The 60,948-nt window shown below is 38.5% G+C and overlaps 1 protein-coding gene across 1 annotated transcript; it reads left to right on the forward strand.

The window, feature by feature from the left end:
* Positions 1-8,312: 8,312 nt before the first annotated feature.
* Positions 8,313-57,577, forward strand: SLC9B2 (solute carrier family 9 member B2). The gene is made up of 12 exons (XM_068975144.1): positions 8,313-8,402; positions 9,305-9,482; positions 15,520-15,690; positions 22,796-22,938; positions 23,784-23,911; positions 25,706-25,881; positions 31,159-31,265; positions 33,190-33,339; positions 44,332-44,440; positions 48,351-48,487; positions 51,100-51,320; positions 57,318-57,577. The coding sequence occupies exons 1-11, from the start codon at positions 8,313-8,315 to the stop codon at positions 51,316-51,318; spliced, it is 1,608 nt and encodes a 535-aa protein (XP_068831245.1). The 3' UTR covers positions 51,319-51,320; positions 57,318-57,577.
* The last annotated feature ends 3,371 nt before the right edge of the window (positions 57,578-60,948 follow it).

The following is a 60,948-nucleotide window of genomic DNA, read 5'->3' on the forward strand; positions in this document are numbered from 1 at the left end:
CAAGAGACTCTCAAGAGTCTTCTCCAACACCACAGTTCAAAAGCATCAGTTCTTTGACATTCAGCTTTCTTTGTGGTCCAACTCTCACATCAACACATGACTATGGGAAAAACCATAGCTTTGTCTATACCTTTGTTGGTAAAGTAATGTCTCTGCTTTTTAATATGCTGTCTAGCTTTGTTGTAGGTTTTCTTCCAAGGAGCAAGAGCCTTTTATTTTCATGGCTGCAGTCACCATCTGCAGTGATTTTGGAGCCCCCTCCCCAAAATTAAGTCTGTCACTGTTTCCATTGTTTCCCTATCTATTTGCCATGAAGTGATGGGACTGGATTCCATGATCTTAGTTTTCTGAATGTTCAGTTTTAAGCCACCTTTTTCACTCTCCTCTTTCAGTTTCATCAAAAGGCTCTTTAGTTCTTCACTTTCTGCCATAAGGGTGGTGTCTTCTGCATATCTGAGGTTATTGATATTTCTCTCGGCAATCTTGATTCCAGCTTGTGCTTCATCCAGTCCAGCATTTCTCATGACATACTCTGCATATAAGTTAAATAAGCAGGGTGATGATGTTTAGCCTTGATGTACTCCTTTCCCAATTTGGAACCAGTCCATTGTTACATGTCTGGTTAATTGTTGCTTTTTGACCTGCATACAGATTTCTCAGGAGGCAGGTCAGGTGGTCTGGTATTCCCATCTCTTTCAGAATGTTCCACAGTTTGTTGTGATCCACACAGTCAAAGGCTTTAGCAAAGTCAATGAAGCAGAAGTAGATGTTTTCCGGAATTCTCTTGCTTTTTCTGTGATCCAGTAGATGTTGGCAATTTGATCTCTGGTTCCTCTACCTTTTCTAAATCCAACTCGAACATCTGGAAGTTCTCAGTTCACGTACTGTTCAAGCCTAGCTTGGAGAATTTTGAGCATCACTTTGCTAGCGTATGAGATGAGTGCAATTGTGTGGTGGTTTGAACATTCTTTGGGATTGGAATGAAAACTGACCTTTTCCAGCCCTGTGGCCACTGCTGAACTAATGTTGACTTTTTCTTCATGGGTAAATCATGGCTGCTAAAATTCCAAGAAACACAGTCCCCCCATCCACAGCTTCATCCTCCCCGCTAACATACACACACACACACACACACACACACACACACACACACACACACACACACACACACACACACACACACACACACACACACACACACACACACACACACACACACACACACACACACACACACACACACACACACACACACCAAAAGGTGAAAGGCATTCTCCTCTGGCCTCTCTGCCTTTATATCAGGAAAGAAACTCTTATCCAATAGTCCCCAATCAGCCTTGCCCACAACTTTCATTGGTAAGAAATGAATCATACTCTGTCCTAAACCAACAGCTGGCAAAGAGGCCTGATGTAACAGGCTGATTTAGACCAGTCATAATTTATTCTTAGGGGTGGGGAAGGGATCCACAGGCATACCGGAGCAGTGGCTCTTAGGTAAGTGATAAGTCATGTTGCCACACTTGGGGAGATTAGTGTCTGGAGATTTTTATGTTAGTAAGCCTAAAAGTAATATTTTAAACTTTCAATTAAATATATTTGCCCTTGGGTGGAAGAATTTTTTGAAAAGAGCAGCAGATATCAGATTCCTTCTTCCCCAGGGATAATTTCCCTTTATTCCTTATGAGAAGTAATAACATTATTTCATGATTTCAAGTCACCCTATCAGTTAACCAAACAGAATAGTTGTTTTCCTTTGATAAATTGGTCTCATGTGATTGGCACACTTAATACTTTCTTTTTTTTTCCTTTGTATCAGTCTGTCTCTTTTTTTACTATTTTTTAATTTTTTTAAATATAAATTTATTTATTTTAATTGGAGGCTAATTACTTTACAATATTGTATTGGTTTTTGCCATAATAAGGGAGTTCTCATTCAAGGAGATATTCTCAGTCTTTTCAGTAATTGGCAGCAACATTTTAAGCCCTTCTTTTCACTTGATCTGAGCTTCTTACTGATGAGAAATGAACATCAGATCAGAGTTGGTTAGCAGAGTCCAGAAATTAGAAAGTTTCGATATGTTCTACATGGAAATACTGTATGAGATGGAGACACATAAATGGGGGGAACGCCAAAGGTAGATTTTTATGATAATCATTAAAGAGTACTTAGTGAATAGAAATACTTTTTCAAGTGCATGAATACAACATATAGAGTACTCCAGCAGTATATGTAGACTCTCAGCACAGTGTCAGCCTGTCCATACTGCAGATGGGAAATAACAAGAACAGCCAGTCTTTATCCATGTAATGATTTTTCAGCAGTAATTCAGTTGATAGCAGTAAGTGTATTCTATTTGAGCATGAACCTGTGGACATTTGCAAGTTGAAAGCTCTTTTATTTTTTCTGAAATATTATACAAAATACTTCTAAACATTTATATTAACACAATAACCTGAAAAAAAGACCGATTTAACAAACCTCTTTGTGTTTATGAAAGTGTATTTACAGAGTGGTTTTCAAAGTGTGCTTCACTTGCCAGGAAGAACAAGGGTGAGAGGACAGAGCTCCTTCAACTCCACTTTTACCTATCCCATTTATTGGACTTCAGGATAAGGTTTCATTTGATAAAGAATCTCTGAGCTCAAAAATATTTGAAAACTGCTGTAGAAGATTCTAGGCAGTTTCCTCATCTTCTTTGAAAACTGCAGAAACAAAAAAAATTACCTTATATTGTGGCAGGTGGGATTAAGTTACCTAAAATCAAATTACCAGATTCTATCTATGAAACATATTATTACCAAGGGAAGTTGTACCATTTTCTTTTCTCTAAAGCTCTAAGAATTGCACAAATTCTTTTTAAATGTGTTTTAAATTACATTTTAAAATCTTATTGTAAAAATACTAACAATAAAGAAGAAGAATAGAAATAAAATTCCAACAATTCCAATTCTATTTCCTTCCCCAAAGGCAACTCCTGTTCACAGACAGTACTGTTCATATTCTTGATCTACTATTCTTAATCTTCAGTTTCCTCTCAAGTTTGGAGGAATGACTAAAGATATTGTTCCTTTGAAATTCACACTTCTCTAATTTTGGTGGCATATGTGTCTAATACTGGAAAATAAAGCTCAAAGTAAACTAACATAGTTTCTGAGTATGTGCATCAGTCCTGGAGGAAATTCTGTATTCTGGGAATGCTAAAGAGAGGGCTTCCCTGATGGCTCAGACAGTAACAAATCTGCCTGCAGTGTAGGAGGCCTGGAGTTTGAAGTTGGGTCGATCCCCTGGAGAAGGGGCTAGATACTCCACCAGTATTCTTGCCTGTAGAATCCCATGGACCCAGGAGCCTGGCGAGCTACAGTGCATGGGATCACAAAGAACTGGACACGACCAAGCAACTAACACTTTCACTTTCTAAAGAGAGACATGAGTAGCCAATATCCTTTGCACGTGTTTTTAGAAAATACTTTGACCTACTAACCTACAAATAAGTGGGCAGTCACAGTGCTCTTAACATTCATGACCTTGGGCTTAGGGCATGTCTCATTCTTCTACTGAAATCTGTATTTGAGACAGAAAAAGTTGATTTTTTACTGAATTTATGAAATTTATAAAATTTTACCATTTGATGAAAAATGTATGTTTTTCTAGTATGGTTTACAAATTGTGTATCAGTCTGAATAAAGCAAAATCCTGACTGAGAAACAGGAAAAAAACATGTTTTTCTGTGTGGGGACCTTTTAGTATTTATCTACACTGTACCTTGCCTTTCTAGTTCTCAGTGTGATTCTGTGATATACAAAAATCTCTCAAAGCATCTCATTTGAACTGGATTTTTTAAATTGAAGTTCCTTAATTCTTAAAATCTTAAGGCATATTTAAGGGCAAGTTTTCACCTGCCTGTTAACTGATCATTCAGAATATATAAACAATATTTGTCAAGAGAATAAAATAAAAGTTCTTATATTATTTATTTTGTTACCAATGGTGTGCAATTTAAATGGATTTGTAAAAAATTTGTTTGTAACATTAATAACATTGGAAAAAAGTAAAGCTGGACATAATATGATAGAAAGTTGAAATAATTTTATTTACTTGTAAAATGTGTTTTCAAAGTTATAATAAACTATGGGTATATATGAGTAGAATAATGCAGTGATTTGGTAGAAATGACATAAAGTCAGAGATATAGATTAAAGAACTATCACATTTCACAAATTTTTATTGCTTTTCTATGGAGCTTGGTAGATACTAGCTGTATTCATTAACGAAAATTATTTAGCTTCTCTAGGCTTTAATTTTCTTATTTAAATATGAAAGAGATCGGACAAGATAATTTCCAAAGGCCTTTCCAACTTTTCTTATTCCATCCAACTGTGAATGACTTTGAGTTACTTAGAAGCCATCTGCATATGTGCACGCTTAGTCACTTCAGTCATGTCCGACTCTTTGTGACCCCATGGACTGTAGCCTGCCAGGCTCCTCTGTCCACGGGATTTTCCAAGCAGGAATACTGGATTAATTTGCCATTTCCTCCTCCAGGGGATCTTCCCAACCCAGGGATCAAACCCATGTCTCTTGAGGCTCCTGTATTGGCAGGTGGATTCTTTACCATTGAGCCATTTGGGAAGCCTTGAGAAGCCATTTTGTTTCTCCATATTTCCTCACTTTAAAATTTTTCCAATTCAGACACCCAGCATCTCAGATGAATTCTAAACAGCTCTCTTGAAACTTCACTGGGCCCAAAGACTTTTAAAGACTTCCAGGAACACAATTAAAAAAAAAAAACAGGGGGATCCAGTGGCCAAGGCTCCGTGCTCCCAATGCAGAGGGCCTGGGTTCCGCCCGTGGTCTGGGAGCCAGATCCCACATGCCACAACCAAGAGTTTGCATGCCTGCAGCTAAAGATCAAAAATCCCGAGTGCCATAGCTAAGACCTAGAGCAGCCAAGTAAATAAATAAATATTAAAAAGAAATTAAGGTCCTTTAAATATTTCATTTAATTAGTATCATTAAAAAAGAAAACATTTCACTTAATTTCCTGAGTAACGGATACCTATTTTATTAAATGATAAATTTTTATTTCTTTTAACATCTTTAAAGAAAACCCCTAAGCTGTACAGTATATTTTAATGCCTTTTAAAACAAAATATTTCCACATACATTTTTTTTCTTTTCATTTTCATGAAAATGTAAAATCATCTTGCTAAACATCTGTTAGTATACAGGGGCTCCTTCAAGGCCAATTCGGGTATGAAAATTTTTGCTGAGAACTTAACTGGTGGCAAGTTTCAGAAACCCAGCTGGTAAGAAATTTATTGGCTCACCTAAGTGAAAAGCAGCTGCTCCCAGATGCATCAACAGTGTGATTGTTAATTTAGAGCTTTCTCTTTTTGACTTTCCATAATAAGACCCTGCTTTGCCTGTGGCTAGTTACTTCATACTTTAGAAGGGTTTTCTTGTACCAAGGATTGTCATCAGCAAGTCTGGGCTTAGTAACCCCAACAGAAAGAAAGCTCTTTCTTAATGGCTTCAGTAAACACCCTAAATCTGACTCTCATTTGCCAGGTATGGGTCACATGCTCATGCCTGAATCTGTCAAGGTCACCAGGGAAGAGGTTCCCTCATTGGCCAAGGCTGTCCCCGTTTCTGGAGCACTGGGGGAGCATGGGGGTTGGGAAGGGCAGCATAACAGCCTCACGTGAACCGTACAGAGAGGGAACAGAGGAGGCGCGGATTCCACAAGAGAACATTGGTGTGCTCTTACCAAAAACAGTGGAGAAAGATGTGTGGCTGGCCAAAACTGTAAATATCCCCTATGGAAAAGATATGTATCCCCACATTTTCTAGCATTTATATTACTGCTCAGAAGTTGTTATGGAATTCTACTCATGAGAAAGGTGAAGAAATGGCAGTAGTGTTACACCCCCTAATCAAGAAGTTGGCCTTGAAAGAAAGACGTTAAAAGCATGATCAAAGAAAGTCAATGGGATTATGTTGTCAGTTCTTCAAGATTGGGGAGACTTTGTTCTGCTTTAATAGGAAAAGCAAAAAGAATCTAAGAGACTTATGATAATTAGGAAGGAAGAGTATGAGTGGATAATAACCAGTACTGTTGAATGTCTACCGTGTGCATGGTTGGAAGTACTCTTGTCTCCATTTGTTGGATAGAGAAGTCCTTACAAAGAGGCTAAGAAATTTGGTATATGAGGGAGCTGGACTTCAGACCCAGGTTTGTCCAAATCCAGAGCCAGTAGACCTCATCACTTACTATATTAGGGGGTCATTCTCAACAGAAGGTGAAGGCCAAGTGCCTTGGTTCAGGATACAGTGTCCTAACTCTCCAACCTCATCTCCCCATTATTCACAGCTTCCCACCACATGCTTCAAGAGTTTTCCCTTACATTCCACTGGCATTTATGCCTCTGTGCCTTCAAGACAAGGGTTCTCTGAACTCACATTTTCCTGTCAAAATGCCATTCTTTCTCATTATGAATCTAAATTTTAAAGTATTTAAATTTTTAAAACTATATCTACATATATAATGTATCTTCTATATATGTGTATTTATTATATAAATACAATTTATTATATATAGTTTATGTTGTTGTTTAGATGCTAAGTCATGTCCTACCCTTTTGGAACCCTGTGGACTGTAGCCCACCAGGCTCCTCTGTCCTTGGGATTCTCCTGGCAAGAATACTGAAATGGGTTGCCATTTCCCCCTCCAGGGGATCTTCCTGACCCAGGAATTGAACCCTCGTCTCCTGCGTTGCAGGCAGATTCTTTACCACTGTGCCAGCAGGGAAGCACTATATAATATATAGTAAAAAATCAGACTGAAGCTTTTTGAGATGCCAGTGTGACCAACATTGTGTTTTGTGAGGAAGAAAAATGGTGGTGATGGTTGTGATGGTGGAAAGAATATAATTTTCTTTGAAATTGTAAATGCAAACATCTTGCATTTTGTTAAACAGAGAATGACTCCTTGAGGCAGGGGTCCTGATTAATCCTTGGTCATGAATGTCGACCACATATTAGACACTTTCATGGGTATTGACTTAGATTTTCCCTTCTCTCACATAATTTTCTCTTTGGTTCTGTCAAAACTTATAGTTTGTCCCTCTGTTATAATACTCATCATGTTTGTTGCATTAGGAATAAGTTTTGTTAATAGAAAAAAGAAAACTTGACTGATAGTGGTTTATACAATTACTCCAAAGCTTGGCAGTCCAAGCCTGATGCAACAACTGATGATGTCATCAAGGAACCGGCTCCTCCTTACTTGTCTACTATCCTGGATATAGGAATTTCTGTTCTCATGGTTGAAAGATGGCTGTTGGCCCTCCAAGTAGTATATCGCATTCTGAGAAGGAGAAAGAAATATGATATGAGAGGGCAAAGGTAAACAGTATCATCCTCAAAAGGCCTTTTCGTATTGTTTGGGAATGAAACTCCTCCCAAGGGACTCCCACTTATATCTCATTACATGGAAGTATGACTCATGGGCACCTCTAGCTGCTGAAGTAGATAGGAATTGGAATATTTGGCTTTTCAGCCTAGATAGCAGGGGAGGCCAAGGGAGACACTGAAGTGGGTGTTTCTGAAACCAATTATAGGTCTGCCCTATCAGTTTTTTTAGTTACTTCATATAAATGATTTCGGGGTGTGGGGTGTATTGTAAGTCTGTAGAGAATAAAGGATATTTGCATTATCCAAGTAACTATCAAGAGACTGTCCTAGCACTTATTGTGGCTGCTCCATCATTGTGCTGTGGGTTTTGTTTTGTTTTGTTTTAGCTTTAATTTTGAAATAACTAAGCAAGAATTAGTGATTGTAGTTTCTCTGACTATGATGGAATCCATAGATTTCTCTTTGGTGCCTCATTTCCTCGTGTCAGTATTGGAAAGCTACCTGCCCCTTTTCAACTTCAAAATGACCCATTAGAGAGGAGAATATAACAGAAATATTACTAGGATTATTTGAAGTACAACTCAGAAAGCAGGGTGGGAAAGAAATCATATAAAAATATGATGGTGAACAAGGGCTTTTTTCAAGAAAGGTAAAAAGGTAAGAATTAGGAAAATATATTGTAATCCAAAAAAACAAAACTCAGTTAAAAGTTAAGAATAGCGTAACCTATGTTAGCCATTCATAAAGGGGAAATATAAGTATATTCATTTAAATTGCTCAAATTGCTGTTTAAATAATTTATTTAAATCTCAAATAGCTATTCTACACCTATACTCTTTCTCTTTCAAAACAGATCTTCTTCCTCTTCCCTATATCATCTTATTCTTAATTATAAATCATGAGGAATCAAGATAAAAGAGCTGCACACAAAGATTCAGAACCATCCACAGAGGTGAATCACACAGCCTCATCATATCAAGGAAGACAGGTATGATCAAATGTAAAACATCCCAACCATTTCCTTAAGGTGTGTGTGTGTGTGTGTGTGTGAAGTCGCTCAGTCATGTCTGACTCTTTGCGACCCGTGGACTGTAGCCCACCAGGCTCCTCTGTCCATGGGATTCTCCAGGCAAGAATACTGGAGTGGGTTACCATTTCCTTCTCCAGGGATCTTCCCAACCCAGGGATCGAACCCAGGTCTCCTGCATTGCAGGCAGACGCTTTATCCTCTGAGCCACCAGGGAAGCCAGGCCTTTAAGGTGGGGTCTTCCTTAAGGTGGGGACTTCATATTTCCAAATCCTTGACAGAATTGTATTCTGTTCATTCTCTGTCACTCAGTTAACAATTCTCTCCATTCTTAAATCCCCAAACTGATGGTAGGTGTGGTTACCAGTTTTCCCAGATAGTCAGCAGCTGGTCCTACATGGAGAGCCTGAGAGATACTTTATGTTCCCAGCCTAACCTCTAGAATGATGCTGGTTTCTTCCACCTCTTTCTCTATTGCTTAAAATTCAAGTAAATGAATGAATGTGAATTTGTTTTCACCACAGATGATTATCTCTTTTTGAATCACTCTGACATATTTAGTAGCTATTGCCTTGAGCTGTGTTTTAAATAGGCTAATTTTTAAACCCAGTATTGAAAAACATAATGAAATTTTATGTGACTCAATAATGCTGCAAATATTGACTCAGTGGTAAGTACTCCTTACATAGTTCTTGTTCCAAGCATTCACCAGTTAGCTAGTAATGAAGCTGTTTGTTTCTCCTGTAAAGTGTCAGCCTTGATTCTAGCAACGGAAATTTGATTTGTGATGTGATGGCTCAGTAACTATAAAAAGGTACAGTGAATACATAGTTGTAAGAATTTTTTAATTGCTTTAAACACAGCAGGAAACAGGTATGAACCTCAGAGGTGTAGATGGAAACGAACCAACAGAAGGAAGTAACTTACTGAATAACAATGAAAAAATGCAAGAAACACCAGCTGAACCAAATCATTTGCAAAGACGAAGACAAACACGTGCTTGTCCTCCACGTGGTTTACTGGCTAGAGTAATAACAAATGGTAGGTACATGGTAAGGATGAATTCAGAACAAGAGGGTAAAAGATAAAGTTGTTATAATGATCAATTCCAAAATAATATGGCTTAAAGGGCAAAAAGGCATTTATTTCTCTCTCACATAAAAACTACAAGGTGAACAATTTATAACTGTAGGTAACTCTGCTCCATAGTCCTTCAGGGTCCCAGGATGACATGCTCTACCACCTTCAACACAGGGCTTTCCAGAGCATCGTTGTCATGGCGCTGTTAAAGCTAGTAGAAAGAGGGAGAGATCAGAGACCAAACGCGTCTACCTTTTCTGTATCTGAGGAATTTCACAGGATTATGTAAGCCTTCCAAGGAGAAAAATGATTGAGAAATCACAAACAGAAAAGCACTGCGTAAATGTTAGTTCTTATTACTGTTAAGTAATGCCAGTAGTGTTTGAGCAAACAGCTCAGTTTTTACTTCAAATGAATTTATCATTTTTTTAAGTTTCCAATTCAGCTTATTGCTGCTCTTAAAATGTGGGGGGTAAGGATTATCTCAGCACTATTTTGAATGTTGTTAGGGCTGGGATCTATTTGTCTTTTAGGAATGATGTGGAGGCATCTCAACATTATTGTATCAATTTGGTAAATAAATGGATGTCCAGATTCAGTAATGCTGTTTTTGTTCAAATAGAATGTGTGCATGTGTATGTATATTATATGTATATTGGAGAGTGTCTAATATGGTAGGAAAAAGGAGAAGGGAATTGAAACTTGTCTATAAACACAAATTTAAAGACAGGTTCAAAAACTTCACTGAGTAATGACAGTGTCATTAGAGTAAATATGTGGCCTCCCCCAATAAATATATTGACCTCAAAGTAAGTTTACTAAAAAATCAGACTCACTTCTTTATAGTTATACTTCATTTATGAGCTCTGAAAAACATTTTTATCATTCTCAACTATGATAGTGGAAGCCAAGCATAATATGTTATATGATACTTTAGGCTCCAGTATGTTTTCAGTGAAATTAGGTAAGTTTTTAAACTACCTTAAGGAAACAAACCTCAAAGTTTATCTAAAACTTGTAAAGAAAACTAGGTTCCAAAATATACACTAGTTGAGAAAGTAATAGATAATGTAATAATCTTTCTGTCCTTTTTGTTATTTTTTTTTAACTTTCTCTGTTCAAGTAATGGCACACTTCTAGTTAAAACATTTAAGTCTCCAACAAGTCCCAGAGATAAAGTTACAGTACAAAAAACATGGATTGCACTAAGGGCGGGGTATACATGAGTGATGTGATTGGGAGACTGATTTTGTTTGTTTAAGATGAGGGGTTTGGAGGGGATTGTCATTGTTTGTTTTGGTGATTGTTTTGTTTTTTCTGCAAGCCAACCTGCATGGCTTGCAGGGATCTTAGTTCCCTGACCAGGGATTGAACCCGGGCCACAGCAGTGGCACCAAGTCCTTACCACTGGATCTCCCGGGAATTCCCCTGGAGACTAATTTTTTTTAATTCTGTAATCATTGTCTATAAAGCTGCCTGAGAAATGGGGACTCATGGTATATAAACAGCTTTCACTTGTGTTCCTATGCTTCTGCTTCCATGGCTCACAAGACTGCTTTTGTCCCCCTGTACACAAAGTATTCTTAAAGGAGTAAATCTTACCTGGGAAAATATCATTTTTCAAAATTATAGATAGTAAATTATTAACTGAATGAAACATGATTCAGAGAAACTTTATGAATATACATTTACTATGTTTTAGGACTTCATTATGAATATGAGAAAGGAAAAGGAAAATTATGTTTTTTTTTTTAAAAAAAGTAGTATTGAAGTAAACAATTCTTAATTCTGCCTTTCTGAATTTAGTATAAAACTGGGTTTTCCTATGATAAAATAAAATTTAGTAGCTGGCAATTTCTACTTTCCCATTATACTTCCAAAACTGTTAGAAATTTCAGTCCCTATAGCTGGTTGGGAAATTCTGAAGGCCTATTTGTTATCTTGTAATAGCATCATAAACCTAGAAAACCTGGAACAATTCTGTAGGGGTTTAAAAAAGGGGACATTGGACTTGATCTCTAGCAGTGTGTAGATAAGGAACGATCCTCTCATTTATACCAATGAAAACATCTAAAAACAATATTTTAAGTCTTTTTAAATATACCTTTTATCTGACAAGAAAACAGGAAGTCATCAGACACCAAAACCGAAGTATAATTGGGAGAGATGAACACTCAACTGGCCTTCACTCCAGAGGCTTTTGGAAAACACCAGTGAACTTGAGATTCATTTTGAGAACTGTGAGGATATAGGAGGCTTTGCTAGAGCCTGCCCAGGTTGGGAGGAGTATCATAGAAGTCATTTTCCCTCACCCAAAACTGGAACCCAGTGTGATGGTGTATTTGAGGTAAACCTGCCCTGCAAAGAGGCCCAGTCACTAAACCTGTCTGTCTAAACTGTAGTGCTGGCTGGGGGAGGGGAGAATCTCCCCTAAAAATGGGTAACTTCATTCTGATTTGTGCTCTAAATTCACAGAAAAGAACCTCCAGCTGAAAATATATCTAAAAGTGGTCCCAGATTGTAGTGTCTAATGGTTGAAACGAATACAGATCCTGTCTGGGAAAACTCATTTAACCTAAGGCTCCAAAAATTCCCAAAGATAAAGTTCCAAGGAAGAGTTCCTTGCTTCAAGAAAACAAACAAACAAACAACAACAACCAAAAAATCACAAACAAATGCACAAGGAAACATTTCAAACTGTTTTCATTATCAGAAAATAGAATATAAAATATTTCTGATATCTACAAAGAAGTTAAAGAAGAAATAACAAATATGAGTACAAAACAAATAACTCTGTAAAAATGAACAGATTTTAATAAGAACCAAATTAAATTCTAGAAATGAAAAATAAAGTATAGTAATTAAAATTTAAAACAGTAAACGGATTAGACAGCAGAGTAAGTGAAAAGAAAATTGGTTAACTAGCAAATAGATCTGTACAGTGCAAAACACAAAGATGGGAAATGTGAAACTAGGGTTAGTAACATGAAGAGGGTATAAACATTTAGTCATAGTTCCAGAAACAGAGACTAGGAAGAATGAGGGAGATAAAATATTTGAAGAAATACAGAATTTTCCAGAATTGGTAAAAAAGATAAATCCTTAGCAAACCAAATGGAAGCCATTCCTTAATGTATACTGAAATTGCAGAAAATGAAAGGAAAAGAAAGATCTTAAAAACAACCAAAGAAAAAGAATTCCCTAAAACAGATAAAATTAGACTTAAAAACAATAATGAAAGACAGAAAACCAAAGAATAATATTTTCAAGGAACTGAAAGTGACTCTCAACTTAGAATTGTATACCTGGAAAAGCTATCTTTTAAGAATGAGAATAAAGATAATTCCAGATAAATAAAACCAAAAGTTTGCTACCAACACATCTTCATAAGAAATAGAGTATGCTCTGCTACATAAGTTAGTTTATCAGTTCAGTTGGTCAATCAAGTCTGACTCTTTGTGACCCCATGGACTGCAGCATTCCAGGCTTCCCTGTCCTTCACTAACTCTGGAAGCTTACTCAAACTCATGTCCATTGAGTCGGTGATGCCTTCCAACCATCTCATCCTCTGCCATCCCCTTCTCCTCCCGCCTTCAATCTTTCCCAGCATCAGGCTCTTTTCTAATCAGTCGGTTCTTTGCATCAGGTGCCCAAAGTATTGGAGTTTCAGCTTCAGCATCAGTCCTTCCAATGAATATTCAGGACCAATTTCCTTTAGGATGGACTGGTTGGATCTCCTTGCAGTCCAAGGGACTCTCAAGAGTCTTCTCTAACACCACAGTTCAAAAGCACCAATTCTTTGGCACTCGGCTTTCTCTATAGTCCAACTCTCACATCACTACTGGAAAAACCATAGCTTTGACTAGACAGACCTTTGTTGATAATGTCTCTGCTTTTTAATATGCTATCTAGATTGGTCATAACTTTTCTTCCAAGGAGTAAGCATCTTTTAATTTCATGACTGCAGTCACCATCTGCAGTGATTTTGGAGCCCCCCAAAATTAAGTCTGTCACTGTTCCAATTGTTTCCCCCTCTATTTGCCAGAAGTGATGGGACCAGATGCCATGATCTTAGTTTTCTGAATGTTGAGTTTTAAGCCAACTTTTTCACTCTCCTCTTTCACTTTCATCAAGAGGCTCTTTAGTTCCTCTTCACTTTCTGCCATAAGGGTGGTATCATTTGCATATCTGAGGTTATTGATATTTCTCCTGGTAATCTTGATTCCAGCTTGTGCTTCATCCAGTCCAGCTTTTCTCATGATGTACTCTGCATATAAATTAAATAATCAGGGTGACAGTATACAGCCTTGACGTACTCCCTTCCGGATTTGGAACCAGTCTCTTGTTCCATGTCCAGTTCTAACTGTTGCTTCTTGACCTGCATACACATTTCTCAGGAGGCAGATCAGGTGGTCTGGTATTCCCATCTCTTTAAGAATTTTCCAGAGTTTGTTGTGATCCACACAGTCAAATGCTTTGGTGTAGTCAATAAAGCAGAAATAGATATTTTTCTGGAACTCTCTTGCTTTCTCAGTGATCCAATGGATGTTGGCAATTTGATCTCTGAATTAGTGTATATACAATGGCAAATAAGTAATTGTGTTGCTGTAATATGGAGTTTGCATTTTTGTATATAATTTTTCCTGGCATATTAATATTTAACAGGATTGAGCAATAGCAGATTAAGTACAAAGTGAAAGATCAGGTATTACAATTATAAAGCTTTACTAACTTTAAAGATAAAACATTTTTAAAAGCTGAACATCCTGTGCAAGTTCCTTCTTTTCAGGCAGTTAGTTGTTCTCTTAGGGACTCAAACACTTAAACTTGCTATGATGTTAAGGTATCTAATGAGACCACGTGTAGATGAAGAATTTGCCAACACTTACCCTATTAAAAAAAAGAATTTAACAACAACAAACCATTTGATTAATGGAAAAGACTACAGTCTGTGTCAGATTTTGGTGAAACTGCTTTCTATCTAGAGCAAATGCTATCAAGATTCTACATCTTGAAATACTAAATGTGACTCCAGGGTTTCGGTTGTTGGGTTGTTTGTTTTTTTGGCCAAGCCACACAGCTTGTGGAATTTTAGTTCACCAACTAGGGATCAAACCCAGGACATGGCAGTGAAAGTGCCAAGGCCTAACCTCTGAACAGCCCAGAAATTCCCTGGTTCCAGGGTCTGAGTCTGCAACAAAGAGGTTGACTATGGGAGATACAAATATTAGTGGAGATATAACTGTGCTGGTACTTTTATTAGGATTGTTGTTTTTGTTAGTGCTTTGGTCACAAGTTTTGAGTTGTGAGTGGTCTGCCCTATTCTTTTTCCTGTGAGCCTTTCTGATTTCAAAGTTTAATTTTGTAGAACACAGGATTTTCAAACAGGGAAACATATCTCACATTCTAATAGACATGCCTCTCCAAAATAAAATACTTTAGGCAGCAAAATAATTGTCCAGATGAAAGGTTTGAGATGCCATAATGAATGATGATCAAAAAAGGTAAGTATGTGGGTAATTCTAAACAGACATTGACTATAGAAAAGCAGTAATTAAATGATAAAGTTTAATTCAAAACAGAACTTGAATACTAAAATACTGGAATATGATTGTTCGGGTGTTCTCATGTTCCGTGAAGAGGATAAAGATAGCGACTGTTTCTCTTTTTTTATTTACTAGTGAATATTGATGGTAAAATTACAAGAAAAAATAAGAGAATTGTAAAATAATCCAAAATAGTAGTTTCTTCTGACAGTGTGTAAGGAAGTAGATGATAGGATTAAGAGGGGTGCATAGGTAGATTCAGAGTCACTGGTAATATCCTATTTTTTAAGACAGTTGATAATTGCCCAATTGTTTATTTTACTGATGTTCTTTAAAACTTACATGTGATTATAAATATTTGTATTATGTATTCATTTTCTTATGATTGGATTATATTAAAACCTGCAGATGACAACTCATTGGTAGAAACTAGTTTTCCTGGTTTATTTCAGCTACCATGGTGGTTCTTCTGTGGGCTGTGGTTTGGTCAATTACCGGCAGTGAATGTCTTCCTGGAGGAAACTTGTTTGGAATTATAATGCTACTCTATTGTGCCATCACTGGAGGTAAACTTTTCGGACTCATTAAGTTACCTACATTACCTCCACTGCCTCCTCTTCTGGGTAAGTGCTAAACACTTCCTATTTTCTTCAGAGTAAATCATATTTTAAATACAGTAGCTTGGAAAGCTTTGGGAGATAAATATAAAATATTTTTGTATTTGCTGTAGTAGAGCCAAAACAAAAGCCAGTTGTTACATTTTAAGATCAGTGAGCAGGTTGTTAAATAGATTTTAAAATAGATTTTTATTGATTTATTTGTGTATCTTTTGGCCATGCCATTTGTAGGATCTTTATTTTCCAACCAGAGACTGAACCCAGACCCCAGAAGTGAAAGCACTGAGTCCTTAACTACTGGATTGCCAGGGAATTCCCTAAACAGCAATTTTTTAAAATTAAATTATATGTAATTTAAATGAAATAGCTTACAATAAAAACAAGAGCAATAAATACTCAAAACAGATCATTTCCTAATTATTTTACTAAATATCCCTCTTATCTATGCTTGAGATTATGGAAATAATATAAAATGGTGTGCCTCTCACTGTCTTCCTAAATCCACATTCTCTGACACTGTGTTGGTAGCTTAACATCAGTCATGGAGGAAATCTATATGACAGAAATCAGCAAGTGCTAGAAATTAGGACTTAATATATTATTAATCATTCACATCATTGATGAATGAGTGATGTTCCAACATGCATTTTCATTGTTTCATTTTCATCTTATTCATTAACATAAACAAAACTATCAACCAATATTCCTGATATCACTATACTCACTCATAAGTGATATAAGTGACTTCTTTGGTAAACCAGATAGTAGGCAAGCATTTATTTGTAATGTGATTTTGTCAATTCATGGCTGAACTGCAACCATAGTTGGTTATGAATATGGAGTTCAACAATGAAAAATAATGAGAGCATTCTGTGAAAATCAATTGGCTACATAGAATTTGGGGCTTCCTGGGTAGCTCAATTGGTAAAGAATCTGCCTGAAGTGTAAGAGACCTGGGTTCAATCCCTGGGTTGGGCAGATCCCCTGGAGGAGGGCACAGCAACCCACTCCAGTATCCTTGCCTGGAGAATTCCATGGCAGAGGAGCCTGGTGGGCGACAGTCCATGGGGTCACAAAGAGTCAGACACAGTGATGATTGTTGTATATTTATAAACTATATTCTGTATATCCTTTATATCAGTAAAATTTATAACAAATCTGTAAATATATAAATATAAATACACCCACTTCTTTGGAGGCCTACTTATTAAGCATTTATCAGCATATTATTGGGCATCCAAACTTTTCAAACATGATACACATGAAAATTAGTTTTCACACTGGACGTTGTATCTTTAATGTTTCTTCTAAAAATTCTATGTTATAAAATTTTAGTTTACTACTTTCATTCTACCACAAAAGAGATTTTGTGTCCTTTTCTAACAGATACATAAATCACTTTTATTTTAAAATTGCATACCTTTTACACATACAGATATATTTGCACACATTTCCTGAGTCAAATTGTTTTCTGTTATTTTATGTTAGCGAGGACAATGAATATATTTGCTTTTGAATTTGTGGTCCGCGGCAGCAGTTCAGTCATGTCTGACACTTTGTGACCCCATGCACTGTAACCCACCAGGCTCCTCTGACCATGGGGTTTCCCAGGCAAGAATACTGGAGTGGGTTACCATTTCCTCCTCCAGGGGATCTTCCTGACCCAGGGATCAAACCCACATCTCTTGCATCTCCTGCATTGCAGGCAGATTCTTTACCACTAGTGCCACCTGGGAAGCTCCTCTGTGGTCAGCAGTTGAAGCTAAATATAAAAAGAACTAGAGTTATTTCCATCTTTAAGAGAATTATTTATCACTTATTTTATTTTCGGCTGTGCTGGGCCTTCATCGCTGCGCAGGCTTTTCTCTAGTTGCAACAAGCAGGGCTGCTCTCTAGTTGTGGTGCCTGGGCTTGTCATTGCGGTGGCGTCTCATGTTGCGAAGCATTGGCTCTAGAGCACCCGGACATCAGTAGCTGAGTTATGGTTCCCGGGCTCTAGAACGCAGGCTCAGTAATTGTGGCACCCAGGCTTAGCTACTCTGAGGCATGTGGGATCTCCCCAGATTAGGGATAGAACCCGTGTCTCCTGCACCGGAAGGCAGGTTTTTTACCACTGAGCCACCAGGGAAGTCAAAGTTATTTACATCTTATCATGCACTATTTCTTAATATATTTTTCAATGTTAGGTAAAACTACAGGGTTTTTGTGGAGAAGGCAATGGCACCCCACTCCAGTACTCTTGTCTGGAAAATCCCATGGACAGAGGAGCCTGGTAGGCTGCAGTCCATGGGGTCACAAAGAGTCTGACACAACTGAGCAACTTCACTTTCACTTTTCACTTTCATGCATTGGAGAAGGAAATGGCAACCCACTCCAGTGTTCTTGCCTGGAGAATCCCAGGGATGGAGAAGCCCAGTGGGCTGCCGTCTATGGTGTTGCACAGAGTCGGACACGACTGAAGCGACTTAGCAGCACAGGGTTTTTGTGTTTGGGGTTTTTTTTTTTCTTTTTTTGCTTAATTCATATTATTTATCATGAGTGCTTTTTATTCTCTGAAGTTTATTAATGGCATTGTTGTTAAAATGAGTTGTTTCTAGATATGCCTGTGAAGTGAAAGTGAAAGTCGTTCAGTTGTGTCTGACTCTTGTGACCTTCCGTGGAATTCTCCAGGCCAGAATACTGGAGTGGGTAGCCTTTCCCTTCTCCAGGGGATCTTCCCAACCCAGGGATCGAACCCAGATCTCCTACATTGCAGGTGGATTCTTTGCCAGCTGAGCCACAAGGGAAGTCCAAGAAAACTGGAGTAGGTATCCTATCCCTTCTTCAGGGGATCTTCCCGACTCAGGAATCAAACTGGGGTCTCCTGTATTACAGGCAGATTCTTTACCAACTGAGCTGTGAGAGAAGCCCTAGCTATGCCTGTGTGCTATGATAAAAGGTTGGCAATCCATCTCTTTTGTAAATAAGATATTATTGGAATGTACCCATGCTCATTCCTCTGCATATTGTCCGGCTGTTTTCACACCACAGTGCAGAGTTGAGAAGTTGTGAGAGACCCTGCGGCCCACAAAATCTAAGATGTCTCTTGTCTGATCTGGCCTTGGCAGGAAGTGTTTGCTGACTCATATATCTAAATCAGTGTTTCTCAAACTTTATCATAGAAAAATTACCTTGGGACCTTGTTACAATGCAGCTTCTAATTAAGTAGATCTGAGGATGGGACCTGAGATTTTGCATTTCTAATAAGTTGATTAGAGAGAGAGAGAGTTAGTCACTTCAGTCGTGTCTGACTCTTTTGTAACCCCGTGGACTATAGCCAGGCAGGCTCCTCTGTCCATGGGATTCTCCAGGCAAGAATTCTGGAGTGGGTTGCCATTTCCTCCTCCAGGGGATCTTCCCGACTCAGGGATCAAACCTAGGACTCCTGCTTCCCCACCAGGGAAGCCCAATAAGTTCTCTTAGGTTTTTCAAATAGTCTAATAATCATAATTTTCAATCACATAGGAATCATTTCAGGAAGTTTTTAAAAGCTGGTGCCCAAAGATTCTGAATTAATTGATACGCTATATGCCCTGGGCATCAGAATTTTTAAAAGCTCCCCAAGTGATTCTAATATGCGACCTAAGTTGAGACTGCTGTTCCAGAATCCATGAAAAAGCGCTTTGTACTTCATCTTTTTTCCCCATTCTGTGCCTATTATTACAACAAAATATACCATGTAGCCAAGTGGTACATCCCTGGGCTTTGAGATCACGTGAAATCTCCTGGGGTAACTGAAACTATTCTGGAAGGTCACATATCTGATGTATCTTACATCAGATACATGTGATGTCCCTTTTTGCAGTGTTAATACTTGTAACAGAAAAAAGTTTACCAGTTCTTATTGTAGCAGTGTGTGCTCAGTTGCTTCAGTCATGTCCAACTCTTGGCCATCCTATAAACTGTTACTCACAAGGCTCCTCTGTCAGTGGGGTTTCTCCAGGCAAGAATACTGGAATGGCTTGCCATTTCCTCCTCCAGGGCATCTTCCCAACCCAGGGAACTAACCAACATCTCCTGCATCTTCTGCATCCCAGGTGGATTCTTTACCACTAAGTGTCACTCAAATCACTATTGTAATAGGGCCAGGATCTGAAACTGGAACATTATCTGAATTCATAAAGGCTGTTATGACAGAATGTGTTACTGGAACATTATCTGAATTCATAAAGGCTTGTTATGATAGATGTGTATGCTAATTGCCTGTTCTATATTTTCAAAAACTCATTGAAATGATTGCTAGAGGGACTTCCCTGGTGGTGCAATGTCTAAGACTCTACATTCCCAAGTCAGGGGCCCAGGTTCAATCCCTGGTCAGGGAACTAGATCCAACATGCTGCAACTGAAGATCCCATGTGCTGCAACTAACACCTAACACGACCAAAATAAATACATAAATAAATATTTTTTTAAAGACTTAAAGAAGAAATAATGGCTGGCAATGGAGGATGAAAGTGCATTTTTTGTCCCCAAAATTAATGTGAAAGCAATTTCCCTGGACCACTTTCCTTTGCCAATGGTCCGTGCTGATGATTTTTATTTGAATGTTCTTCTTCTGGCCTGTAAGCCCACTTGGGCCTCTCTGTTGGTTGTGGAGGAAAGAACACCTTTCTTAATAGAGGAGTATTATTCTTTTTTATTCTTAAATGGAAATATTTTTAAATATGCAAGAGTTATCAATTCATGGCCAATCTTATTTGGCCATCTACTTTCAAGATTTTTTGAAGCAAATTATTATTGAAAAAAATTTCCATAATACAAATTAAGAAAAAAAGAATAACAGTCCTCCATCAAAGGAGGTGTTCTTTCTTCCACAACCAAGGGAGAGGCCCATGTGGGCTTAAAGGCGAGAAGAGGACACAGCCAAGTTGCTGTCAGGTGGCCCCAGCAACCCAGACCACTGGCAAAGGACACTGAGTCCCAGGGAAACTTTCACTTTCATTTGGGGAACAAAAAATGCTCCCTTCTACCTTAAAATTCCAAGAAAGCCTCGTAACATATTAGATTATTATTCTTTTTGATTTCAGGTAGTTACATGCTATCATAATTTAGGGCTGGTTTAGATCCACATTTCAAGTTTCAGTAAGGAACGATTGACATACTAATAAAATATATGGTTAGTGCAATGTTTTGGACTTGCTAATTCATCAGTATCCATAAATATGAAATATGCCTATACCTTAGGGCTTAATATTTCCACTGCTAGAAGTTATCCTGTGGATATACTTATACAAACCTACAAATATGTAAGCTCCATGTGGACAAAGACCCTGTTGGTCTAGCTCATATCTGTATCATCAGGGTATCATAAAGGTTTGGCCCTTATAAGGCAAATACAGACACACACATATGCATAAACATATGCTCGTGTGCTCGTGTGTGTGTGTGTGTGTGTATGTATGTGCACACCTCAGTAGAAATATGTCCAGGATATATTATTAAGTGAGGAAAAAAATATACAGTGGTATATAAATGTGCTTTAATTTGTGTCCGGCACACAGACACAGACACACACGCACACACACACAGAGGCATGCTTAAATAGGTATTGAAACTTTCTGAAAGTGGACAGAAAATCCTTAACAGTGGAAACAAACCTTTGAGGAATGAAGATCAAAAGTTGCAATTGAGGTAGGGCATATACTTGTCACTTTATCCTCGTCAGTAATTTTTAATTTTACCATCAGTTCAGTTCAGTTCAGTCGCTCAGTCGTGTCCGACTCTTTGAGACCCCATGAATCGCAGCACGCCAGGCCTCCCTGTCCATCACCATAGGCATGTATTATTCTTATAATTATTCTTTTTAAAATAGTTATTGTGGGCCAGTTATTACCTTCACAAATTCTAGAAAGACCATGACCGCAGGATTCAGAACTTAGAGACCTCTTCCAGATGAAATGTCAGTAATGAAATATGCCTGGGAGGGGTGCTTCTTTACCTATCTGCGTCAGGAGCAAGTCACAAAAAAGTACACTGGTGATTCTTTTCTGTTCTCATAGCTTATATTCAAAACATCCCAACACTCATAAATGTGTCCAGTCATTTAACGGGTGATGCTTATAAGGGCATGGTGAGAAGAGGGCAGTGCTGGAGAACAGAGGCTAGAAACCTCACAGTATCTACTGGAGAAGTATTTCCCTTTGTACAACATGTGGTGTTATCACTGAGGGCAGGATTCCCTCACAAACTACTCAGTCACACTCAGCTACCTGCCCTTCCCAAAATGTCACACTTCTTTTTCATACCTTGGAAGAAACTGCTGTCTCTTTCAGAGGTTTTTCAACTCCTCAGACTCTTCACCCCTTTTCCTCTCCTTGGGGCCCTTCTGACTCACCCCTTCCATCTCAGCTCATACAGTGCCTCCTTGTGCTTCTGTAAAATTCACTTTGTCAATTTGTCTTGCTCCCCTAGAGGCTGAAAGCTTGTTGAGGTGTGGTACCCAGTTTTTGTTCATTATTATATCTCTAATGCCTATTATAGTATCTGAAACACTGAAGGCATTTGGTGAATGTTGAATGGCTAAGTGAAAAAAGAGTTACCACCTGATGTGACAGAGCATGTCATATTTGATCAAAACTCACTTTAAGCCTTTGCAGAGCAGGTTATGTGTTTTTAAATTAAACTATGTGAAGGTAAAATAGAATCCATATAGGTATTTATTGATATTTCTGGCAACCTGACATAGCCAATAATTTCAGAAGCTATTTGCTCTTTACCCAGAGATAACTAAACTAGACGTTGTATTAAAAATTTTTTACATTTAGAATTTGATCACATTTTCCAAATACTGCATCCTGTTTCTCCCTTTCAGGTTCAGATTAGGAATTATTAATTATTCTAATTTGTTGTTTTAATCTGCATATTAAAACCTTACTTTAGCTCCTCTAATTGATTATATTATTTTCATTTTTTTAGTTAAAAGTTTAACCTAACTTCACCTAATGAATAAGCAAAAAAGAAAGTATTGATATTACCTACCTAGGATTATAGGGTTGTCTCTTTTAATAGCTAAAATGCCAAAACTTACTGCCTTTATTTGAAAACTAAAGAATTGTTGACCTCTCCATTCTAGGCATGCTGCTTGCTGGCTTTCTCATCAGAAATATCCCTGTCATCAGTGATAACATACAGATCAAGCACAAGTGGTCTTCTGCTTTGAGAAGCATAGCCCTGTCTGTCATACTGGTCCGCGCTGGCCTTGGGCTTGACTCAAATGTACGAAGTACAGATTTCTAATTATTGACTAGGAATTTTGCTCCTTCACTACTGCCAGTATTTAGAATCACTGAGATTTGGGAATGGGGGTGGATGCTGCATGACATTCTCAGGACAAGAAGAGAGTCCATGCAGGAATGCTCCAGAAGATGTTGCCTCTTCTTGCTTGGAGAAAAGTGGAGTTACTGTGTGGCGACAACACCAAGAATAAAGACCCTCCACTTCTCTGACAGAGATATTGGCTGCAGTTAGAGATGATGCTTGAGAGAGAGGAGATGTCATTTTTGGTGGGCAAAGCCTTATACAAGTTTTTAGGGCTGAGTACTGACTCAGGAAACTGCCTTGTATATAGAATGAGTCTCAAGTATGGGTTTTATTAATGCTTTTCACATGTATGTTTTGATTGTGGGAATGAATATTTTGGGGGATAAAGGTTTTCACCCAAGCCTCATTTGGGGACCACAGATTATAAATAAAGCGAAACCTGAGAGGATTAAACCAGCTAGTGTGTGGATTATGAACACAGACACTGGAAGCGGCCTGCTTGGGTGCAAACCTAGATCCACAGCTCACTGATGTCGTGATCTGAGGCCAAGCATTTTAATGTGTGCCTTTTTGCATAAGCACATCTTCAAAATGAGCATAATGATGTTACCTGTATTGTAGGGCTGCTATGAGGAATATATAAGCTTTCTCTAAACGCTTAGAACACAGGATGTTCTAAGCAGAACATTCCCAGAAAATGTGTGATGATCTGAGTACACATTAATTGCAAAAGCAATTAAGGTCATAATCTCTGCAGGTCTTCAGAGAATTATTTTAATATGTCTGTGTTTATATTTCAGGCCCTGAAGAAGTTGAAGGGTGTTTGTGTAAGGTTATCCTTGGGTCCTTGTCTCACAGAGGCGTGTACATCTGCTGTCCTGGCCTACTTCCTCATGGGTTTACCATGGCAATGGGGATTCATGCTGGGGTAATTCATGATTTTTTGTTGTTGTTGTATGAAAATATGCACAGACATTTTAGTACTTTCACTGATTCCTTACAGGAGAATACATGATAGCATTTTCTTGAGGACATCAGAAAATACATCACTGATGTTCTTCAGTTCAGTTCAGTCACTCAGTCGTGTCCGACTCTTTGGACCCCATGGACTGCAGCTCACCAGGCCTCCCTGTCCATCACCAACTCCCAGAGTTTGCTGAAATTCATGTCCATTGAGTCAGTGATGCCAGCCAACCATCTCATCCTCTGTCTTCCCCTTTTCCTCCTGCCTTCAATCTTTCCCAGCATCAGGGTCTTTTCAAATGGGTCAGTTCTTCGCATCAGGTGGCCAAAGTTTTGGAGTTTCAGCTTCAGCATCAGTCCTTCCAATGAATATTCAGGACTGATTTTCTTTAGGATGGACTGGTTGGATCTCCAAGGGACTCTCAAGAGTCTTCTCCAATGGCACAGTTCAAAAGCATCAGTTATTCAGCTGATGTTCTAGCATAATCTAAATATTAGCTTCGAAGTATAGTATGTGTAATAGTGTATGTCTAACTTTATGGGCTTCCCAAGTGGCGCAAGTGGTGAAGAATCCACCTGTCGATGCAGAAGACCTGGGTTTGATCCCTGGATTGGGAAGATGCCCTGGAGAAGGAAATTCAGCAACCCACTCCAGAATTCTTGCCTGGAAAATTCTATGGACAGAGGAGCCTAGCAGGCTGTAGTCCTTGGAGTCTCAAAGAGTCAGACACAACTGAGCACCCGTGCAGAAAGAGCAAAGATGTCTCACCTTTGCAGTGATTATAATAAATTATTGAAGAAATCGTGATCTTTTACCTCTGTGTGATTCCTTGTTAGTGAGAGGCATGCCAGGTCTCATCTGAGAGTCTATACAAAGAATAAAAAATACAGTAACAGTGGTCAACATTCAGCATTGTTTTCCTCCTTCTTCTGTCACCAGACTGTTTTGATTATGTGGTTAAGAGCCATGAGAAGCAAATAAATATGAAAGTACTTAGTAAGAATTTAGTGCTAGTGAGTAGACAAGAAGTAAATTCTTGCTTCTCAGGGTTACGACATGGCTTGGATTCAAATCCCAGCTCTGTGACTTTGCATTACACAAATAACTTATTTGTCAAGTTATTTAACCTCTTTGTGCCTCAATTTACCCATTTGCAAAAATGAAGATAATTATTATAAGTAAGTATTTCATGGAGTTATTGTGAGAATTAATTTGCTTAATATATATAAAATGCTTAAAATAGTGTTTGGCATGCTATAAGCTCTCTAAAACGCTTTCTGCTGTTTCTACTGTTCCCATGATGAGTATCACAGTCAGTGTCATTACAGCCTTCTCCTTCTAATCTATTGTTTTATTTTACATACAAAGTCCTAGAATGCCTAATTTTAGTGAGTTCCAATTCAAAAAGTCTGTGTCTGTGTTTTTCAGACGTCATACCATGAATGGTTTTTCATTTTTCTTTTTTAAAAAAAGATTCCTGGGGCATAACTCCAATAGGTCTTTTATAACACTCATGAATAGATATTTTTAGGCAACCTAAGTAATTCCAATGTAGATTATCCATGGCCACAATTTGAAAAAGTGTTCTGTGGAACTTGTATGTGTGTGTATGTTTCTGGTTTGGTTCTTTGCTGCTGTCTGAAAGGCTATAGTTTTCTAAAGTATAATCTTTAAAAGAGTAGTGGGCACTATAATTTTAATAACAACAGCAATAGTAGTAAGATGCTGTCATAAATGCCTAAAGCACTGCCTGCTTAGTTTTGTTTTAGGTGCTGTGTCTCCAGCTGTCGTGGTGCCTTCAATGCTCCTTTTGCAGGAAGGAGGTTATGGTGTTGAGAAAGGCATCCCCACCTTACTCATGGCTGCTGGCAGCTTCGATGACATTCTGGCCATCACTGGCTTCAACACCTGCCTGGGCATGGCCTTCTCCACAGGTACACTGATCCATTCACAACGTGCTGTTCTCTCATGCTCTAAAGACATAGGTTATGATGTTACAAGCATGGCATAGTTGCTTGATAAAGGCAACTTAAAATAGAAAAAGTCACCTCCCAAGAGTTAGTTCCATTCCTAAGACAGGACCAGTAGCTTCCTGTCTTTACTTTCTTCACCATCTAGACAGAAACTGCTCGAGCAGTCTGGTGAGTTCAGTAAGGGGAGATTCAAATTTTCAGAGTTTAAAGAAGGATTAGAACAGCTTTTGCATGGAGCCCCTGGGAAAGTTCGGTCTTGGAGACCTCACACAAGGGATGAAATTTTCAACGAGTGCAATAACAGAGAGCAGGCCAAATGGAAGAAACAGCACTCTTCTAAAACAGGAACAGTTTAAACATTTTATGTGTAATAGCAGCAAATGATTTTAATGGGTATCTTTTTAATACTCAGTGTTTGATATGGACACATTATATTTTAAGTAGTAATAAAAAAAGAAGGCTGTTTTTTCTCTCCCAGTATTATTTAACACTTTCACTCTCCTTTGGTGCAGCATAAATTTAAGTTCATTTTTTAATCCATGTCCAAGATTGGGAGATAAGATTTGTGGTTTCATACTATTGGCAAAATGTAGTTGTAGCTTAATTGTAATTATCTTCAGATTATCTCACAGGAACACACCTTCTTAGAAGGTCATGGATTTTCAGGCTCTCCACCCTGCTGTAGTTATTGTCCCTATTTTGTTGTTCGTTTGGTTACATACGATTTCTGCCGATTACCTAGAACTTCATCTCTTCCTGTTGCCCCAAAGTTGTCAAATATATACAGTCCCTGCCGTATGTCATGGGAATATTGATCTTGTGAAAGCATGGCTTTCATAAGGTTACCTTCCTATTTGAGAATCAATGAGGGGGACTTCCCTGATGGTCCAGTGGTTAAGACTCCACCCTTCCAATGCAGGAGGTGTGGGTTCAATCTCTAGTTGGGGAACTAAAATCCTACATGCTGTGTGGTACAGCCAAAAAAAAAAAAATACAACAAGGATTCCCACTTACCTGTTAAGTCAGATCTATACTTTGTCTCTTTTAATTCTGCTGTACCTATCCAGAAGTATGTTCTCATTGTTTTCCTGATATATACATCTTTGAAATAATGATTGTCAGCCTCAGCTGCACACTAGTATTACCTGGGGAGTTTTTGAAAATACTCATGTTAGGTATTACCACCTTTAGGCCAATTAAATCAGAACCTCTGGGAATGGAAACCATGGCTTTAGAGTTTGCATTAAAATCCCAGGGGATGGGCAAGAGCAGGGCAAGGAGAGCAATGAGGAGGGTCTGCAGGGCTAGGGGCTGTGGATAGCCTGAACAACCTTCGCAGTCAGCAATGCTGTGTTCGCTCTGCCCTGCCACATGAAGTGTGGTCCTTAGGCCTTTTGAATGGAAACTCCCTGCAGTGTCTTTACAATGTGGGTCCCAAGCCTTGTCAGATTTACTAAATCAGAATTACCAGAGGCAGGACATAAGAAGTCTTTTTTTAAACGAACTTACTTTATCAGACCCTGGAGGAGGGCATGGCAACCCATTCCAGTATTCTTGCCTGAAGAATCCCATGGATAGAGGAGCCTGGCGGGCTACCAGTCCATGGGGTCACAAAAAGTCAGACATGACTGAAGTGACTTAGCATGCATGCACACACTATATCAGAGACTGAAACTAATTGGTTCCTTTCTACACATTTATAGTAAATTGAAAATATATAGTAAATTATTTATCATATTAGCTCAAGACTTGGGCTACTATCCCAGCTAGATGCTTTTAACAGTCACACCATTACCTAACAGAGAGCTGTCCTGCTAAACAAAAATCACTACAGAGGTTAAGTGCCGGGGGCCAGCATGAGGAACTCCGCCCATGGCAAAGGTCATGAGGAAGGAGGCTTGGCATACGCAAAGGCATGATCAAGCCTCAGGAAACCCCCTGTTCCCGAGCATCTACCCCCAAAACCAGAGTCTGTTTTATGCTCTCACCTACACCTCTGACTTTACGGGGGGCTCTCCCCCATCACCGTTTCTCTCGGAGAAGGAGTTAACGTGCAGCTCCAAGTCAATAAAAATTCCTGGGCATGACAAGAGTGTTTCAGCTTACGGACTCCTCTGAAGGTTATCTAGCCCGCCTGTATAGGTTCGTCTGGCCACATGTGATTGTTTACAGCCTCCCAACCTGAGAGGCACGAGATGCTTTAGACTTACTAAAGGCAAATTCCTTTGGGAAGTTGGAAATTGTCAGTATAGTGGGTTGATTAGGAATTATATTGGTGAAGGGTTTTTTCATTTGTTGTGTCAATAATTGCTGCTAATTCCCTGCCCTGGATGTGAGAAGGGTGTCTCAGGTCAAACCTCTCTGCTGACAGACTAGCTTGTGTGACAGGATTATCCATACTCCTGCCACTACACACATGATTGTTTACTACCTCTCAACCATAAACAGCACAGAGAGTTTTGGAGTATTTTGAAAGTCTTAATTAGCACAGGGCTTTTCTCATTATTGAGTCAATGATTGCCGCCAGGCCTCCATATCTTAGGCACCTGGAAATATATCAATGTATTTGGAATATAGGAAAGGAAATATAGTAGTTTTTAAGGTTAGCAATACTAGGCTTTTTGAGTTAATGAATTTTCTCATTTGTAATAGATCACTGTACTTTGTTATAAATCACTGTGTCCTTGCTATGTAAAAATGTAACTTTATCACTATCTTAAGACTAAATAGATCTTAAGGGGAACATTGGTGACAGGATTTTCATTTGTTGGGTTGATGTTTGCTGCTAAATCTCCATGTTCCCTGCCCTTATAATGAATATAACTAGCATATAGGAGAAATAAGTATTAACCTTTAAGCATATAGGAGAAATAAGTATTAACCTTTAAGATTAATCATGTTAACCTTGGGTTAAATAAATTCCTTTCTTGATTGGAACTCACTACACCCTCACCCTATAGGAATGTAACTTTATTTGGAGGGTGGTGCCTGGTTTAAGAAAAAACACCCTTGGAAGAAATAAGTTTTTTGTTATCAGAAAGAAAGGATCATAAAATCTCAGCAGGTCTCATGGCCAGAAGATGATGTAAAATCTCTAAGACCTTTTTATGTGAAGCACCTGATTTTGATAAAGGTCAGGACTGCTGACCCCCGCGTGGCTCTGTATTCATCCCTATGTGTAACAAAAGGTATATAAGCAAACCCAAAAATAAAGAAATCAGATCAGTTTCTAGAAAGACTGATTCCCCCATGTTGCTTCTTTCTTGCTCCCCGTTTTTCTGGCTGAATTCCCATCTGGAGCATGGATGCTATTCCACGTAAACCAAGTTATTCAGCCTCTTTTTCTCCACTAATTTTCCTACTACACTATCCGTTTCTAACCTCTCTATATATCTGTAATTAAATATGTATTTTTCCAAGGACGCTGACTCCGTCCCCACCTTCGAATCACCCCGGATCCACCGGGGCTGGACCCCGACAGTTAAGTTTTTGTCTCGTTTTGTTTTTTGGCTGCATCATGAGGCTTATGGGAGCTTAGTTCCTGGACCAGGTATTGAACTGAGGCCCTCAGCAAAGAAAGTGCAGAGTTTTAACCACTGTACCACCAAGGAATTCTTTCTCTCTCTCTCTCTTTTTTTTTTTTAATAAGAGATAATTGAAACTATAGAGGAGGAAAAGATGTTTCCCCTCTACTGATCTTGGGTTCATTGACTGGGACCCAGTAAATCAGACTGACCAAAGACAGATTAACAAGAGAAACACAGTTTATTAGCCTGTGCGTCATGCTTACACACAGGAGTAGAAGGTGCTGGGTAACTTGGGATGGTTAGAATTGGGGTTTCTATAGCATCCTAGCAAACAACAATAATTTTGTAGAGAAATGCAAGATAAAGGAAAAGCACTTTGAGCTTTTAGAGGCAACAAATTGTGAAAAGGAAAATACATGAGCAAACTATGGTTAGATAAGGGCTGATTTAGCAGTTTGTTATGTAGATTCCTCTGGTGCTGTCCCTGGGCTGATTAGGGTTCCCAGTTGCCTTGGTGGTTAACTTCTGTCCTTCCTGATAGAGAGGCGAGAGGGACAGCTTTACACATTCATATCCTGCTTTTAAAAGCAAATAGAGAGAAGGCAGAGAACTTATCTTGTATCTGTTTCTTCCCAGTTGCCTTCAGCTCAAAATAATCCTTATGCCAAAGTGAAATACTTTGGGGTGGCATATTCTGTACCTGAAACTACAATAACAAGAAACCACATAATTAGTTGGTACACATTTCCTTAGGACAGTATGTGAGAAGGGCTTTGTATGTTGAGCAGTTTTAGTATAATTTTCTGCACAATGTGCTAGCAAAGATTTTTTTGAAGCTTCCTAAACCCTGTTTGCTATGGGGGAAAATATAGTTTACTTACCTCTATATTATGTTATTTCAAAGAGCCTAAGCAACAAAGGCTCTTCCAAGAGCAATTTCAAAAATAATTTATTTTCAGATTTACTCTTAGAAATAATATTTGAGAAGGGGTAAGTCCCCTGCACTCATTGTAGTGAGAAAAGATGTTTTACTTTAATTGCCAGATTCTTAAATTACCGTGGGGCCTTCCCTGGTGGCTCAGATGGTAGAGTCTGCCTGCAATGTAGAAAACCCCAGTTAGATCCCTAGGCCAGGGAAGATCCCCTGGAGAAGGAAATGGCAACCCACTCCAGCATTTTTGCCTGGAAAATCCCACGGATAGAGGAGCCTGGCAGCCTATGGTCCATGGGGTCGCAAAGAGTCAGACACAACTAACTAATAATTTTTATAAGTTACTATATTCTATACATATTAGAGCTACTAAAATCAATATGCATTTATTATTAAAATATCAAGCTCTTAAATGGAAGTTTAAATACTAGATCTGTCTACTCACAGCCTATGCATATAATACAATACAACAAAGCCCTGATTTGTGAATTTTATCTTTCATATTTTCTTAGAAAATAATAAAATAAATTTATACTGAAGTAAGCATAGACAAAGGTGCACAACTCATAGCTTATGCCTATTTTAAAATTTATCTCCAGTAATATGCATACTTTCCTTAATATAGGCCCATTTAATTAGACACTTGAAGAACATGGAGAGCAGGAAATATCTGTAAATTTTTCCTTGTATGTAATTATATGCTTTATGTTAATGATTAAACTCTGTGTGTTTATGGATTTAGAATTCTGGCTGAAGTTTTTCTTTTTATGTGTTTTTAAGGCTCCACGGTTTTTAATGTTCTCAAAGGCGTTTTGGAGGTGATCATTGGTGTGGTGACTGGGTTGGTTCTTGGATTTTTTATTCAGTATTTCCCAAGCAGTGACCAGGTAAGAAATGATCTGTGAGCACATTGTGCTGTAAAATGTCATTAGAGAAGCATTCTAGAACACTCTCCTGAAAGCTGATGTGAAGTATGTGATTTAGAAAATAGTTCACTATTTTAACTCTGCTCATTGCGATATCAGTGCTGCCCATGAGGCTTATGAAGAGGGTTAGATGTGTAAGGTTTGTAAGACAGTCCTGGAATTTTTTTCTCCAACTTATATTCTGTATGCTTCAAATTCTACTGCAAAACAAATAACATCAGTTCTAAAATACTATAATACATATTTTTGTATTTATTTTAATTATTGAATTTAATTTTACTATTATTCATGATACTTAGCTAAATTAAGATATGAAATGGCTTTGGGGGCTCTTTTTTAATATCAAAATACGTTAGATTCTAATACTATCAAATAGACCTAACATCTCATCATAATATAGTCTAATATTTCTCACCAAAGATATCAAAGTTCCTTACTGTACATCATGATTTCTTAATAGTAGCAAAGATTTTGTTTCCTTTACTCTCCTAAGTCTCTTAGAATAGATAAAGATTAAAAGTCTTTTTTCCCTATAAGAACTGGCATTATTTTGAGATTTCAGAGCATTTTGAATAGAATTAGAAACTTACCAAACCTAGAACTTTAAGTAAGAACATTAACACTATCATTACTAGAATGTATGTTGGTTTGAATTTTTACTGTGCTCCAAAAAACTCCATTTGAAATTGTCTGTAAAAGATTTTATGAATGAATAAAGGAAAATTATAGGATTTTCTAATTAAATAAAAAATAAAGTGAAAATAATAGCTTACTTCCTGTGTATAAAGTGATGTGGTATGTACAATAAAAGGGCCACTTATTCAATATAGCAGCCACTAGCTATACATGATCACCACAGATATAGAACACGGTGGGGATATATGTATACATACAGCTGATTCACTTTATTGTACAGCAGAAACTAACACAACATTGTAAAGCAATTATACTCCAGTAATAAAGTTTTAAAAAAAAGAAAAAGAACACTACTGCAGACAGTGTAGATACAGAAATTTCCATCGTCACTGAATGTTCTGTTGTAAAGTGCTGATCTAGGGCACTCTATACATTAACTCATGAAACGAGTATTATTACTATGACCATTTTACCGATGAGGAAATTGAGGCTTAAAGATGAGGGACTTAAGCAAGGTCACACAGCTAGAAAGCAGTGAAGCTGGGAATGATCCAGGTGATCCACGGCCAGAGCTTGCGTGCCTCCAAGCCAAACACTTCTAGAAGCCTGCCTCCCTTCTAAAGTGATCAAGAAGCTTAAAAGGCAGAACAGGGAAGGGTGAAAGGAAAGAGGTGCACATTTCTAAGATTTTAAAAATCAACAACAAAAAACGACTCTCACTTTACCGTCTTTTAAGCTTCTTGATATTCAAAGATTTAGAAATAAAAACCAAGAAAGCATCAAATTAAAAAGTAAACGGAGAGCCTAAAAATCATAAAGGTGGCATATCTTTAGCCTTCACAGAATCCCTGTGATGTAACTGCTTTTTGGGAAAGAGGAAGAAAATCTTGGAGAGTTTAACTATTGTGGCCAGCCACACACACCAGTGGTGCCAAAGCTGAAATTTTAACCCCGGACTCTCTGTCCCCAAAGCCCTTGTGCTTTTTTCTGCTGTCGCCTTTAGGCCTGAGAAGTTCTGCTTTGATAACTGCAGAGAAGGATAGCTGGTATTCCTGGGACAGGAACCTACATTTATACATGTGCTGACTCTACTTTTACTAAGGAAAAGAAAGTAAATATTACATCACACACTTACTGTGCTCAGACACAGACATATTTATTTTCTACTAAGTCCTGAATATGGGAAAATCAATACGTAGAAATCGGTTGCATGAAATAACTGAGCTAACCACCCTTTTTCCTCTTCTAGGACAAGCTTGTGTGGAAGAGAGCATTCCTGGTCTTGGGGCTGTCTGTGCTGGCTGTGTTCAGCAGCACGTATTTTGGTTTCCCTGGGTCAGGAGGATTGTGCACGCTGGTCACAGCTTTCCTTGCAGGCAGAGGATGGGCCAGCACAAAGGTGAATTTATCTTAAGCTCTTCTGCTCATAATTACTTTCTGATCAGATTAATTTTTTCTTTCCAGATATGTTCTTACCATCAAATTAATGAAATTGCTTCGTCAGAAAAGCTAGTTTCTGTGCATTTGTAAACGTGCACCTGAGTTCACACATGCACATGCTTTTCCCTTTATATACAAAACTGTAACTTAATGTCTTTACTTAAAACTCATTTACTTACTTACAGCATATCTTGGTCCTATTTCCAAGCTGCCTTCCTTATCCTTTGTAAGTGCTGCAGAGTATTACATTATATTATTGTGCTAGTAGTAGTGTTAATTGCTAAGTTGTGTCCAAGTCATTGCAACCCCATGGACTGTAGCCCTCCAGGCTCCTCTGTCCATGGGATTTCCCAGGCGAGAATACTGTAGTGAGTTGCCATTTCCTTCTCTAGGGGATAGTTGTGCTATACTCTATTTATTCGCTCTCCCTCTAACAGACATTGGATCGTTTCTAATTTTCTAAGGTAAAAAAAAAAAATGCTTCAATAAAATGCTCTTGCATATACTATATTTCATAAATGCAGGGACACTATCCAGTCTTATTATTTTGCATGCTATCAAGAAAGAAAAAGAATGCTTCCAATTAAACTATGATGCAACATCCTAACATCTTAAATATTCAGTGAGAAGAAATTTAACAAATTATAGCATATTATTGAGTTTATAGGATAGGTTTCTAGAAATAGGATTGCTCTTTGAAAGACTGCACATTGATACTTTGATAATATCAATTTGCCCCTTTAAAAGACTGTACCAAAAATAAAAAATAGAAAAAAATAAAAGACTGTACCAATGTACATTCTCACCAATAGCATATGAGAGAATCTACTTCTCTGATCTGTTTTCAGTCATCAGATACTGTGCTAATCTAATGGGTGAGAAATGTACCTCATTGCTGATCCACTTGTATTTCTTTATGAATGAAACTAATCATCTTTTCATATATTCACTAGCCAATGTATTCAAAAGCTTATGCCTGTTTTCTGTAACATGGTTTTGGGGATCATATATTCACTAGCCAGTGTATTCAAAAGCTTATGCCTGTTTTCTGTAACATGGTTTTGGGGACTTCCCTGGTGGTCCAGTGGCTAAGACTCCACACTGCCAGTGCAGGGGGTGACGGTTCAATCCCTGGTCAGGATGCTAGATCCCACATGCTGTGCAGCACAGGCAAAAGGATTACTTTGTGTTTTTTTCCCATTTTCAAGATCATTAAGATTTGTTTTCTTTTTTTAGTCCTTTGATATAACTTTTTTTACAAATTGGAGGATAATTGCTTTACAATGTTATGTTAGTTTCTGCTCTACAACAGTGTGAATCAGCTATGAGTATGAAAGTGAAAGTGTTAGTCGCTCAGTCATGTCTGACTCTTTGCGACCCTGTGGATTGTAGCCCACCAGGTTCCTCTGTCCATGGGATTCTCCAGGCAAGAATACTGGAGTGCCATCCCCTTCTCCAGGGGATCTTCCCAACCCAGGGATCTAACTGAGGACTCCTGCATTGCAGGCAGATGCTTTACCATCTGAGCCACCATAAACTCCAGTCATAAAGAAAGTGAAAATGAAGTCGCTCAGTTGTGTCTGACTCTTTGCGACCCCATGGACTGTAGCCTACCAGGCTCCTCCCTTCCATGGGATTCTCCAGGCAAGAATACTGGAGTGGGCTGCCATTTCCTTCTCCAGCCATAAGTATACAGTTATTCATTTCATTAATATGTATTATGGAAATTAGATGATTGCCATTTATTTAAGATACATTTTTGTAGATTGAACCTTGACAGGATCATATGCTATTCAGTTTAATGAAGAAATTAAACATATGTCAGTTAAGTTCAGTTCAGTCATTCAGTCGTGTCTCTTTGCGACCCCATGGACTGCAGTATGCCAGGCTACCCTGTCCATCACCAACTCTCGGAGCCTGCTCAAACTCATGTCCATCGAGTCAGTGATGCCATCCAACCATCTCATCCTCTGTCGTCCGCTTCTCCTCCCGCCTTCAATCTTTCCCAGCATCAGGGTCTTTTCCAATGAGTCAGTTCTTCATATCAGGTGGCCAAGTATTAGAGTTTCAGCTTCAGCATCAGTCCTTCCAATGAATATTCAGGACCAATTTCCTTTAGGATGGACTGGTTGGATCTCCTTGCAGTCTGAGGGACTCTCAAGAGTCTTCTCCAATGTCGCAGGTTCAGCTGGGTCATTCTTACTTGGAGTTGCTTGTGAGTTGCAGCCAAATAGTGGCTGAGACTGGACTCTGTCCCTTAACTTCTTTTTTTATTTTTAATCAATTTATTTTTTAATTGAAGCATAATTGCTTTACAGAATTTGTTGTTTTCTGTCAAACATAACCTTCTTTGTGCTAACCTTTACTCAGCCTTTACTCTTTCAGTGGTAACCTTTACTCTTTCAGTTATAAAAGAAATTAGTAAAGAAAACAATTTTATTTCTGAGTATGAAACTACTATTTCATACTAAATTATAAAACTTATTTTTATATTAAAATTTAATATTTTAAATATTTAATTTAATTTTTTATAATGTTTATATATAAAATAATATTAATTTTCTTCCTGAGTCAGAAAGCAAAGGAAAAAATGACTTACAATTTCTCTACCTAAAGCCAACAGTGCTGTAAACTACTGAAATATTTTAGCTTATTACTTGCATTTATTCAATAGGAAGATTTTCAAATATGCTTATAGTAAGTTTCTTCACATTGAATTTTACAGAAAAATGCTTTCTATTTTCACCTCTTCAAAATTTTTCAAAAGTTACAACCAACTCATTATATTAAACTGTCTTTGGTAAAAAGAGGGAAAGGAGCTAAGGACTGTTATTGTCATTGTGTAAAGCATTATACTAGGCACTGAATATCCTCTTATTTTCACAAAAGAAACTTTGAAAAAGTATTACCATTTCAATTTTATAGAGATTGTAAATCAGAAGAACTTTAAAAAAAAATGTCAAGGTCACAAAATTTAAAAGTGGCACTGGTGTTTAAGCTCAGGTTTGACTCTGGAGCAACTTGTACTACCCTGATTGTACAGCTGCAGCATCATTGCACAGGGCACATTTTTATATTTTGACACCTATTTGAGTCAAATTGAGACACATGTCAAATATACTAAAAACATACTTCTAAACTTTGTGATTTAAAATTAAATCTCTCACTTCATAAGTGATAGGATTTTGAAAACCAAAGAGCCACATCATTTGGAGTAGAGCAGTAGTTTTAGCAGCAGAGAAATCAAGGGGGACACCGATCCCTACTCTAAGTGACCACTAGCTATGGACACAGAAGACCAAGAGGGAAAGGCAGATTTTGCTGTGTCAGTTAACACGATTTTCCAAAATATAATGTGGGTTATATAGAAAAGATTGCTATAAACCAAAACGGAGCATCTGTTTGAGTGCATGTGTCTTAACTTTGCCTGAATTGCCTGCAGCATAAAGTCAATGTTAATCCACAACCCAGTGAAAGAACTAGGCACCTTGTTTATCATATATACCTCTGTTTACTCTCCTATGTATATCCCTTTATACACACACACACAAACCACAATGCACGTACTCACTCATACACACACACGTAGAGATGCCCCATAATTTTTCTAAAACCATTTCCTTACAGTTAGATATTTAGGTTATTTCCCTTCTCTGCTATTTTTAATCATGCTAGAATTCTGTTTCTCATCATTTCATTAGGGCAGATTCCTAACAGTGAAATCTGGGGGGTCAAACAATATGAACATGTTGAGGTTTTTGACACACATTACCAAAAAGCTTTCCAGAGAATGGTAAAAAGAGTATGCGTTTACTCTTCTACTGGTAATATATGAGGCACCTTTATCATTACACCCTCATCAGCTTAGAATAGTTTCACAGACTTAAGCATGCATCAGAATCACCTGGAAGTCTTCCTGGGTTAGATTTCTGGGCCCCACCCCCAAATCTCTGACAGTGAGGCTTTAGAATTTGACTTCTAATAAGTCTCCAGGTGATACTGATGGTGCTAATCTGGGACCACATTTCACTCAGTTGTGTCTGACTCTTTGCAAGCCCATGGACTATACAGTCCATGCAATTCTCCGGTATTATGGCCTGGGTAGGTAAGTGGGTAGACTTTCCCTTCTCCAGGGAATCCCTTCTCCAGGGGATCTTCCCAACCCAGGGGTCAAACCCAGGTCTCCTGCATTGCATGTGGATTCTTTACCAGTTGAGCCACAAGGGAAGCCCAAGAATACTGGAGTGGGTAGTCTATCCCTTCTCCAGCAGATCTTCCCAACCCAGGAATTGAACTGAGGTCTCCTGCATTGCAGGCAGATTCTTTACCAACTGAGCTGGTAGGGAAGCCCCACATTTTGTGAGCCGCTGGCTTAGAAGATTATTGTTTATAACCTTTAGCCATGCTGACAGATAAAAAGTGGTATCTTGTTCTATTTTGTGTTCCTTTGATTAATTGTTATTGTTCAGTCACTCAGTCATGTCTGACTCTTTGCAACTGCATGAACTGCAGCATGCCAGGCTTCCCTGTCCTTCACCATCTCTGGGAGCTTAAACTCATGTCCATTGAGTCAGTTATACCATCCAACCATCTCATCTTCTGTCTTCTGTCATTCCCTTCTCCTGCCTTCAATCTTTCCCAGCATCATGGTCTTTTCTAATGAGTCGGCACTTTACATCAGATGCCAAAGTATTGGCACTTCAGCATCAGTCCTTCCAATTAATAGTCAGGATTGATTTCCTTTTCAGGGTTGACTGGTTTGATCTCCTTGTGGTCCAAGGGACTTTCAAGAGTCTTCTCCAACATCACAGTTTAAAAGCATATTTTTTCATATACTTTGCCCCTTGTATTTTTTATTTTTCTTTGCTAGGTCTTTTATGCATTATCTTCTAAAGGTCTTTTATGCATTGTTTATTGACCTTTAAGATATATATTCACATATACACACGTCTCTATATATGAAGTTAGCTTTTTGTGCCTTTTTATATCATTCATTTTTTAACACAAAGATACTTTCATGTGATCAGATCTACAAATCTCTTACTAGGACCTTTCTTCCAAACTATTTTTTTTCCCCTTAAAGATTTCTTTCCAAGTGAAGTTTTACATACATTTATTCTCTACTATAACCTTGAAAAGTAGATATCGGATCATTTTACAAATGAGGACACCAAGGCTTAGAAATACTGGATACAGTGCCTAACGTCACAAAGCCAGTAAGTGGCAGAGCGAGAATGAGAACACACCATTTGAATATGCCAAACTGTTGCCCTAAAGAAAGGAAAACGAATCTTCACTGAATCAGTTTTGTGGCAGGAACTCTCCAGAGCAGCACAGTATTGTAAAAAGAACATAAAATTTAATTTAACAGAGACCTTGATTCCGATCCTGGTTCTATGACTCTTGAGCTGCATAATCACCCAAAGGTCATCTATCTTCTCTAATACTTGGTTTTCCCAACTGTAATGAAGAAACTAATAACAACATCTAAAAAACTGTGGCTATTTTACGGGGAAATGGAAATGAAGCATTAGTGAACATTTGTAAAAAACATTTTATAAAATACTTTAGATTTTCAAAGTTTAACTCAAGTACATTATTGCTATAGCAATAAATGCTAATGCTAAGTTTTGAGTTAAACTTTGAAAATCTAAAGTATTTTATAAAATTCACTTGTGCCTATAGTTTCTGATGTTATTTCTTACTTTCCTCTTGGTTTTCCATTTAATCATTCGTCTTGCCATCTGTTGTATTTTATTCAAGTGCACTCACCTTTTTTAAGCCTCTGTCATCTATTTTTTTTTCATCTATTTTCAAATTCAGTCCTTCTTGATGACCTTTATAGTTATGAGGGTTTGTTTTCTGTTTAATTTTGGATGTCCTGAATACTGAATTGTTCTTCTAAGAAGAGACGTATCCACTTAGATAGACATTTAACCCCTGATGAAACTTTCATTTCTCTTAACTTTCTCCTTCCTGTCCATCCTTGAAAGTGATTTATATTTTTGAAGATTCTTAACATTGGTACATAGAGATGTATAAAGTGGCCTTAAATTTTAATGGACAACACAATCTTCTTTCCTTTTGGCTCATCTTCTTCTTCCTTTTTTTTTTTCTTTGACTGCACTATATAGCTTGTGTGATCTTACTTCCCCAATCAGGGACTGAACCAGTGCTCTTGGCAAGGAAAGTTCAGAGTCTCAGTCACTGGACCACCAGGGAATTCCCTAGCTCATCTTCTTTTATAAGTATCTTATTTCTGTGGCTTGATTCTCTTCTGTAAATAAACTTATTTTGGTTTTTAAATTATGAAAAAGCCACAAAAAAAGCTACATTGTGACTCTTCTCCCCTTTTAAAATTTCATAATATATAAGCCCATATCTGATAAAGCCCATATCCACTTAGTTCTAAAGTGTTACAGTTAAAAAGCAAAGCATGGCCTTTGCCTACAGTTTAGAAATAAAAGTAATTTGATAGGGAAAACTCTTTAGGACTTCTGCTCTCATTGGAGTTCTGAATATATGAAATATTGAAATATTTTTGAGGACTTTCCTTAAGCAATTTAGTCCTGTCAACAAAAGCCTAAGTAAAACTAAGATTAATAGAGTTAAATTTCATTCTTCACAACTAAATATCAACTAAAGTCTGAGCTTTAGCTATGATATACTCTAAGGATTAAATTCAAAAGTAAAATTTAAAGATATGTGGAATGTTGGCAACTGGACATTTTTTGACAAAACTAGAAATTGTCATTATCTGACAAGGGATCTTGGATGTCTTTTAATATAAACCTCTACTTTACAGATGAGAAAAATGAGGTGCTAAGGGCAGGTGACTTACAGTTAATGGGTGGCAGAATTTGAACCTGATTCCTTATGATATGGAAGCATAACTTTTTTTTCATGATATAGAAATAGAACTGTATACATAAATCAACTGAACCCCTCACATATGCTGTCTCGCAACATTGATAAGCTAAGAGAAATAGAATCTTCACCCTAATAAACATATCAGAAATAATAATGAAGAAAATAGAGAAGCAATGTAATCCTCTGTCAGAGTTCCATACAGATATGGAAAATGTGTAATTTTAAGGGTAAAACTGTGGACCAAAAATATAGATTCGTAATGTTGACTGAAAAAAGTCTGTTAAACGTAAATTCTTAGGTACTGTAATGGGCACTGCTAAATTGCCTTCCAAAAGAAAAAACAAAATTGTCAGTTTGCTCTCCTACCAATTAGGCTGAGTTTGCTTGCAATCTTGAATATATTACATTGTAGTTTTTTTTTTCCCCAATGTGGTTATGCCTTCCCCCAAAATATGGTATATTGTTTCAACTTGTGTTTCTCTGATTACTGAGTTTCAGTGTCATGCTTTGAGGCCATTTGTTTCTTGTATGACTACTTGTATATTTGCATTGCCCATTTTTCTACTAGGGTCTCTATCTTTTTCTTAATGATTGGGTATTTTTCCTTATCTGTTACACATGGTACAGTTATTTTCTCTTGGTTTATCACTATTTTTTTATGGTTTGCTTTGCCACAGACACTTTAGTTTTACATGGTCAGTTGTGTGAGTCTTTTCCTAGGATGTCTGAATTAAGTTTTATGAAGTTATGCTCATATCAACCAGGATCTTGTAAGGAGAGAGAAATCACATAGTAACTGGAATAGAGAAGTTTATTATTAACCATCCCAGGGATCAGTTAACAAGTGGTTCACTTGTAAGATGTAAAGAGACCCCTGAAAAATATAGGAATGTGTGCTGTTCTTATATACTCAGTTGTATATGACTCTTTGCAACCCCATGCACTGTAGCCCACCAGGCTTCTCTGTCCATGGGATTTCCCAGGCAAGAATACTGGAGTGGGTTGCCTTTTCCTTCTCCAAGGGATCTTCCAAACCCAGGGATTGAACCCACATCTCCTGTGTCTCCTGGATTGCAGGGGGACTCTTTACCTGGTGAGCCATTGGGGAATAGCAGCTATAAACTTCTAGGGTGGAAATAAACCATACTCTTCTGCCTCCCCCTCTCACCTCCCTACTCCCAACCTCAGAGCTGAGAATCCAGACCTGGTCAGAGCCTTGGTCACTGGGTGACAGAGAAATCACCATGGCACCCTGCCTATAAAACTTTACCAGAAATCTACTCTCCTAACTCAAAGGAAATCCACCCATCAGGGTACATGGAAAGGTATATTGCCCATGGGAGGTGGGGATGAAACCACCCTAGAAATAGCCTGGGGGAAGCTGCCGGCCCCATGCACTATAGGAGCCTGGTACTGGAGAAGACACCCAGGCTGCAGGAGCCTTGTACTGGAAGATCTTGGCAGGAGGAGCCACAGAAACCAGGAAGGGCACCTTCTCTTGTCATAGCTTTCAGCCTCTCTACTAACAACATTTAATATAGTTCGGTTCAGTTCAGTCGCTCAGTCATGTCTGACTCTTTGCAACCCCATGAATTGCAACACGCCAGGCCTCCCTGTCCATCACCAACTCCCGGAGTTCACTCAGACTCACATCCATCGAGTCGGTGATGCCATCCAGCCATCTCATCCTCAGTCGTCCCCTTCTCCTCCTGCCCCCAATCCCTCCCAGCATCAGTCTTTTCCAATGAGTCAACTCTTCGCATGAGGTGGCCAAAGTACTGGGGTTTCAGCTTTAGCATCATTCCTTCCAAAGAAATCCCAGGGCTGATCTCCTTCAGAACGGACGGGCTGGATCTCCTTGCAGTCCAAGGGACTCTCAAGAGTCTTCTCCAACACCACAGTTCAAAAGCATCAATTCTTCGGTGCTCAGCTTTCTTCACAGTCCAACATTCACATCCATACATGACTATTGGAAAAACCATAGCCTTGACTAGACAGACCTTTGTTGGCAAAGTAATGTCTGTGCTTTTTAATACGCTATCTGATCATAACTTTACTTCCAAAGAGTAAGTGTCTTTTAATTTCGTGGCTGCAATCACCATCTGCAGTGATTTTGGAGCCCCCCAAAATAAAGTCTGACACTGTTTCCACTGTTTCCCCATCGATTTCCCATGAAGTGATAGGACCAGATGCCATGATCTTTGTTTTCTGAATGTTGAGCTTTAAGCCAACTTTTTCACTCTCCTCTTTCACTTTCATCAAGAGGCTTTTTAGTTCCTCTTCACTTTCTGCCATAAGGGTGGTGTCATCTGCATATCTGAGGTTATTGATATTTCTCATGATGTACTCTGCATATAAGTTAAATAAACAGGGTGACAATATACAGCCTTGACATACTCCTTTTCCTATTTGGAACCAGTCTGTTGTTCCATGTCCAGTTCTAACTGTTGCTTCCTGACCTGCATATAGGTTTCTCAAGAGGCAGGTCAGGTGGTCTGGTATTCCCATCTCTCTCCGAATTTTCCACAGTTTATTGTGATCTACACAGTCAAAGGCTTTGGCATAGTCAATAAAGCAGAAATAGATGTTTTTCTGGAACTCTCTTGCTTTTTCCATGATCCAGCAGATGTTGGCAATTTGATCTCTGGTTCCTCTGCCTTTTCTAAAACCAGCTTGAACATCAGGAAGTTCACAGTTCACGTATTGCTGAAGCCTGGCTTGGAGAATTTTGAGCATTACTTTACTAGCATGTGAGATGAGTGCAACTGTGTGGTCGTTTGAGCATTCTTTGGCATTGCCTTTCTTTGGGATTGGAATGAAAACGGACCTTTTCCAGTCCTGTGGCCACTGCTGAGTTTTCCAAATTTGCTGGCATATTGAGTGCAGCACTTTCACAGCATCATCTTTCAGGATTTGAAATAGCTCCACTGGAATTCCATCACCTCCACTAGCTTTGTTCGTAGTGATGCTTTCTAAGGCCCACTTGACTTCACATTCCAGGATGTCTGGCTCTAGGTGAGTGATCACACCATCGTGATTATCTTGGTCTTTCTTGTACAGTTCTTCTGTGTATTCTTGCCACTTTTTCTTAATAGCTTCTGCTTCTGTTAGGTCCCTACCATTTCTGTCCTTTATCTAGCCCTTCTTTGCATGAAATGTTCCCTTGGTATCTCTAATTTTCTTGAAGAGATCTCTAGTCTTTCCCATTCTGTTCTTTTCCTCTATTTCTTTGCACTGATCGCTGAAGAAGGCTTTCTTATCTCTCCTTGCTATTCTTTGGAACTCTGCATTCAGATGCTTATATCTTTCCTTTTCTCCTTTGCTTTTCGCTTCTCTTCTTTTCACAGCTATTTGTAAGGCCTCCCCAGACAGCCATTTTGCTTTTTTAATATGTTACCAGCTGGCAAAGGAGAACTATTTAAAGAGCCCAGCTCCATTTTCTGTAGAGAAACAAGGAAAGGCAGATTAGGGGCCAAATAGCAATAAATTAATAACTGGTGCAGCACTTTGTTATACCTGGATTGTGCTTTTGTGCATAATTTGAGATAACTATAAACAACATGTTTTTATAAAGGTAAAATTGGAAACAAAGACCTATAAATAAAGAAATTATTGAATAAACTATGGTATTTCCATACCACAGATTACTATGCAGGAATTATGAGATGAGTATCTAGATATATGTGCAAATATTAAGCCTTTAAATCATATTTTTAAATGAAAATTAACAAAATTTTTAACTATTAAATGAAATAAGAATACAATTAATGTAATAATACTCATTATAATATATGCACATACACAGATTGTGTATTCAGAAACAGAAGTTCTAAGATTACTTTGTAAGATTCTATAATTCACTCTTATGTATAAACCAACACTAAAGTATCTCACATAATATCCTAATTGTATTAGAACTATCTTTGTGCAATTTTTTGTTGCCTTTGAACTAACTCATTTATAGATAATACAGAGGTAAAGTCTGTCGCAGGTCAAATTGACTCAAATTTAAAATTAGTAAAATTCTTAGAAATTCTGAATTCATGTAATGAAAATCCGTGTGTGTGTGTGTTTCTTTTAGACAGATGTTGAAAAAGTTATAGCAGTTGCCTGGGACATCTTTCAGCCCCTTCTCTTTGGACTGATTGGAGCAGAGGTGTCAATTGCAGCTCTCAGACCAGAAACTATAGGTAAGAATGTCAAAGTACTACTTTTGCTAAAATCAACTCCTTCTATCTATATTCAGTTGAGATATCTTTAGTAGGTATGTGTCCACTGATTCCTGTTATTGGAGTAGTTGGTTAGAAAATAATGTTTGTCAATCTAAGACAGTAAATTTTACACCTTTAATATTGTTCCTCATAAAGAAAAGTGACACTGCTGACTACCATCAGTAAAATGCAGGTCTGTTTCCCAAGGGTAAAAATGGTCATGTAGCCTTGCCCTGATCAAGAGCCAGAATCTTAAAGATAACCAGTGAGTCCTATAACATGTAATAATATGTACCCATAGAATAGAAATGTTTGTTCATTCATTCTTTTATTCATTCACACATTTGCTGTGGTGGTTATTCGCTCAGTCGTGTCTGACTCTTGTAACCCCACAGACCATAGCCTGCCAGGCTCCCCTGTCTGTGGTGTTCTCCAGGCAAGAATGCTAGAGTGGGTTGCTGTTTCCTTCTCCAGGGTATCTTCCCTACCCAGGAATCGAAGCTGAGTTTCCTGCGCTGCAGACAGATTCTTTACCAACTGAGTTACAAGGGAAGCCCACACATTTGCTAGCCATCACGTTAAAACTCTTAATTCATAGCACTTCATTTAAAAATTAATTTACGCACATATACTCATTATTTCCTCCTTTCCTTGCATTACGTTGTTTTTCCATCCATACAGGGGCTCCTGATCCTTGCCATCTCTTTCTGAATCTCATGCATAGATTCTTCCCCTGTTTTCATACATCTTCAAGTAGCCTTGTCACAGTTTCCTCTTCTGCAGAAGTTAAATGGACTTTAATCTCTCTTATCTTGAAATAATATCCTGTTCTGATTCATGCTATAGCATGGATGAAACTAGAGGGCATTATATTAAATAAAATAAGCCAATCATAAAAAGACAAATACTGTATGATTTTATTTATATGAGTCAAATTCATAGAAATGTAAAATAGAATGACAGAGAAGGCAATGGCACCCCACTCCAGTACTCTTGCCTGGAAAATCCCATGGATGGAGGAGCCTAGAAGGCTGCAGTCCATGGGGTCACTGAGGGTCAGATACGACTGAGCGACTTCACTTTCACTTTTCACTTTCATGCATTGGAGAAGGAAATGGCAACCCACTCCAGTGTTCTTGCCTGGAGAATCCCAGGGACGGGGGAGCTTGGTGGGCTGCCATCTATGGGGTCGCACAGAGTCGGGCACGACTGAAGTGACTCAGCAACAGCAGCAGCAGAGTAGAATGATGCCAGGGATCTTGGAAATGGGGAGATGGGAATTTGTTGTCTAATGGGTACAGAGTTTCAGTTTTATAAGATGAAAACATTCTGGATATTTGTTGCACAAAAATATGAATGTTTAACTTGATACTTACTAAACTGTAAGTTTTTAAATGATTAAGATGGTGATTTTTGTCAAGTATATTTTATCACAATCAAAATTTAAATAAGTACACACATATATGTATTTATAAAGGATATGTGTACATATATATATGTATACACACACACACACACACACACACACACACACACACACACACACCCTTTCTCCTTTCACTGCTCTCCTCACCTACCATTCTATCTCTTTCTTCCTCCTTTCAAACTTTTCCAAAAGGGTACCTATATTCCACTTTTCCATTTCAGTTCTCTTTCTCTTCCTCAGTGCATTAAGTTTAGCTTCTGCCCTAACACACAGCCAGCCCTGCCCTTATCAAGGTTATGTTATTAAATCCACTGAATATTTATGAGTCTTTATTTTACTTGATCTCATATCAGCATTTGATGCTATTAACCTCTTTAAAACACTTTCACATTGAAGTTTGAAACTTTGTATTTTCTAGTGCCCTTTGAGTCTTTACAGTATATATGGCTCCTATGCTTCTCACTCTTTATCACTTTCCCAAGCTCATCTGCACTCAGTGACTTTGATTCAGTTCAGTTCAGTCGCTCAGTCATGTCCGACTCTTTGCGACCCCATGAATCGCAGCACGCCAGGCCTCCCTGTCCATCACCAACTCCCGGAGTTCACTCAGAGTCACGTCCTAGAGTCAATGATGCCATCCAGCCATCTCATCCTCTGTCATCCCCTTCTCCTCCTGCCCCCAATCCCTCCCAGCATCAGAGTCTTTTCCAATGAGTCAACTCTTTACATGAGGTGGCCAAAATACTGGAATTTCAGCTTTAGCATCAGTCCTTCCAAAGAAATCCCAGGGTTGATCTCCTTCAGAATGGACTGGTTGGATCTCCTTGCAGTCCAAGGGACTCTCAAGAGTCTTCTCCAATACCACAGTTTAAAAGCATCAGTTCTTCAGCGCTCAGCCTTCTTCACAGTCCAACTCTCACATCCAAACATCACCACTGGAAAAACCATAGCCTTGACTAGACGGACCTTAGTTGGCAAAGTAATGTCTCTGCTTTTCAATATGCTGTCTAGGTTGGTCATAACTTTTCTTCCAAGGAGTAAGTGACTTTGATTATAAACTATATAATTCTGAAATCTTTATCTCTAAATCTGTATATCCAGTGGTTGATTGGACATCACCACTCGTAAGTCCCACAAAACTTTAAACTCAATATGTCTCAATCTTCCTCATCATCGTCTCCCCAAACTTCAATGTTCCCTCCTGGGAATGGTATTATCTCTTTTGTACCTTGTACTTCAGCAACAAATACCTTTGAAAATATACCAACCTGAGAGAATATCCTCCAACAAAAAGCTACAAAACTTTTCTGTTAAAAAAAAAAAAAAAACTTTATTGCAGATTTACATTAGAGCTTCCTGCAATGTCTTTCCCTTTTATAAGCTTTTTCAACTTGAAAAAATTGTTCTCAATTTTCTGTTCCTTTTTGAACTTCATTGTTTTCAACTGTAAAATGAGACTAATTACCCCACAGGTTGTAAGGATTTAATAAAGTAGTGCACTTAAAGCTGACTATGGAACCTGGCACAGAGTAAATACTCAACCAAAGTTACTTTTTAAAATATTACCCTGCTAGTTAGCAGTCACTTTAGCTGTGGCTTTCTCAGGTCCAGTAGCCTCCAGTGGCCAAGTCACAATCCCTTATTTTGCACATCAGGATAAACTTAACTTTACTAGCAAAGAATTCTAAATGCTGATTGAATATAGCTGTATGACAACCAGGGCTAATGGGTTGTCAGTATACACACCAGTATGATGAAACAGATGTAGAGTGCTGATGTCTGTTCTGATTGGTCAGTGCCCAGCCAGCTCTGTTCTGATTGGCTCATTGCATCCATAATGGTTCATAAATATTTTGAATTATCACTTCTTCATACTCTGTAAAGAATTCTCATCCACTTTGTTAAAAATATTAATGTTTTATTTTCCTATGCCCTCTTACCAGTATGTTTAAACTGTATTTACCTTATAGTATATTAATTAGTTGTTTATGTTTCTGTCTTTGATATTCATAGAAGCAGTCTATTTATATTTCTGTGTACTAGTACCTAGTCCAAATCCTGCCATGTACAGTTATTATTGTATAAATTCTTTAAAAATAAACACATGAAAGAAAGTGTTGTTCTTGCTTAAAGCATAAAATAACCTTCAAATCTCCTTTTAAAAATTTAAATATGTTTAATTTCTGTTTTTATTTTAGGGGAATACTCTGGTTTCTTTTCAGGTCAAACAACTCTTTTGCATTTTACTAAAAAACCAAGGGAAAATACCTTCTTTTAAACAAGTGGTCTGATTGGTCCTTAATATTGATGTTTTAATAAATTATACCTTGCCATTTTGTCTTTTTAATTTTTTGAATGTTTTTAGGCTTCTGTTGAAAGACTTTTGAATCAGTAATTATGAGATTCAGGGGTTTTTTTCCCCTCAGTATTTCATTATGTCTGAAAACTGAGTATTTCTTACAGGTCTTTGTGTTGCCACCCTGGGCATTGCAGTATTAATACGAATTTCAGTCACATATCTGATGGTGTGTTTTGCTGGTTTTAATATTAAGGAAAAGATATTTATTTCTTTTGCATGGCTTCCAAAGGCCACAGTCCAGGTAATAATGGATTTTAATTCCTATTTCTATATGATATCTTGAAATTTTTAATAAGAGAGCTTGTTCAAATTTGGTGAAAATAAGTATATGAAGTTTGATTTATGATAAGATTTTATACTGATTTACTCTTTAAAAGTTTTATTCTTGGTATATTGATTCATAAGTATGACAGCTCATTTAAATTTCTTTAGATCACCAGAGTACAACTAAAAATCCAATAAATCCCTATACTACTAGACCATACATAGCAGGAAGGAAGAGTTTGAAATTTTATCACTCAGAGCTCTCTAAATAACCCAGAGATAGTTATTAACTTTCTTCATTTCAATAAATAGCATAGCCCATCTTAGTATTGAAATGTATGTAACTATGTGATTGATGATCAGTTATGCTTGACTACCATCTTTATATATAATGGAGAAAGATTTATTGAGAAATAACTCAGAAAATGCTTTATTTCCTCGATTATTAGTTGATATTTAAAATTGTCAAACCAGCTGAACCTCCTGACAAACAATCATATGACCCAAAATTTGTGCACGCCAGTGAACAAGGCACTAACCAATAGGTGCTTGGAAGGATTTGCCAGGTATTTGGTAGCATACCTGTAATTGCTAATTAAATTAGAACTGTACAGATCATCGTTTGTTGCAAATGTAACATATCGCTGATGGTATTTTATATTCTCCAACTAATTACAAGAAATGAGACTTGTTTCATCCTTGATTATTTTGTGATTATTTAAGTGTATAAATTTCTTGTTTCATGAAACGAAAATCAGATGTTAATTTAGGAAGCTTGAGAGATGTGTATGCTGGTCTGGAACAATATGCCAGATTTTGTGTGGCTTCAGAGAAGTTTTTCTTTCCATCATACATTCATAGGAGTCTGAGACATAAACATGGTGACTAAGAATGCTATAAGGTTAATATAGTACAGTACATAGAGTAGTTTCTCCCTCAGTCTCCTGCCTCCACACTGTCTCTGGTAACTTTAGCAGGTAAAATAGCAAAAATAATCACTCTAGTTGCTTTGGTATGAAAGATTTGTTTCTAAAGTTAAAACTTGAAGGATGGCACTTTCCCGCTATGAAAACAAGTTTTAAACTAAGGAGAAATTATCTAGGTTGTCTTGAATAACGCATGTTCTCAAAGCAATTATTGTATAGAATTTCCCTTTTTCTTCTTTTGCCACTGCACAAGAAACAAGACTTTCTTATATATTTTTTCCATATTAGTGTTCTTAAACTATTTTTGTCTATGACCCATAAGAAGTATACTTTAAATGACATCTTAGAAAACATACGAACCCCCTAAACATACACACACGTACACATTTACACATACAACAGAGAACTGAAAGGGAAATGTATATTGTAATGTGCACAGTTCTTGCTGAGCATTCATGAAATGTTGAGTTAGTTCTGGCACAAGGTGGTATACCATAGCAAAGAGCCCTCAAACGTAGGGACTAAATGAGATAGACTTTTTATATCTTTCTAACCAGTGGTCAAGAATGACCATTCCAGAGCTGGCAAGGTAACTGCTGTTCTTATGCCTTTCATCCATGAGTTCAGCTTTCACCATTTCCATCCAATGGCAAGGGGGAAATAGTAAGGTCCATTTCTTTTCAGGGAACAATTAAAAGAAGCATTTATCACTTTCGCTCACCTCTCAATGGCCAAAACTTAGATATATAGCTACAACTATTTGCAAAGAAGACTGAAAAAAGAAAAAGTCTCTATTTGAACAGCAATGTGACCAGCTAAAACCCAGCCACTTCTATTATAGAAGGGTAAAGGGGCATTCAGATATCATGGGCAATTAGTAGTCTCTGCCACTGTGTCTCATCCACACTGATATTTTCTCTTTTGTTGTGCTGTCCTGGAGATCAACATTGTGTTCTGTGAAATAAGGGGATAACCAGGTTGATTAATATATATTTCCCTTGTGGCACTGATAATATTGCATTTTGTCTCTAAAAGATTTTTCATAATACCTCCCAGTAGATAAATTTAAAAAAAAAACATTTCACCAACTCCTAAGGCAAAAAATTCATCATATTCCTAATAAGATTAACTTCAAGTTTCAAAGGTGCCTACCACTTTCAAGTTTCTTGATGTTTAACATTTAGTTTAGGCTCTGAAGCAATATTCTTACATTTTTTCATTTAGAACTTCACTATCTTCCAATAAATATCACTGCATTTTTTCATCTTATTCTTTCTTAATTCCAAATTCCTAAAGATCAAAGAATGAGATGACCAGTAACTTTCATCTTTATTCAGGAGGAATTTAGTATAATCTTGTTATAGTTAATTAATATCCTAAGTCTGTATTTGCCTGGTGTTTTGAAATATATCTGCCTGATATTTTTGTAAGTTTGGCTTATGCAAATAGGTACATATGAATCATCATTCTTTCCCTTGGCAAGGGCAGGGAGAGCTTTCAGATCATTAAAATCAACTGCAGTACATTTTGAAACAGGACTAAGAGAACTTTCATAATTGAGCAAAAGAATAAGACATTTGTTTTTGCAAATGATAACACAATTCACCTTTTTTCTATGTGCTTGTCTTATAATGCTTCCAACTTTACCTTTAAACTTTCATAGGCTGCAATAGGATCTGTGGCTTTGGACACAGCAAGATCACATGGAGAGAAACAGTTAGAAGGATATGGAATGGATGTGTTGACAGTGGCATTTTTGTCCATCCTCATCACAGCCCCAGTTGGAAGCCTACTTATTGGTTTGCTCGGCCCCAGACTTCTCCAGAAAGCTGAACAAAATAAAGATGAAGGAGATCAAGGAGAGACTTCTATACAAGTTTAGAGGTGAAAAGACTGAATGCTGAATACAGCCCTCAGAAGGCTGCTGTCAGTACCTGCTTTTGTCAACTAGCAGAGACTAGTTTTATCTGGATGGATATTGACATATTTAGTGTTTAAGTGTAAATTAACAGAACCAGAGTGTGGCTATTTTTTTTTTTAAACAGCATTTTTAGCTATTACCGGGATGGTGGTAATGTTCTACATCTCCAACCTGCTCCCTTCCTTAATTTTTTTTCTTCAAATAACTATTCATCATTATCTATTAGTTTGTATAGGGACATGTATACTTGGGGCTTCCCTGGTGGCTCAGCGGTAAAGAATCTGCCTACAATACAGTAGATATAGAAATCACAGATTCGATCCTTGGGTCAGGAAGATCCCTTGGAGAAGGGCATGGCAACCTACTCCAGTATTCTTCCCTGGGAAATCCCCTGGACAGAAGAGCCTGGCAAATTACGGCACACGTATACTCTAGTGTACTACCACAATTCAATTTCAGTGTCTGTTTTGCTAGCCAACAGCTTGCTCTGGCTTAGTGTTACCATCACAATTTCATAATTCATGGTCACCTAACCTCTCATGCCTTGAATTGTTTTGGGCCCTTTTTTCTTTTTGTTTTTAAATACTATAACACAATCCTTCATCCATTTCTACCTTCCCTCTTAATCTGCCTCTTTTCCATTTCTCTCTCTCTTACCTGTCTTTCTATGAAGTAGTATATCTGATTGTTCCCACCAAAAATTTTTAAAAGTACACAAAATATTTTAATTGGTTCTTTCTCTTGCACCTGTCCACGTGCCAAAGACTAAATCCTATCCCCCTAGTTAGCTTCACAGAGCCCCCCATTTCAGTGGCTCATCTGAGTTTCCTTCTACCCAAGCAGTGCCCTGACCCACCCCTTTGTTTTTTTGTGACCCACATTTTCAGGCTCTTCCTGTTCTTTAGGTCAGGAGATAGCTAATTTTTAAATCTGTCTCAGCCTCATGAATGCCATATTAATCAGGGTAACGTAAGCTGCTGTAATGAAGAAATGAAAAATTAAATTAATAGAAAAATGTATTTTCCACTTACAAAACCAGCTGACAGGGTTACTCTGCTCATGAGGTTTATTCAGAGACCCATGTCCTTCCATCCTGAGCTCTGCTTTGCCCTAGCTTAGGACAAAAGTCCCCTTTCTAGTATTCAGGAAGAAGAAGAAAAAAGAAGCCCAAGACAAGCAGTTTATTTTTAAGGAAGTGATGCGGCAGCAGACACATCTCTCCTTGCACATTCTGTTGGTGACAATCACACCCACCCAGCTGAAAAGTATTATCTCTCGCTAAGCATTCACATTCCCAGGAGATGGAAAGACCAGATTTGAGAGCCAGAAGTACTATCGTGTTGGGTGTTATCATCACCTAGTAGCATATTCTTGCAGGTTAACAAGGACTATCTAAAGATGTAACTTTAACCAAAAGAATGACTTCCATGGCAGGAATTTCAGGAATTGTGACATGCCAGTAGAGAAGATAAGAAAGTCTTATCTGCAAAAGTCTCATTTTATCCCACTTAATCAACTGACCATTTCTGCTTTTTTGTATCACTTGTAAAGTTCCTCTACTCTAGGTCAGCTCCTGCCTAGTTGTTAGAATAATCATGTTTAGATACTGTTGTTATTAGACTACCTAAGGTTCTGATTTAATAAAGACAAACATATGAACAATTGGTAAAAAGGGCTATAAGTGCTCTGAAATAAGTGAGTATAGGGTACATTCACCCTTCATTTAGTTATTAGACTAAGATGTCATGAAATAACCTTGTTATCAGACTACTCTTCCAACCCTTCCCACCATGACTTCCAAGCTGTTCGAAACCAACTTAATTTTTATTAATCTAGCATAACAGGAAGCCAGAGAGTTTTCATTTTTATGTCAGCCTGACTCTGGTTCCTCTATGGGACTCTGTTCCGTTAGTGTTTATGTTCTCAACATGGACCAGACTCATTTATACCAAGGTTCAGAGAGGTGGACTTCCTTGGCCTGATATGCCTTGGTTGTAGCACCATAAACTTAGTGCTCCTCTGGTCCTCTACTTTCACAGGCTCTGAAACGAGAGTCACCCAACAAACATGATGTGACCCAGGCACATCATAAAGACTAATGTTCTTACCATCTTAGATCTTACCATCTCAGATCATCTTAAGGATCTGACAGTCTGATTGAGGACAGAGACCATTAAACAAGAGACTGCAAAACAGTGTGATAAGTGCCAGATGCAGAATGTACAGGGGTGCCAGGGAGCTCACAGCAGGAGTAACCCATAAGTCAGGGGGGAGGTGCACTTTAGGCTCAGCCTCCAGAGAAAGTACAACCTCGGCTAGGATGTGGGGATGATTAGGACTTAGCAAAAGGCATGGGAGACCCAAGGGTGCTGCAGTTAGTGCTGGTTCCCATTGTTCACCAGTAACTCTTCTCCATGTAACATAACAGGCTTTGAATACTTCCTAATACAAAATACAGTTCGTATAAGTAAATAAGAATGTTGTTGTAAATATTCAAGGCCCCAGGAAAGAATTAGAAATGGAAATTCAGAGTGTAGAAATAGTTGAAAATCCCCTAGAAATAGTTGAAAAGTGACTGCCAATATGCCACTTTCAGAGCATGTGGTGACTTGTTGCCTACCTCTCCACAACCAAATCTCTGTGGCTCTCTGTCCAGTGGGCTTCCCTGGTGGCTCAGTGAAGAATCTGCCTACAATGCAGGAGACCCAGGTTCCATCCCTGGGTCAGGAAGATTCCCTGGAACAGGAAATGGCAACCCACTCCAGTATTCTTGCCTGGAGAATCCCCATGGATAAAGGGGCCTGGCAGGCTACAGTCCATACAGTCACAAAGAGTTGGACAGGACTGAATGACTAACACTTTTACTTTCTCTGTGAGGTGTTGGTCTCTGCAGGACTCACTGTGAAGTCTCAGGTTTGTTTTGTCACCACAAAGTAAACCACAGCTCTTTTCTTGGTTGATAAACTCAGAGTTAACTTGATACAGGCTGTTGACTCAAGCCAATCAAACTTACCCCACCCCACCACAGATGGAAACCATTGCTCTAACCTCTGGGTGACTGAAAGAAAGGTGTATCATATACATACTTCTATCAGAGTACTTGTAGTCCTTTTTTCAGTTTTTGGATTTGTTGCCTATTAAATTAACCCCTGAGGGGTGGGAGCCTTATCTTGGTCATCTTTGAATCCTCAGCAGTTTTTACAGGGCATGGAGCAGGGTGAGCATTTAATAAGTTGTTATGAACAGAATCAGTGAGGAGATTCTCTTTCAGTATCAGAAACCTACCTGCCACATGACAGTTTAGATTTTAGTCCACTTAGTGCATCTAAGCTGCTCAGGCTACTACGACAAAATACCATAGTCTGAGTGATGTAAACAACCAATATTTATCTTCTCACAGTTCTGAGGCTGGAAGTCAAATGTGAGAGTTGCCAGCAATGACCAGGCTCTGATGAGAGCTCTCTTCCTAGGGTACTAATAGCCTCCTTCTCGTTGGGTTCTCACAGGGTGGTGGGAGGAGGGGGATTGTGAGGGGATGGGAATGGAGGGGAATATGCAAGCCCTCTGTTGTCTCCTCTAATAAAGTCACTAATCCCACCATGAAGGCTCTAGCCTCATGACCTCATCTAATATAATTACCTCTCAGATTCTCCATGTCCAAACAGCATCACATTGAGGGGTTATGGCTTCAGCTTATGAATTTAGTTGGGAAACAGAATTCAGTACACATCAAGGGCTGCATACTTCCAAGGACAGCGCCAAACAAACACTGTAAATTTGCGCTCTTCAACACCCTTTTTTTCCTAAGGTGGGTGCTGTCAACCTCTCCTCTGAAAAGTGTTTGTTTCTCTTTAGGCAGACTGATTAGATTTCTGCTTTTTAAGTTATTTTCACCTTCCTGTGTTTTCCTTTCTAGTATTAACTCCATATAACATGGACTGGACTTGAGTGTTCTCAAAATGTCCTCAGTCATATGTTTGCAAATGATCTCGCCCATTACATTCTTTAAAAATAGTATTGATTATTTTTGTCTGATTACAAAATAATACATTTTTACCGAAGAAGATCTAGAACCCAGAAAAACACAAAAAAGAAAAATGAAACTACTGTTAAGGCAAACATCCATATTAGTTTGATTCTTTTAAATTTTACTTTTGCAGTCTGGGGGATGTCTTATTTTCAGAATGATACCTCATCCACTGAATTCATTGAGTAAAAGGCAATATAAATATATTTGACTTCTGTGAACATATATAGATTGAAGATTTTTTGTTGTATATAATGAATGCTAAGCCTTCCAAAAATTACTTATTCACCCTGTATACTCAAATATTAATTTTTCAATGAATAAAACAGATAAATCTCTGCCTTTAGGGAGTTTATGTTCTAAAATCCATTCATTCATTCACTCAAAATATACTTGTAACTTGCCTACTGTGTGACAGTTTTGCTAGATCCTGGGGAACACAGTGATGAAGAATATATTCAAGATGGAACTTGAATTCTAGTGGGAGACTGACTCTAATACTTGCCTTCAGAAAGCTTTCAAGGAACTAAGATGTGCACAAATAGCTGTAATCCAAATGAATGATTCAAAACTGTTCTCAGTGAGGAAAACTTCTTAAACATGATATGTGAACTGGATCTAGAAGAGTGGACATGATTTGGATTGATGAGTTGATATTAGGGAATAAGGCAAAGAAAGGAACAGCTAGGTAGAGGGCTGGTATATTAGTGAAGTTCGAAAACAGTAAAGCTGGGGGTACAATAAATGACTGACACTTAAGGTTGATAAAGAGAAGTAGTGAGAAGTAAGACTGGGAAAGAAAGTTGGCACTTAAATCATACCAAGCTGGTCATTGGCCAAATTTCTGTTTTTATTGAAGTGCTTTCAGAAGTACAGAACTACTTATATAAAAGATATTTTTGAAACTACTTTCATATCAAACTTAGGGAATACTGCTATCATGATTAAGGTTCTCTTTGTTCCTCAAAAGTTTTTCTGTTTTGTTTTTTGTTTTGCTTTTAATTACATTGTTGCAAATATAACCAATTTATTTTTAACTTATCCTTGATTTTTTTTTTAATTACCAAAAAGGCTTCAGATGTTTCTTTAGGTGTTTTTAAGTGATTATTATTAAATTTTTATTATATTGTCTTTAAGTAAATGAAGGACATTATTTTTGAAACGTTTCAGAATATTATATTTCTGTATGAATAATTTATGTAGTTTTGTGTAACAGATGGGAACTGCTTCCTGCCATTTTGGGAACAAGTGATAACACATGTTTTAGTTTACTAAAATTAAATACAGCCTGAATCCTCTGACCTAGTGAGAATTCCCAAACTCTATTTGTTGACATGCCTCCTGTTTTCCCTTCAGTAAACCCTAAAGCACTTGAACTCCAGCAGTCCATGGCATCTGAGGCTTACAGCAGTGTCTTGGAGGCAAGCAGGCTCCTCTCAAAGGTCCTTCTTCCCAGCTTTACCATTTGTTCTTCATCCCAGTAACCTTGGGAATCTCCTTGCTTTTTTCCTTTCCTACCATGAGACCAAAGGATTTCCTTAACCCTATAATCACAAAAGACCTTGTCTACTCTTATAAAACAAGGAAGAAAATGACTTCAGTCCTTATTTTCTTACTTTCGGAAAACAGAAAATGAACTACCTATACCATGCTGAAGGTAGTAAGGGGTTACAATAAAATAATTTCTTAGTCATCCAAGAAAGAGTTGTGATTTGAATAAAATCTTAAATGATAAATAAGAAAAGGGGTAAAGGAACACTCCCCATAGACCGAAGGACTTAAGAAAAAACATGGAGGCAAAAAGGAATTTGTGTGTATGTGCAGGAGAAAAAGTGGTTTGGAGTATCAAAGAGGGGGGAAAAAAATAGGAAAGGTGAGTTTGTCTTTCTAAGAAATTTGGACTTTCTGTAATTTGTCTTTGTCTATGTTGTAGGAAGCTTGGGGACTCCAGAGAGGGAACTTTAAGACCACCTTTGGCACTGAGAACCCAAACTTTCTGGGCCCATCTTCAAGAGCAGTTCTGGCTCTTTCCTCCGCTGCCGCTAAGGTGCTCGGTTCTTCAGAGGAAGCTAAGGCTGTTTTGGGGTGAGGCCCTCACTTCATTCGGCGACTAGCGCCGCGCCTGGCAGCCCCCACCGCTTGTATCTACTCTGCCCTCATTCTGCACGACGATGGAGTGACGGTCACGGAGGATAAGATCAGTGCCCTCATTAAAGCAGACGGTGTAAATGTTGAGCCTTTCTGGCCAGGTTTGTTTGCAAAGGCTTTGGTCAATGTCAACATCGGGAGCCTCATCTGCAATGTGGGGGCTGGTGGACCTGCCCCGGAGGCCGGTGCTGCACCTGCAGGAGGTCCTGCCCCATCCACCGCTGCTGCCCCAGCTGAGAAGAAAGTAGAAGCAAAGGAAGAAGAATCTGAAGAGTCTGATGATGACATGGGCTTTGGTCTTTTTGACTAAACCTCTTTATTAACACATTCAATAAAAAACTAAGATGTTTAAAAAAAAAAAGCAGTTCTGCTTCTATTTCATATGAAGGTTTCCACATAAGATTTCATGGGGCGGGGCGGGGCGGGGCGGGGAGACAAAGCAAAGGTTTTACACTGATAATAGGATATTGAATGTTTACTTTGTATTAAGTTCTGTTCCAGACACTTGCCACTTATCAATTTATTCTCACACCACCACCACATCCTTTACAGAGAAGAAAACCCCAAAACTCAGGGAGATTATATATTTGCCTGTGGTCCCAAAGCTACAAAGTGGCAGTGCTGAACTTTGAGCGCAGTCCTAACCCCAGAAACTGCTCCTTTTAAGGCTGTACTAGACGTAAAGGGAAACACCGGCTAAAGTTTTGACAAGGTACTTCCGGCACGTGCATCCCCTGGCGTTGTTTTTTGGCTTATCGGCCCTCTGAGGTCTACTCCATCTCCGGACTTTTACAACACAATAAGTCAATACTCTGAAGAGACATGGAACGGGCAGAATAAACTGAAAACACACCAGGCGGTGCCAGAGGACCCCAGAAACCTCCGGCTCCGAAGGATGGGGCGACCATGACGCCAATTAAACGCGTCAACTCAGCCCGCAGTCGGCAGCCCCGCCCCCTCGCGTTAGCCCCGCCCATATTCTGGCGACCTGCAGCGTTTGCCTCAGGGCTGCGCGTGGGCCCAGCGGCGGTTGCTGTGCTCCCGCGTCGCTCCCTGGGCAGCGGGAGCTGCTGTAGGGATTGTAGGTACAGCCCATTTGTCTTTACTCTCCCTTTCGGCACTAGTCCCTCGTTTCTCGCGGTCTTTCCCCTCCAGTGGCGCCCAGGAACGCCTTCCCGCCCCCTTCGCTCTAAGGAGCGTACGTCTGCTCCTTTGCCGGGCTCTGGGAAAACAGCCACAGATGTTTGTTTCTTCTCTCGTCTCTCTGACTCGTTTCTTTGATCCCTCACCCCACGTGTCTCTCTTTATTCTCTCCGTTCCTCTTCCATTTCTTTCTCTCATTTTACAGAGTACTCGCAGATAAGAAAGAAGAGGTTTGTCAGTCAAGACTGACAGAAAAATTAATTTTATTAAGCGCAGACTCGTACAGATGGTGAATATCTGCAAATGAACGTTCGCAAGCTCCTGTGATTGGAACTGTGCTCCAGGATTGGTTGCTGATACTGGAAGGCTCACCTCCCTCCTCCCGCGCCCCTCACCACGCCTGTTTCTTGTCGGCTTTGATCGCCGTGGACAAGCCCTTCAGATCAGTGCTTTTGAAGGATTGAGGGCTGTTGTTGCACAGGTACCATGTGTCAGGCGTATCGTGTAGGAAGGAGTCCTTGTGAGAGGCCTGCGCCTGGTCCCCGACGCCTCTGTGTGTGTGTGTCTTGTAGTCTATAAAAGATCAGATGGGATGATGGAGAGGAAAGATTAGCTTGGGTCGCACCGAGAGAGATCAGACCCCACTAAATAATTTTCCATAAGAATAAATAGTATTGTTGTTTGTGCAACAGAAGTATGGGAAATTAACACGTTACTCTCACATGTAAAGAATTCAAGCCCCAGACGTTTTGGTCACTGTGCTTATGAAATCGATATTCATATTTACTACCTTCTGTGAGTACTAGAATTTATACCGCTGGTTTTGTCAGTTGACTCTTGTTTTAACTCCTGCCCAATACCAGACAAAAGGACAGAGGCGGGTGCAGTAATAGCAATATATAAAGTAACATTTTTATTGCACTTCCCATCTTGTACATTATTTTCATACTCATCCTGTTTATACAACCTGTGAGATAAATTTGGTTAACAAAGCTCCATTTTACTGAAGAGGGAACTAAACACTGAGATTAGGCAGTCCCTGGAACATAGGCTCCCCTGGAGGCTCAGATGGTAAAGAATCTGCGTACAATGTGGGAGACCTGGGTTCGATCCCTGGATTGAAAAGCTCACCTGGAGTAGGGCACTGCAACCCACTTCAGTATTCTTTCTTGGAAAATCCCATGAAGAGAGGAGCCTGGTGGGCTACAGTCCATGGGGTCACAAAGAGTTGGACACCACTGAGCAACTAAGCACAACACACTGGCACATAGTACGGTATACAGTAAACACATTCAGTAAATACTTTTTTTAATTTTTATTTTTACTTTATTTTTCTTTACAATACTGTATTGGTTTTGCCATACATTGATATGAATCAGCCACGGGTGTACATGAGTTCCCAATCCTGAACCCCCTTCCCACCTCCCACCCCATATCATCTCTCTGGATCAACCCCGTGCACCAGCCCCAAGCATCCTGTATCCTGTATCGAACATAGACTGGCGATTCATTTCTTACATGATAGTATACATGTTTCAATGCCATTCTCCCAAATCATCCCACCCTCTCCCTCTCCCACAGAGTCCAAAAGTCCGTTCTAAACATCTGTGTCTCTTTTGCTGTCTCGCATACAGGGTTATCATTATCATCTTTCTAAATTCCATATATATGTGTTAGTATACTGTATTGGTGTTTTTCTTTCTGGCTTACTTCACTCTGTATAATAGGCTCCAGTTTCATCCACCTCATTAGAACTGATTCAAATGTATTCTTTTTAATGGCTGAGTAATACTCCATTGTGTATATGTACCACAGCTTTGTTTTCCATTCATCTGCTGATGGACATCTAGGCTGTTTTCATGTCCTATTATAAACAGTGCTGCAATGAACACTGGGGTACACGTGTCTCTTTCAGTTCTGGTTTCCTCGATGTGTATGCCCAGCAGTGGGATTGCTGGGTCATAAGGCAGTTCTATTTGCAATTTTTTAAGGAATCTCCACACTGTTTTCCATAGTGGCTGTACTAGTTTGCATTCCCACCAACAGTGTAGGAGGGTTCCCTTTTCTCCACACCCTCTCCAGCATTTATTGCTTGTAGACTTTTGGATCGAAGCCATTCTGACTGGTGTGAAATGGTACCTCATTGTGGTTTTGATTTGTATTTCTCTGATAATGAGTGATGTTGAGCATCTTCTCATGTGTTTGTTAGCCATCTGTATGTCTTCTTTGGAGAAATGTCTATTTAGTTCATTGGCCCATTTTTTGATTGGGTC

Source organism: Capricornis sumatraensis, chromosome 7, assembly GCF_032405125.1.
Source record: "Capricornis sumatraensis isolate serow.1 chromosome 7, serow.2, whole genome shotgun sequence".
Taxonomy (NCBI): Eukaryota; Metazoa; Chordata; class Mammalia; order Artiodactyla; family Bovidae; genus Capricornis; species Capricornis sumatraensis.

Excerpts from the sequence above, each read along its gene's own strand:
- SLC9B2 (XM_068975144.1), top strand. The coding sequence starts at position 8,313 with ATGAGGAATCAAGATAAAAGAGCTGCACACAAAGATTCAGAACCATCC. Across the intron at positions 9,483-15,519 it reads GGCTAGAGTAATAACAAATG|CTACCATGGTGGTTCTTCTG; the intron begins GTAGGTACATGG and ends GGTTTATTTCAG. Across the intron at positions 15,691-22,795 it reads TCCACTGCCTCCTCTTCTGG|GCATGCTGCTTGCTGGCTTT; the intron begins GTAAGTGCTAAA and ends TCTCCATTCTAG.